The following is a 72,089-nucleotide window of genomic DNA, read 5'->3' on the forward strand; positions in this document are numbered from 1 at the left end:
TGATGTAATTGAGAATGGGGGTGGTTGAAAAAGGGACTTTGAAAAAGGTGTTGTAATTTGAAAGTAGTAAAAGCTGGAAGTTTTTAGGAATTGAAAGTTAAAGAAACTAAAGACAATAAATAAATTTGTGAAAAGTTGAAAATAAAGGTGAAATGGATGGTAGGCTACTGGAACTAATAAAAATTGAAGGAAAGCAAGTTAAGAAATAACAAAGGCTACGTGAGAAAGGAGAGAATTGAAAGACAAAAGCTAAAATATTTTTTGATTGATGAAATGATGAACAATACAAGCTCTATTTATACTAGTTGATTTACTAAATTAGGAGCCAACTAGTCATAGGAAATTAAGGAAAAAATATCCCAAAATAAAATAAATCCCAAAATATTCTCCCACTAACTCAAAAATTTCAGCTAATTAATCTTGGAAAAATTCTTCTTTGGCCCTCATTTTTCGCTTCTTTCTTCAATTCAGCCCAATTGTTTCCTTTTTCTTCTATTTAGCCCCAAATTACATTCCTGCACAAAATTCAATAAATATGGCAAAATTAGTGGTGCATTCTCATAAATATACCAAATTAATTACATAAAATATGTAATTTTAGTTTTTAATCACTCACGTTTCATTTTTCAAAATCTAAGTCGACCCCGTTTTCATCAAAAAATGGTGTCAACACTTATATTACTTAAAAATATTCAAAATAAATTATTCTTTATGAATAAATAAGTAAACTAAGTGCCAAGCCCATTGAGTTAAGCCTATTTGTGGGGTTTTATATGTTATTTGTCAAAAAAAAATGAGCACTTAAGTTTGATATTTCTAATGCAACACAAAATTATACCAATTATTTAACAACTTTAGACATAAAAACCACAATGAAAATGTGTCACGTCTCAAACCTCTATTATATAATTATTTTCCATACATATATAAAATTTTATAAAACCAATTTTATTGTGTATGGTCCCCTCGAATCATCCAGGTCTTGAAGAATATATTGAGACATATTTTTTGATTTTGGAGCACAATTCTTGGTCTACATACAAGTATCATATACTTGTTTGTGAGCTGGTTAATGGACCAGATTCAAAGGTTCGTTCAAAATTTGAGAGGGTTTGAATAAAAAAATTAAACTCATTTAAAATATGAGTTGGGCTCGGGTTTGAACATTCAAGGCATAAGCTTGACTCAGCCCGACTCATTTTTAAGTTTATAATACTTTATATTATGTTATTTTTATATATTATGTAATTTAGAATACATTAAAAGAATAAACTTATATTAAATATATAATACCACTCTACTGTAAATATTAAAATAATGTTAAGATGGCTATATAAAAATTTTAATAAATAAAAAAATATTAAAATATTAAATATTAAAATAAAATAAAATAATTTTTTAAAATGATTAAAGAGAGCAACTTTTGGACCAAGAAAAACTAAAGAAGAAAATCTGGCAAGATTTCACAGTATGTTCACCAATAGGACAATAAATAGGACTCAAACACCGGTCTTGGTTAAGCATTTGTTCTCACGGGACACGTGGAGAAATTTACAAAAAAGAAAAGTCAATATTCTTAGAGGAACTTTACCAATTGAGCCTCAGCAATATTCTCCATTAAAAGGTTTTTGTTTGTTTGTGTGATTTGGTTTGGTGCTAATGGTCTTTTCTTAATTTAACTAAGCTGGTTTACAGCATTAAAAGTCATTTGCTATTCAAATAAAATTCAAACTAACGTAGCATTGTTGTAGGCCATATGAAGAATCCGAGGAACGCGGATTTGAATGTTGCGTGCTACGTCGTCTAATGCTTATAACCTCTGTCAAAGTTTTGAAACATTTCTCACTTTGGACAGACAATGTCAAATTGTACCGCTTCCTTTACCGTATTTTGATTCTTTGCTTGCATGAATATTACCATGTCTAATTCTGCTTTAATCTTTTTATTTTTCACACATTTGAAATTATTTTTTTTTCTACTTTGAATCATAAAAATTTAGTTTCTCTACTCTTTTGGTTATATAGCATTTTTAAAATTAAAAAAACAGTCACATAACCAATTTAAAACTCCATGAAAACCATGTAACCGTGATAAAAATATTTTACTTTTCTAACAGTGTTAAAAAACCTTATAACCTCATATTCAAAATCATAAATCTTATGTTTAAAACTTGTGACTAGCATCTACCCCTTAATGGACCTATAGAATGCAAATGATTAGTTACTGGGCTCGTTCCAGTAGATACCTTAAGAAATAAAAAAAAATCAGATACCTTATAATCCTACACTGAATATTTTTATTTGCTTGTTTGACTTTTTAAATATGTAATATTGACTATGTGATTATTTTTTAATTTAAAAATGTTATATAATTCGATTTACAAGAATTTCTTTAAGGGTCTCATCAACATTAGACTTGAATTATTAAATAAATCAATACAGTATAGGGACTAAATTCATGGAATTAAGAGTTATATAAATTTTAAATGTTTGAAGAGTACATGGACTAAAAGCAAATTAGACCATATTAAAAGTAGAGTAGAGGGACTAATATGTTATTGCTCTTCCTGCTCCTTAACACAACATTCTTGCTGGGAGAATTACTCTTCTAAACATCGCATTTTTCTCCTGAGTCTTTAAGTCATGAGGTTGGAGGCCTGATGCCTGTTGGTGAGAACCTTGGTCTAGTGGGATAGGAGTTGCAGTTGGTGGAGTGGGCGTGGCCGTGAGGCAAGTTACAACTTCTTGTAAGCATTGGGCTGTATGGTTAAAAGGCCTAGGAGGAGTCACACTAGGCTATGATTAAGGCATTGCAGCAGCCAAGGAGTCGAGGTGACTAGAGGAACAGTTCTTATTGGTACAACAGGAGTTGTAGGGTTGGTGGCTAGAGGATCTTCTAGAGCCTTGACTAGTTGTTCTAAAGTGGGAAGAAGGACGCTTGCATATTGTAGATGAGCTCTAGCAGGAATGGAGGCAGAAGGAAAGGTTTGTGTAGAGTTCAAACCAGTAGAAATACTTGAGACAAGTGAGATGAAGGTGTTAAGTGAAGTGGAAAAGTTGACTTGGTTAGTTGGGTTATTGATCTGGTTGGTTTGATCAGTTGGGGTGTCACTTTGAGATTAAGAAGCCATGTTGTCCACACTAACCGCACTAATTGTTGATACAATATACAACAAGAGAAACATATGAGGAAGAGAAGGGTGGTTGCTATGGAGGTTGGTTCACCTAATCGGGGTGGAGAGCTAGACGTTATTGATAGCAGTGGAAAAGAGAACGTAAAGGTTGAGGCTTGAAAGAGTGTTGGCATAGTGTAGGCTTAATATTCTTGAAGGGTCAACCAAATCCTTCTTTATCGTTCCTAATGTTAACGTATTGGACTTGGCATCCAGCCATCATTACGGGGCACGTAGGAGGGATGTCTTAGATGAGATGAGGATGTTTGTGACAAGACAAATTTTGTCTTTCATTTTGACTTGATGGGATAAAACAATTGAGCTCATGTAATATTTAATGAGCAACAACTTTATGTTCCCAATGAAGAGTAGGTCACCCATTGCCTACGTGGTCACTCTGGAAGGGTGAGTACGCAGGTGGCCTCTAAGCTTACTAGTGGCAGGCTTACAACTCAGGTGCCTTTTCGACTTATCATGCATGTTTTGATACGAATGTGGTATAACAATGATCAAAATTAAATTCATTATAATTATTTAGAATTAGATGCTAATTTTAAATTAAAATGTACGAATTAGCATGTTGATTAATTACTTTAAATTTATTATTTAAAATATTTAAAAAATATTTTATATCAAGGGTCGGTCACATATCTTTATTTAATCACAAGTAAATATATGAGCTAACTTTTTTTAAATACATTTAAAAATATATAAAAGTATTTTTCTAATGAATCTTAAATCGAAATTAGAGTCAACATGCACATAAACCATTTAAAAACATTATTTAAAATTAAAAATAAATAATATTTAAACAAATTTCCTTTCTACTCGCTCGATTGTGAATTGTAAATTAATTTAAGAATCAATATAAAGACTGTTAGTACAAATCTCCGGTGAGGAAAATCTCAAACACACAAACAGAACTCGAACAGTAAAAGAAGAAAAAAAGGACAAGGCTTCAAGGCGTGTATCAAGCACTATCTTTAAGGTTATATTCGCCTCCACCTATCTTCGGTGTGCAAATGAGTTCCAAGCAAATTAACCTTGAGAATACAATGAAGCCAATGACTATTTGCATTTTGCTCTGACGAGAATAATCCACTACGCACTGAGCAATGTATAACAAAAACTCAATTTCTACAAAGGATTTCTGCAGTGATACTTTATGGAATAATCTAATAATATTAGAAAATGAAGGAAGGAAAGAAATAATATTTAGAATTTGTTGGTGTGATTTCCAAATGAAATCCCATTCCTATTTATAGAAATTTTCATGTCTATTCATAGAGACATCTTTTAATAGGTGTCTTTATGAATAAATAAATAATAATAATTCTTAATTTTATAACTATTCAAATAATATTTTTTGAATAGTTATAATTCTTTTTAAAAAATCAAATGATATAACTTTTGACCAATGACCAAAAGATTTATCTTTTGATTAATTACAACTATTCTTTTATAGTTATTAGGATACTATAAATATTTGAAAATGTTTCAACAATCTCTCCCCATTTTCAAAATATTTAGATTTTGATATTCTTGGAAATTAATTTGCATAAATAAATGTGTCTTACGATTGAACTTTCACTTAGTGAAAACATGTTAAAGTTAATCAAAATTGCATGGTAGACTAAGCTTTGAACCAACTATTCCATTTGATTAACCAAACACATCTCACACAATGATTTCAACATCGATCAATGCATAGTATCTAGGGACACTATTATGGCCATGTGTCTGTGTCATCTTTTCATGAGTGCTGTTAGAGCCAAGCTCTTGAGCTCCTAGAAGTGGCCACACTTCCATTCACATAGATAGATCCCATCAAGAGTGTTCTCGTAATTATAACACTCTAACATATTTATGTTATGGGTCCATTAAGAGTACATTACTCATCATTCCCTTATCATTACGGGTACCTAGCACTTTAATCTTAGGATGGATTTATTTATAGTGCTAACAGTCACATACTAATGATGTACTTTGTCTCATTAAACTCAAGACTTGACATCATACCAAGCGTTGAGTTGAGTTTCCATCATGGGTGACTCTAATTAATGGGCTTGAGTCCCATCTCTTTTGAGGTCCTTTTTACTGTATCTTTAGCAAGACTTTTTGTCAAAGGATCCGCCAAAATTTCACTTGACCTCACATAATTAATAGTGATCACTCCATCAGAAATTAATTGTCGGACATAGCTATGTCTTAATCCAATGTGTTTAGACTTTCCATTATATACTTGGCTATATGCCTTTGCTAGAGTAGCCTCACTATCACAATGGATAGAAATAAGTGAAATTGGCTTAGGCCATAAAGGTACATCATAAAGCAAATTTCTTAACCATTTTGCTTCTTTAGATGCAACGGCTAATGCAATAAATTCTGCTGCCATAGTGGAATTAGTAATACATGTTTGTTTCTTGGAATACCAAGAAATGACTCCTCCACCAAGAATGAAGATCCATCCACTAGTAGATGCATGATCTTCCAAACTTGTAATCCAACTAGCATCTAAATACCCTTCTAAAACTAGAGGATATCCATTATAACACAATCCATAGTTAATAGTTTTCTTTAAGTACCTAAGTACTCTATTCAAAGCTTGCCAATGCAAACTACTTGGATTACTTGTGTACCTACTCAATTTTCCAACAACATATGCAATATCTGGTCTTGTACAAGTCATTATGTACACAAGACAACCAATTAGACTTGCATATTTCAATTGATCAATTTTCCTACCAGCATTAGATACTAATTTTATTTGAGGATCCATGGGTGTAGATGCTGGTATATAGTTGAAAAGATCAAACTTTTTAAGCACATTTTCAATGTAATGTGATTGTGATAAAGCTATAGTGCTTTCATCTCTAGTTATTTTAATCCCAAGAATAACATCTGCTACACTCATATCCTTCATAACAAAGTTATAGTGGTTTCACAATCGTGAAGCACAATTCTTGGACTACATAGAAGTAACATATACTTGTTTGTGGGCTGGTTATTCGACCAGATTTAAAGGTCCTTTCGAAATTTGAAAAGATTTGAATAAAAAATTAAGCTCATTTAAAATATGAGTTGGGCTCAAGTTTGAACATTCAAGGCTTAAGCTTGACTCAGCCCGACTCATTTTTAAGTTTATAGTACTTTATATTTTGTTATTTTTATATAGTATGTAATTTAGAATACATTAAAAAATAAACTTATATTAAATATATAATACTACTCTACTGTAAAACATTAAAATAATGTTAAGATGGGTATATAAAAAATTTTAATAAATAAAAAATATATAAAATTATTAAATATTAAAATAAAATAAAATAATTTTTTTAAAATTAAAAAATAATATAGGCGAGATTAAAATGATTTGGGAAAATGATGAAAGAAAAGAACTTTTGGACCAAGAAAAACTAAAGAAGAAAACCTGGCAAGATTTCACAGTATGTTCACCAATAGAACAATAGTATTTGACATGAATTAAATAGGTCAGGCCAGCTTAGACTCAAACACCGGTCTTGGTTAAGCATTTGTTCTCACGGGACACGTGAAGAAATTTACAAAAATGAAAAGTCAGTATTCTTAGAGGAACTTTTCTAATAGAGTCTCAGCTATATTCTCCATTAAAAGGCCCTACTGTTCTATGTTTTTTTTTTTTGTGATTTGGTTTGGTGCTAATGGCCTTTTCTTAATTTAACTAAACACACCAAATTTATTAGGACAAAAGAAAAAACATATAAAACTAACGTAGCATTGTTGTAGGCCATATGAAGAATCCGAGGAACACGGATTTGAATGTTGCGTGCTACGTCGTTTAATGCTTATAACCTCTCATGTTACTCACATTTTCTGTCAAAGTTTTCACTTTGGAAAAAGAAGTCAGACAATGTCAAATTGTACCCTTGATTACAGTCATTTCCACTTCCTTTACCGTACTGTAATTTCTTTCAATATTTGATTCTTTGCTTGCATGAATATTACAATGTCTAATTCTGCTTTAATCCTTTTTATATTTTTCTACTTTGAATCATAAAAATTTAGTTTTTTTACTCTTTTGATTATATAGCATTTTTAAAATTAAAAAAAAGTCACGTAACCAATTTAAAACTCCATGAAAATTATGTAAGGTGATAAAGGTTTTTTGCTTTTCTAACTGTTAGAATTAAGTGACTCGAATCATTATTTAAATAAAACATAGTGGTAAAATAAAATAAAAGTAAAATCCTATAGAACTATACCTCTTTTATTTTATTTTAGAATAAGGTTTTTTAAACCTTATTAAACTCTATCTATTTGATATTGATTAGAATAAGGTGTTTCAATATTACTACAATCTTATTAGAATATAATTTCACAAGCCTATAAATAGACATAGTCTATTCCTCTTGTAATTATTTGAATTTGATATAGTGAATTATCTTCTCCTCTGCCCGTAATTTTTTTTCCAAAAGGGTTTTCACGTAAAATCTGTGTGTTCTTTATTTCTCTCTCTTTTACTTTGCGATAAATTATCATTACCGACATTCTATTTTTTACAAATTGGTATCAGAGCTTCCGGGTTGTTCATCTTAATCATAGTAATCGCGTCTTTGAAGTATGAAATTCTGCTGTTGGATCACAACACCAGATTCACATTGTGGCAAATAAAGATGTAGACAATTCTTGCACAGATGGACTTAGAGGAAGCCCTGCTAGGGGTGGACAAGATGCCTTCAACATAGAAAGGAGGAAGAGAAGAAGTGTAAGGATCGAAAGGCGTTAACTCAGTTACATCTGCATTTGTCTAACGAAATTTTGCAAGATGTGATGAAGGAGAAGACCGCCACTGAATTATGGAAGAGGTTGGAACAAATATGTATGTCGAAAACTCTAACTAGCAAGTTGTATATGAAACAACGTCTTTATGCTTATCGTTTGGATGAAGGTGCATCTGTGCACGAACACTTAACAGTGTTTAAAAAAATTCTCTCAAACTTGAAGGCTATGGAGGTTTAATATGATAAGGAAGATCTAGGGTTGATTCTACTTTGTTCGTTGTCCCCGTCTTATTCAACCTTTAGAGATATGATTTTATATAGCCGCGAGTCTCTCACAATTGATGAGATTTATGATTCTTTAACCTCGTATGATAAGATGAAGCATCTTCTGGTTAAAACCGACTATCAGGGAGAGGGTCTCATTGTTCGTGAAAGACAAGATCGAAATGCTGATGATGATCGTGGAAGGACACAGGAACAGAATCCTCGTGGTAAATCTAAGGGTAGATTGAAGTCTTCAAACAGAGGTAAAACTTGTAACTTCTACAAGAAGAAAGAGCACATTAAATTTGAGTGTTATAAGCTACAGAACAAGATCAAAAGGGAGGCTGCGAATTAAAATAGAAAACAACCAGAAAATTTTGGTAAAGCTGATGTTGTAGAATACTACAGCGATGATGAACTTCTAGTCACTTTTGTCAACAATTCTAAAGTGAGCGAGGAGTGGATCATTGATTCGGGTTGCACCTTTCACATGAGTCCCAATCGAGATTGGTTTACAACTTATGAAACAGTGTCTGAAGGTGTTGTTTTGATGGAAAATAATACTTCATGTAGAATTGCAGGTGTTGGAACAATTAAAGTTAAGATGTTTGATGGAGTTGTCAGAACACTTAGTGACGTATGACATGTTCCTAAATTGAAGAGAAATTTAATTTCGTTGAGTACTATTGATTTAAAAGGGTACAAATACATAGCTGAAAGTGGGGTTTTGAAGATTTTCAAAGGTTCCCTCGTTGTGATGAAAGGGCAGAGAAAGACTGCCAAGTTATATATTTTGTAAGGTTTTACTGTTACTGGTGATGCAGCTGTCGCATCCTCTTCCTTGTCAGATAATGATATTACTAAACTTTGACATATGCGCCGAGGGCATATGAGTGAGAATGGTATGACAGAATTGAACAAAAGAGGACTTCTTGAAGGACAAGGAATTTGTAAACTGAAGTTTTGTGAGCACTGCGTTTTTGGAAAGCAAAAGAGAGTTTGATTCACCAGAGGAATCCATAACACGAAAGGAACGTTGGGGTATATTCACTCTGATTTGTGGGGGCCATCCAGAGCGCCTTCGAGAGGTGGAGCTAATTATATGCTAACTTTTATTGATAATTTTTTCAGAAAAGTGTCGGCGTTCTTCCTGAAGTAGAAAAGCAATGCGTTTTTCGCATTTAAGTCTTAAAAAACTATGATTGAAAAAGTAGACGGGAAAACAAATAAAATACCTCTACATAGACAATGGCTTAGAGTTCTGTTCTGATGAGTTTAATAAACTGTACAAGTCAGAAGGGATCGTGAGACACTTGACAGTTCGTCATACTCCACAGCAAAATGGCGTTGCAGAACGAATGAACAGAATGATCATAGAGAAGGTTTGATGTATGTTGTTAAATGCCAATTTACCAAAGTCATTTTGGGCTGCAGCAGCCTCTACTATATTTTTTTTGATCAACCGATCTCCATCCGTTGCCATTGAGAAAAAGACTCCACAAGAGTTATGGTCTGGTAATCCTGTTGACTATTTTGATTTAAAAATCTTTGGGTGTCCTGCGTATGCTCATGTTGATAATGGAAAATTGGAACCGAGATTCATTAAATGTGTTTTTCTTGGTTATAAAGCTGGTGTAAAATGGTATAAGTTATGGTGTCTTGAAAATAGAAAAGTTGTGATTAGCAGAGATGTTGTTTTTGATGAAACTGCTATGCTACCTAACTTATCTCTTAAAGGTTCTTCCAATAAAGAAAATCAAAAGCAGGTAGAACATCAAATTAATCTAGAATCTACAACAGAGTCGACTCCTCAAGCTAGTACAAAAATTCAAAATCGAGTTGCTTCTTCACAACAATACTCTATCACCAAAAATAGAACTAGAAGAGAAATTAAACTTACAAAGAAGTATGCCGAGGCTGATCTAGTTACTTATGCTTTAAATGTGGCTGAAGATATAGAGACAAATCAAGAGCCATCTAATTATTCTGATGCGGTTAGTTGTGAAGACTTAGAAAAGTGGATGTTTGTTATGCAAGAGGAGATGAAATCACTCCACAAAAACAAAACATGGAATCACTTCCTAAAGGTAAAAAGGTTGTTCATTGTTAAATGGGTGTTTAAAAAGAAATAAGAGACTCCAGGAGTTGAAAAACCCATATATAAAGCAAAGCTTGTTGCAAAGGGTTACATTGAAATTCCAAGATTGGACTTCATAGATGTGTTCTCCCCAGTTGTAAGGCATAATTCGATTCAAGCTTTGCTTGGTATTGTGGTCATGCATGATTTGGAGCTTAAGTAATTATATGTAAAAACTGCATTTTTGTATGGAGAACTTGAGGAGGAGATTTACATGCAACAACTAGAGGATTTTACAGTCTCAGAAAAAGAGGACTATGTTTGCTTGCTGAAAAAGTCCCTTTACTGTTTGAAACAGTCACCAAGACTGTGGTACAAGAGGTTTGATTCCTTTATGACTTCTCATGATTTTAAAAGAAGTAGCTTTGGCAGTTGTGTTTACTTTAAGAAAAACAGTGATGGTTCTTTTATGTATCTGCTCCTTTATGTTGATGACATGTTAATAGCAGCGAAAGATAATGAGAGATAAAAAAGGTCAAAGCCAACTAAATGAAGAATTAGAGATGAAAGATTTGGGACCAGCAAAGAAGATACTTGATATGAAGATTCTTAGAGATAGAAAAGCAAGTAAATTGTACCTAAGTCAGAAGGGGTACATTGAGAAAGTTCTTTACAGATTCAATATGCTGAATGCTAAGCCTGTTAGTACTCTTTTGGCAGCCCATTTCAGACTTTCATCGATTTTGTCTCCACAACCAGATGATGAGATTGAGTACATGTCACATGTTCCATACTCTAGTGTAGTGGGATCTCTCATGTATGCTACGGTTTATTCACGTCCAAATTTATCATATGCAGTCAGTACAGTTAGCAGATACATGACGAATCCCGGTAAAGAATATTAGAAAGCACTTCAGTAGATTTTAAGATACTTACGAGGTACTACTGATGTTTACTTATAGTTTGGAAGAACTAGAGATGGAGTCATTGGGTATGTTAATGCTGATTTTGCTGGAGACCTTGATAGAAGAAGATCTCTCACAAATCATGTCTTTACAATCGGAGGTTGTGCAATCAGTTGGAAAACCACTTTGCAAACTACAATTGCTTTGTCTACCACTGAAGCTGAGTACATGGTGATTTCTGAGGGTTGTAAAGAAACTATTTGGTTGAAGGGACTCTTTAATGAACTCAATAAAGACCTTCAAATCAATACAGTATTTTGTTACAGTCAGAGTGCCATCTTCCTTACAAAAGATCAAATTTTCATGAGAGAACCAAACACATTGATGTTCGGCATCATTTTGTTTGTGATATTATTGCTCGTGGTGATATTGTTGTGAGCAAAATTAGTACTCATGAAAATCCTGCAGATATGATGACTAAGTCACTTCCTATGAGCATTGCTTAGACTTGATTGGTATTCATTGTTGGAGTTAAACCCTTAAGGGGTTTTATGGAAGAGGTGGAGAACTTATTTGTTGAGAGTTCGCGATGAAGAATTTGTTCATTAAGAATTCGTGTCAAGGTGGAGATTGTTAGAATTAAGTGACTCGAATCCTTATTTAAATAAAATACAATGGTAAAATAAAATAAAAGTAAAATTCCTATAGAACTATACTTCTTTTATTTTATTTTAGAATAATGATTTTAAACCTTATTAAACTCCATCTATTTGATATTGATTAGAATAAGGTGTTTCAATCTTACTACACTCCTATTAGAATATGGTTTTACAAGCCTATAAATAGATATAGTCTACTCCTCTTGTAATTATTCGAATTCGACATAGTGAATTGTCTTCTCCTATGCCTGTGGTTTTTTTCCCAAAAGGGTTTCCACGTAAAATCTGTGTGTTCTTTCTTTTTCTCTCTTTTTCTTTGCGATAAATTGTCATTATCAACGTTCTATTTTTAACACTAATAGTGTTAAAAAAGTTTATAACCTAAAATTCAAAATCATAAACCATATGTTTAAAACTTGTGGCCAGCATCTATCCCTTTAATGGGCCTACAGAATGCAAATGATTAGTTACTGGGCTCATTCTGGTAGATACTTTGAGAAATAAAAAAATCAGAAACCTTATAATACTACACTGAATATTTTTATTTGCTTGTTTGACTTTTTAAATATGTAATATTGACTATGTGAGTATTTTTTTAATTTAAAAATGTTATATAATTCGATTTACAGGAATTTCTTTAAGGGTCTTATCAATATTAGATTTGAATTAAATAAATCAATAGAGTAAAGGGACTGAATTCATGGAATTAAGAGTTATATAAATTTTAAATGTTTGAAGAGTACATGGACTAAAAGTAAATTAGACCATATTAAAAGTAGAGTAGAAGGACTAATACGTTATTGCTCTTGCTGCTCCTTAACACAACATTCTTATTTGGAGAATTACTCTTCCAGACATTACATTTTCTCCTGAGTCTCTAAGTCATGAGGCTGGAGGCCTGATGCTTGTTGTGAGAACCTTGGTCTAGTGGAATGGGAGTTGTGGTTCGTTGAGTGGATGTGGTTGTGAGGCAAGTTACAACTTTTTGTAAGCATCGGGCAGTATTGTTAAAAGGCTTAGGAGGAGTCATATTAGGCTGTGATTAAGGCATTGCAGCAACCAAAGAATCGAGGTGACTAGATGAACAGTTCTTATTGGTACAGTAAGAGTTGTAGGATTTGATGGGTGTGGATTCCACCAATATAATCCTACGCTTAATTTGCAAATTTAAGCAGTATAGGGAGTAGGGTCGATCCCTCATAGACTGGGTTTGCTGCAAATTGTTGCTCTCTTGACCAAATTTATGTCGGGGCAGCAGCTGTGCCCAAGAAGTTCGGGGGGATAAAATTTGAAACCTGAAATAAATAAATAAAATGCGTAAAAAGTAAAAGCTGAAGACAAAATAATAAAAACAGTTAAATAAATCTGAAGGGAAATTAATTAAACTTAGCCCAACTTCAGGCACGGGTTTTTCCTCGTCTTTAAACCGATCATCGAAATTAGATGAACTCCTCTTTTCCAATAAGCTAGCTATAGCTACCAAGGACGCCTCAGACACCAACTCTTCCTTGTGTAAACTAGTTATGGAACATCCAATAACTAACCCTTACCGATCGAACAACCAACGAAACATTCGTGATTTAGAACTCTGGCAGCTTTGCGTTCTAGAATAGCCTAGCTCAAACCAATGCCCTCAACTGTGTGGGACATTTAAATCCGGTTACTCCTTCCCATGATGGAACCAAACAGTAATCCCCACTTGGCATGCCAATGTGTTCACAGAAAACCGATTGGACAACCGATCCTTTCGAAATTCCAACTGTACGTCTAACCACAGTAACTCAAACGACGTCTTTTTTGACTTAGTGTTGATTTGAGTTTGTGAGTTGACAAAATCATACTCTTAATCAGAAGAAATAAGAAGTGCTGGAATTTAGGAGTTAAATTGCTCAAGTTCGTAACTCATGGTCTTGATGAGGCTAACTCCGACCTAAAGCTGAAATGGTTTTAGTTGACTAAGGTTTGGGGCATGTTGGTATTGGGCATAATTGGAGAAGGTTGAATAAATGAAAAAGAAATGAAAGTAGGTGGATGTGGGTAACGCAAGGTTTGATGCAGTATTTCTAAAGCTGAAAATAAATGGAAAAATATGATGAACTTGTGACAGAAAATAAATTTGCAAGGAAAGAAAGATTGTATTCAAGAGATGAAAAAAGCTTGATTGAAAACTTGATGAATGAATGAACATAGTAGCCCTTATTTGTACTAGTGGCTTTGCCAAATTAAGAGCCACTAACCATAGAAAATCAAGGAAATAAAATATTCCATGATACAAAAAAATCCCTACATAATCTTCCACTAAGTCAACATAGAATTTTAGCTAATGACATCTTGGAAAAATTCTTCTTTGGCCCGCATTCTTTGCTCCTTACTTCAATCTAGCCCAACTGTTTCCTTTTTCTTATATTTAGCCCCAAATTGCACTCCTGCACAAAATTCAATATAAACATGGAAAAATCAGTGGTGCACTCTCATAAATTAACCAATTTAATTACATTGAATATGTATTTTTAGCATTTAATCAAATCCCCCTACTTATTTAATACTAGTCCTCGAGCATTATTCATGTATCTGCAAAAGGAAAAATTTCCTCCAAAATAGGACTTGACCCCTATGGTTTGCACAATTCAACAATTTAATCCTAGCACATTAACATCTCAAATAACCTAGCCTAAGAAGTAAGTAAATATATTTCAGAATTTATTAGAGCTTGATAGACTTACCATTCATTTTATTATTTTTGTACTTAGGACATTTTCGAATTTTTTGACGCGAGACATGATGACAACCCAAGCATCATGTTCCGGTTACTCGATTCAGATGTCTCTAAGCGGGATATTTCACCCTACTCGTGATAGCTTGTTAGTGAAGTGAGTGCAAAGAAATTGGACAGCCACACGAACCTTTTTACGCGAGATGTGATGATAACCCAAGCACCACGTTTCGGTTACTCAGCCCGATGTACAACCCTAATTTTTAACTCTTAACATTCGTATAAGAGGAGTATTATTATTTATTCATTTCTTTTTTTTAAGAAGAGAAGGTAGAAAATTAACATGTGATATAAGGTACGTAATTAAGCAAACTCATAATTTCTAAAAATTTCTTACCCACTAAGTTTAGGTTATTGAAAAGTTTTATGTGTAAAGAACTAAATAGCTAAATAGGTCAAACCATAAGTGTACCGTCCTAATTTATCAAAAGAAAAATTTTACCTTTCACGAAAAACATGCAAAAACAGCGACAACAGATAAGAAAATTAGAACCAATTTATGTTTCCCTCCCCCTACTTATTTTACATTGCCCAATGTAATTTGAATTATTTAAAGGATAAAAAGTAAAAGTAAGTAGGGAAAGGAAAAATTAACTCCCCATGTATTTCAACGTCGTGGAGGGTGGTCTCGTAGGTGTGTGAGAACGTCTGTCACCAAGGTGCATAAAGGTTTGAGTCCTTCCTTGATTCGGGTCAATCGAGATTCGACAGAAGTTGAAGGCTCCATTCCGTGCTGGTGTCTACATTGGAACACTCTATTCGACGGATCCGTTCTCGTACCTAGAGGAACAAAATAAAAAGAAGAAGGGGTACTGGCAAGTAACCCCACAGAATCCAAGCAGTACATATCTAAAGAGTCCATTTTGTATGCCAAATTCAAAGAACTAAAATTGATAGCTGATGGATTCAAATTGGAGGCTAAACGTGTGATGTAAGTACCCAAAATTAGTGCTCGATTAGACTGCAAAACATGTTGAAACTGAATAGCAAACTAATAGCCTAAATTCACCTTTCTACCCAAAATGCATGCACCATAGAAAGAATAATTCAGTTTTAGTTAAAGAGGCAGATGCATCATTACGTCTGGAAAAATTGAAAGCAAGGAATCTATGTATGTATCTAAGTGTAGGACTATGAATTCCTATGTCTTTACAATGCTTCGGGTCGTACGATATCTGTCTTATTTCAATTAACAATGCTAAAGTTTCATTAGCATCAAAATCAGATGGTATGTCGAGATATGATTCATAATAGTCATTAGTTGCTAAATAGTCCTCACTAACAAATCCCAAAGCAACATTAAACTTAGAAATAGACATATTATAATGCACACCTAGCAAGCGAAAATTGACAGCACGATGTGTGTCCACAATGTTAGCAGAGCGGTTGAAGTAAAATATGGAATAAATTTAAAAACCAACTCATAATATGCAGGTTCATCAATGGCAGCAAAATCAGTCCACCCAATAGCATTAAAATATTGATTAACAAATTCTTCAATTTCTAAAGAATATAATGAGCGTGCTTACATATCGGAAGAGGGCGATGTTGGATTTGTTCGAATTGTGCTTGGTGTGTCGGGCTCGTGAACATTAGATTCCCATGAAATCTATTCTCTGAGGGCATGAATCCTCTTCTTTGTCGAAACTGACCGCGCTCACGTAGGTGAAAGTCAATGTCATGGTGGTCCGTTTCATCTTCGTAATTTTTGGCATCGTCTGTCGTTGGAGTTGATAAATCGGCCAAAGGTGGCTGTTGGTGACCTCGGGTTTGTCTTTGCGTTGAATGTGGTTCAGCACCATCATTCGGGGGTCGCAGAATTCTTCTCGAAGGCCCCGATTGTATTGGTTGATGTGCATGGACGTTTGGTCTGGGAGATGGGTGGTATTGGCTATTGGATGAGTTTGGTGGTACGACCGGGCTGTTTGGAGGATGGTCGACCGAATTGGGTGGATCATGGGGTGGGTAGACTACGACGATCGGAATTGGGCTGCAGTTTCTTCTAGGACGGTGCGATTGCAGCGGCGGAGATGGATGGGACTCGTCAGAGTCGATGGTGACAAAGGGTTGGGCAGTGAACTAGTTTTGTCGTTGGTTTATTATGGACGGAAGTTCTTGTGCCATACATTCGCATGTACGGACCATGGTGGTGAAATGGTTTCTTTGGAGGGGTGTTGAGTGGTGGTGTTGAAGGTGAAAGAGAAAGGGGAATAAAAGAAAGAAAGTAGAGTTTGAAAAAAAAATTAGTTTTTTTGTTTCTTTAGCCGGTCAAATGGGGGTAATAGGGTTGGGTTTTCTTAGGTGGAAAATAGGTGGATAGGATGTGATTTAATGGGTGAAAGGTTTTTTTTTTTTTTGAAAAGGGGTGGACGGTTAGGGGGAAAAAGTGGTGAGTTAAAATGGGGTAGTGAGGTTGTAGTTTTCTAGGTGAAAAGATGGATGTGATAGGTGAAAGATTAGGATTTGATGGGTGAAAGGTTAGGGTATTTTTTTAAATTTGAAAAGGGGTGGACGGTTGGTGGTGTAAATTTGGGTTTTATTTTTGGGTTTGAATTTGGGTTAGTATATTGGGATTGGGTTTGGGTTTTGGTTAATGGGTTAGCTTAGGTATTGGATTGGTTTAAATGGTGGGTAGGTGGAGTGGGCCTTGGCTGAAATAAAAAAAATTTTGTGGGCTGACATGGGAAATTTAATTTTGTTTTGAAATGTTTCCCTGCAAAAACAAAACAAAATAAAAATAAAAATAAAATAAAATAGTAAAAATAAATAATAATAAAAGGAAAATTAAAATTAAAATGTGTATTTTTTTATTTCTCGAATTTATTAGCTAAGCTATAAACTCAAGAAATAAATTATTTAAAAACCAAGATTACGAGATTTAGTAAAATAGTCGTGATAAATGTACCAAGTAAGTTTCCAGGAAAGAGAGGTGAGTCACAATAGACATTCTTAAGTACCAAGTCTTTCTTTAGACAGAACTGATCATCGACATGCATTTTCATTTTTCGTTTTACCAAAAATTTATTTGCATAAAGGGAAAAATTCGGGTTGCCTCCCAACAGCGCTTTGTTTAACGTCGTTAGCTTGACGACCTGTTACTCAAATTCTGGGCTTCTCGAGAACAATCTCCTCAACTGTGCGCGTTTGAAAATTCTTGTAGAAGGGTTTTAGTCGTTGACCATTCACCTTAAAGCACTTTCGGGTTTCTTCGCCTTGAATTTCCACTGCACCATTTGAGAATAAATTAGTAATAGTAAATGGACCTATCCATTGGATCGAAGCTTACCAGTGAAAATTTTTAAAGTGGAGTCATATAGGAGAACTTTTTGTCCTATTGAAAACTGCTTCCTAGTGATTAACTTATCATGAAACGCCTTTGTCTTTTCTTTGTAAACTCGAGCATTTTCATATGCATCGTTTCTAATTTCTTCAAGTTCCTGGATGTCTAACTTTTGAGACCTTCTTGTAGACTCCATCTCTATATTACACTACTTAACTGCCCAAAATACTTTGTGCTCTAATTCGATCGGGAGATGGCATGGTTTACCGAAAATGAGTCGATAAGGTGACATGCCTATTGGTCCATTGTAAGCTGTCCTATAAGCCCAAAGTGCGTCATTTAGTCTCAAACTCCAATCCTTTCTGTTAGGTTTAACAGTCTTTTCCAAAATGGACTTGATTTCACGATTGGACACTTCAGCTTGCCCGTTTGTTTGTGGATGGTAAGCAGTGGCAATTCGTTGAGTTACTCCATATTTCTTCATAACTGGACTTACAAGCTTATTGCAAAAATGAGTTCCTCTGTCACTGATTAATGCTCGTGGAGTCCCATACCTGGAAAAGATAGAACTTTTAAGAAAGTCAACCATAGTCTTAGCATTATCATTACGAGTGGCTTTCGCCTCTATCCACTTAGAAACGTAATCAACAGCTAAGAGTATATAAAAATTACCGAAAGAAAAAACGAAAGGACCCATAAAATCAATGCCCCGCACATCGAAAATTTCGCAAATATGAATAGGAGTAAGGGGAATCTCATTTCAACGACTAAGATTGCCAACTTTTTGGTACCTTTCACAGGTTTTGCAGAATATAAAGCATCACGAAATATGTTTGGCCAAAATAGTCTACATTCAAGAATTTTATGTGTGGTGCGTTTTGGTCCAAAGCGTCCTCTACATGCATAAGAATGACAAAAAGTTAAGATAGACTGTACCTCTGTTTCTGCTACACACTGTCAAATTACCTGATTGGAGCAATGCTTCCAAAGGTAAGGATCATCCTAAATGTAATACCGAGCATCTTTCTTTATCTTATCTTTTTTAGACCTTGGTAATTCCGAAGGAACAGTACCTGTAACAAGATAATTTACTATGTCTGCCTACCAAGGATGAATCGCATTTGCTGAAAAGCAGGTTTTCATTTGGAAAGTTGTCTTTTAATGGTGTGACATCCACTGGAATGGGTAATCGACTCAGATCGTCAGCTACCAAGTTTTCGCATTCCTTTTTATCCCAGATTTCAAAATTGAACTCTTGTAGAAGCAAAATCCACCTAATCAGTCGAGGTTTTGCTTCCTTCTTCCCTATTAAATATTTCAATGCTGCATGATCAGAAAAGATAATCACTTTAGTTCCCAACAGGTAAGATCTAAATTTATCTAAAGCAAACACAATAGCTAATAATTCCTTCTCAGTGGTTGTGTAATTGCTTTGGGCAGCATCTAGGGTCTTCGAAGTATAGTAGATAACATGAGGCTCTTTCCCTATTCTTTGGCCAAGAACAGCTCCCACACTACGGTCACTTGCATTACACATGATTTCGAATGGGAAGTTCTAATTTGGTGGTTGCACTATGGGAGCAGAGACCAATTTCTGCTTCGATACGTCAAATGCGTCTTTACAAGTCTGGTCAAATTTAAATTCTTTATCCTTTTGTAACAGACTGTAAAGCGGTAGGGCGATTTTTTAGAAGTCTTTTATGAATCGTCTGTAAAATCCTACATGGCCAAGAAACGAACGAACCTCCCTTACAGATGTGGGGTAAGGTAACAAGTTAATAATATTCGTTTTTGCCTTATCGACCTCAATTCCTTCCGAGGAAACTATATGACCTAAAATTAATCATTTGTCAACCATGAAGTGACATTTCTCATAATTTAAAACAAGATTAAATTCTAGGCATTTTTGTAATATCTTAGCAAGATTATCAAGACATTCGTTAAAAGAGTTCCCGTATACCGTAAAGTCATCCATGAAGACTTCAATGATTTTCTCGACATAGTCAGAGAATATGCTCACCATGCATCTCTGAAAAGTGGCCGGAGCATTACAGAGTCCAAACGGTGTTCGTCTATACGCAAACGTTTTGAAAGGGCATGTGAAAGTTGTTTTGTCTTGATTCTCAAGTGCCACCGAAATTTGGAAAAATCTCGAGTACCCATCGAGACAACAATAATGAGTCTTACTAGCTAATCGCTCGAGCATTTGATCGATGAAAGGAAGTGGAAAATAGTATTTTCGGGTAGCTGCATTCAAATTCCTGTAATCGATGCAAACCCTCTATCCATTCTGGACTCGGGTAGGGACCAGCACTCCTGACGAGTTTTTCACCACTGTCACGCCAGTTTTCTTGGGCACGACATGAACCGGGCTAACCCAATCACTATCAAAAATTGGGTGTATCATTTCAGCATCCAACAGTTTCTAGATTTCCTTCTTTACTACCTCCATCATGGGTGGATTAAGGCGCCTCTGAGCATCTCTCTTTGGTTTCATGATATCTTCAATGGAAATTCTGTGCATACCAGTTAATAGACTTAGCCCTTTTATATCGACTATTTCCAACCAATAGCTTCTTTATAATCCCTTAGAACTCGAACTAGATTTTCCTCCTCGTCTTTGGTTAGTTTGTTTGACACTATTACAGGTAAAGTGTCTTTTTCTCCTAAGAAAACGTACTTAAGGTGGTCCGGTAATGCTTTAAGCTCCAAGGTTGGTGGTTGCAAAACCGAAGGCAACATTTTAGTTTGGAAAGGTAATAATTCAAATTGGTTACCTTGATTCGTCAACGATGGTTGCGTCTCCAAGTGTTTGACAATTTCTCGTAACGGATCTTTTATAATTGCTAATTCCTCAAGATGATTTAAAACATCCATGTCAATACTTCTGTAAATGACAGTTTCCAACTCATCAAAGTCATGATATTCTGAATAAGTTTGAGTTAAACAGTTTATAACATCAATGCTAAAAATATTTGATAGTGAGTTAGAATGTCTCATAGCTTCGTAGACATTGAATTTCACGATTTTGCCATCAAACTCCATTGTCAGTGTTCCGCTCCGAACGTCAATTTTTGCGTTTGCGGTACTTAGGAACGACCTTCCAAATAAAATGTTAGACGAATTAGTTGAGTTATCGTCCTCCATATTAATAATGTAGAAATCTGCAGGGAAAACTAATTCATTAACTTTAACAAGGACGTCTTCAAACAACCCTTCGGGATATACGACTGACCTGTCCGCCAACTGGATTATTACTCCTGTCTTTTTTAAAGGACCCGCGTTAATCAACTTATAAATAGGATAAAGCATAACATTAATGGAAGCCCCTAAATCACACATGGCTTTCTTAATGCCTACATTACCTATCTCACAGGAAATAGTAAACATACCTTGGTCCTTGTATTTTGGCGGAACTTTCTTTTGCAGTACTACGGAGACATTTTCTCCTACATTTACTCTTTCGTTTCCTATTAACCTCTTCTTGCTAGTACACAATTTCTTGAGAAATTTTACATAACGAGGGATTTGTTTGATAGCGTCGAGTAAAGGGATATTTACCTCCACCTTCTTAAATGTTTCGAGGATTTCTTTTTCCTCCTTCTCTTTCTTATCCTTCGCGAGCCTCCCTAGAAAAGGAGGTGGCATCACGACTGGTTTCTGAATTTCTGATTTCGGTCTGGCTTCAGAGATCTGCTTTTTCTATTCCTTATCTTGCCTATGACTTTTTTCTGGAACTGTTTCTAGAGCCATTTCGCTACAAAGAGTTATTGCACTTGCATTCTGTCGAGGATTCGGCTCTGTCTGGGAAGGTAATTTACCTTGAGATTCCAAACGATTAACTTTGATCGAGAGTTTACTAACTTGATTAGTTAACTCTTGTATTGATGCGTCTGTTCTCTGTTGATATTTTGCAGCATCGACGACAAGTCTTTCCATAGCAGCTTCTAAAGATGTGTTCGGTTTGGGTTGTTGTGGCGGTGGTGGAAGTCTTGGTTGGTATGATGGATTGTACTGGTGATTAGTTTTGTAATTCAAGTTGGGATGATCTTTCCACCCGGGATTGTAGGTGTTGGAGAAAGGATCATAGCGTCTTTGTGGAGGTCCTGGAAAACCTCTGATAGCATCAACATGTGCCGTTGAATTGTCGTTAAGGATGGAGAACAAATTCATCGGATGTTCAGACGTAGTACAAATTCCACATAATTGGGTCCGATTCTTCTTTTCTGTAAGCATAGATTGACCAATATTAGTAAGCTTATCCAATTTATCTTCGAAGGATGAAATGTTTACCCCATTAACCCGTCTTGTAGGTTCTGAGGAGTCATATTGGATATCAGTTCTCTTGCCCGCTGAGGAGTCATATTGACAAGCGCCTCTCCACTAGCAGCGTCAATCATCTTTATTTCCATAGGGAGCAAACCCTCGTAGAAATACTGAAGAAGTGATTGTTTGGTCAAATCGTGTTGAGGACAACTTACACACAGTTTTTTGTATCGCTCCCAATAGTCATAGAGCGGTTCACTCTCTAATTGGTGAATTCCCACTATGTCTCTCCTAAGTTCAGCTGCTCGCGATGCTGGAAAGAATCTGTCAAGAAATACACGAGATAAGTCATCCCATGTTGTAATAGAAATAGGGGTAAGTAAAATAACCATTCTCTTGCTGTATCAATTAAAGAAAAAGAAAAGACTCAAAGTTTAATTTCATCTTCGATTACTCCCTGAGGTTTCATGCTTGAGCAGACCATGTGGAATTCTCTCAAGTGAGTGTGTGGATTTTCATTCTTCAAGCCTCGAAAAGTGGGCAAAAGGTGAATTAGGCCTGACTTCAACTCATACGGGGTTTTTTCGGTTGGATAGTTGATGCATAACTGTGTTTGCTCGTTGGGAGCAGCGACTAGTTGACGAATGGTTCGGTTTGCCATCCTTTCTGGTTCACTGAGGTTGTCTTTTGCTTCTTTCGTTTTAGAAAGTGGTTCGGTCTCAAGTTCAACCATTTCGACTTGTTTCCCATGTCGAATTGCCTCTGCACGAATTGTTTGGCTAAACTTTTCGACGTTGGATTCTAAGATCCGTTGTCCTAGCTCAACTTCTACTTTACTTGCACGTTTAAGAGCTTTTGTCTCTTTTCGTCGTGCTCGTACTGATTTCTCTATCTCTGGGTCGTATTCGAGATCTCCAGATAAAGATCTAGTTATAAAGACGATTTAAATAATTGCAAGTGTTGCACATCCCCGGTAACAGTGCCAAAATTGATGGGTGCCGATTCCACCAATATAATTTTACGCCTAATTTGCAAATTTAAGCAATATAGGGAGTAGGGTTGATCCCTCAGAGACTGTGTTTACTACAAATTGTTGCTCTCTAGACCAGATTTATGTCGGGGCAGTTTTCGTGCCTAAGATGTTCGGAGGGATAAAATTTGAAACCTGAAATAAATAAATAAAATGCATAAAAAGTAAAAGCTGAAGACAAAATAATAAAAACAGTTAAATAAATCTGAAGGGAAATTAATTAAACTTAACCCAGCTTCAGGCACTAGTTTTTCCTCGTCTTTGAACCGATCCTCGAAATTAGATGAACTCCTCTTTTCCAATAAGCTAGTTATAGCTACCAAGGACGTCTCGGACACCAACTCTTCCTTGTGTAAATTAGTTATGGAACGTCCAATAACTAACCCTTACCGATCGAACAACCAACGAAACGTTCGTGATTTAGAACTCCGATAGCTTTGCGTTCTAGAAGAGCCTAGCTTGAACCAATGCCCTCAACAGTGTAGGACATTTAAATCCGATTATTACTTCCCTTAACGGAACCAAACAACAATCCCCACCTGGCACGCCATTGTGTTTACAGAAAATCGATTAGACAATCGATCCTTTCAGAATTCCAATTGTACGTCTAACCACACTAACTCAAACGACATCTTTTTTAACTTAGTGTTGGTTTGACTTTGTGAGTTGACAAAATCATACTCTTAATCCAGAGAAATAATAAGTACTAGAATTTAGGAGTTAAATTGCTCGTGTTCGTAACTCACGGTCTTGATGAGGCTAACTCCTACCCAAAGCTGAAATAGATTTAGTTGACTAAGGTTTGGGGCATGTTGGTATTGAGCATAATTGGAGAAGGTTGAATAAAAGAAAAAGAAATGAAAGTAGGTGGGTGTAGGTGACGCAATGTTTGATACAGTATTTCCAAAGCTGAAAATAAATGGAAAAATATGAGGAACTTATGACAGAAAATAAATTTGCAAGAAAAGAAATATTGTATTTAAGAGATGAAAAAGGCTTGATTGAAAACTTGATGAATGAATGAACATAGTAGCCCCTATTTATACTAATGGCTTTGCCAAATTAAGAGCCACTAACCATAGAAAATCAAGGAAATAAAATATTCCATGATACAAAAAAAAATCCCTACATAATCTCCCACTAAGTCAACATAGAATTTCAGTTAATTACATCTTGGAAAAATTCTTCTTTGGCCCGCATTCTTTGCTCATTACTTCAATCTAGCCCAATTGTTTCCTTTTTTTCTATTTAACCCCAAATTGCACCCCTGCACAAAATTCAATATAAACATGGAAAAATCAGTGGTGCACTCTCATAAATTAACTAATTCAATTACATGAAATACGTATTTTAGCATTTAATTAAGGTTGGTGGCTAGAGGATCTTCTAGCGCCTTGACTAGTTGTTTTAAAGTGGGAAGAAGGAAGCTTGCATATTGCAAATGAGCTCTAGCAGGAATGGAGGCGGAAGGAAAGGTTTGTGTAGAGTTCAAACAAGTAGAAATACTTGAGACATGTGAGATGAAGGTGTTAAGTGAAGCGGAAAAGTTAACTTGGTTAGTTGGGTTATTGGTCTGGTTGGTTTGATCAGTTGGGGTGTCACTTTGAGATTAAGAAGCCATGTTGTCCATACTAACCGCACTAATTGTTGATACAATGTACAACAAGAGAAAAGTATGAGGGGGAGAAGGGTGGTTGCTATGGAGGCTGGTTCACCCAATCGGGGTGGAGAGCTAGAGGTTATTGATAGCAGCGGAAAAGAGAACGTAAAGGTTGAGGCTTGAAAGAGTGTTGGCATAATGTAGGCTTAATATTCTTGAAGGGTCAACAAAATCCTTCTTTATCGTTCCTGATGTTAATGTATTGGACTTGGCATCTAGCCATCATTACGGGGCGCGTGAGAGGGATGTCTTAGATGAGATGGGGATGTTTGTGACAAGAAACTTTTGTCTTTCATTCTGACTTGATGGGATAAAACAATTGAGCTCGTGTGATATTTAATGAGCAACAACTTTATGTTCCCAATGAAGAATAGATCACCCATTGCCTAGGTGGTCACTCTGGAAAGGTGGCCTCTAAGCTTACTAGTGGCAGGCTTACAACTTAGGTGCCTTTTCGGCTTATCATGTGTGTTTTGATACGAATGTGGTATAACAATGATCAAAATTAAATTCATTATAATTATTCAGAAGATGCTAATTTTAAATTAAAATGTACGAATTAACATGTTGATTAATTATTTTAAATTTATTATTTAAAATATTTAAAAAATATTTTATCTCATGGGTTGGTCACATATCTTTATTTAATAACAGGTAAAGATATGAGCTAACTTTTTTAAATGCATTTAACAATATATAAAAATATTTTTCTAATGAATCTTTAAATCGAAATTAGAGTCAACATGCACATAAACCATTTAAAAACATTATTTAAAATTAAAAATAAATAATATTTAAACAAATTTCCATTCTACTCGCTCGATTGTGAATTATAAATTGATTTAAGAATCAATATAAAGAGTAATCACTTTAAATGTAAAAAGTAATAATAGAATTTTCTCCAAATCCACTATTGTATATTATTTAAATATTTTTGGCTTGTTCACACTTTTTTTATGTTGTATTTCTGTTATTTTTTTTACTTAATTTGGTACTTGTATTTGTTAAAAAATATATATTTTGGTACCCAAAAATAACAATATTAATTTTTTAGTGTTTAATTTGAGTTTTAAGGTTAATTTGATGAAAGTTAATTTCTAATATTACTAGGTTTGAATTTTTCATGCTTTTGTTAATAGAATATATTTAGTGTTAATTGTGAGTTTGTTTAATTTTACATTTAATTTTTCAAATAAAGTCCGATGATTTCATCAAATCAACTCTAAAACCCGAATTAAATACTAAAAAGTTAGCATCATTACTTTTGGGTGCCTAATTATATAATTTTTTGTCAAATACTGGTACCAGATTAGATAAAAAAAACAACACAAATACAACATTAAAAAAATTATCAAACTCATATACTAATGAAGTAGTCGTAAACCAACTAAAAATATGATCAATACAAGTGCACCTATAAATTAATAGTATAGTTACGATGAGTAAAGATGTCGTTCACGCAAAAACTAAAAACCACTTTTCTATTGTTTAACCGAATAATTAGAGTGATTGATTAAAAACTAAAATTAATTAATTAAATTAACTAAAAAACTCGACAAAGAACAAATCAGGAAAATAATTGGTTAACAACCAAGAAGCAAAACAATACACAGGAAAAAATTCACCTAGATTTCATCTGTTACCATCAATCTAAATTACGCAATTTCTTCACTTAGTATATTGATTCGTAGAAATCCCTAAATTATATTAATATCTCTCTTAAAGAATAAGAGCAATTGACTAGGTTGATTAATTTAATTTTCATTCAAATTAAAACCTTTATTGTTGCATTAACTCGATCTATGATTCCCTATTAGATTTGACTTTAATATGGTAGATTTATGTCGTCATATTTCTAGGATTGTATGCAATTCCACTCGATTACACTGGATCTACTCTTAAATAGGATCTATTCCTCCTCTGATTTAAGCACATCAAATATGGATCAATAGTCTAGAAATATTAAATCAAGAATTAAGCACAATAATTGAGAACAAAATCTAAGTCTTTATTGCGTAAAATAAAAATCAAACGATAGAATCCATCATAGGGTTCATCTCCCTAGGTAAAACATCTAAAATACAATATAACCATAATAAATAAAGAAACTCATAATAATCTCCAAAGAAATCAAAAGGGAATTTTCAATATTGATGGAAATCTGCTTCAGAATCAACTTCAATGATGTTTTTCGAGTCATTTTCTTGAATATTCTATGACGGCTCACTCCTATTTTCTTATTTTTGTCATATATAGGTCACAAAATGTCCGAAAAATCTTAAAAATTGCGTTTTTCCGCTGTTCAGAGTGCAATTCGCGAAATCAACACGGCCTGCCACATGGTCGTATGACAGCCTATGTGGCTCACACGGCCGTGTGTCTAGGCCGTGTGGAATGGTCTAGCCTGTGTGGCCCCTATACCCTATTTTGATTTTTCGATTTTCACTCCTTTTACTCCTAAATGCTCTTCTAAGTATAAAAACATGAAGTTAAAGGATTAAAAGCATAAAATTCACCATTAACATCGAATAATCACCCAAAAACACGTTAAGAATGAGATTAAAGCATGTTACTTTTAACACTTATCAACCAATTATATATTAAGTCGATATTTTTTATATTTTAATATTTTCAGTAAACAAAGTAGGATAAATTTATATAAAATCCTTAAAATAGTTAAACATAACACAAAATGAGACATAACCAATATAGAAATATAGATATATATATATATATAAAAGAAACATGTGAAAACTAAATTATTAATACAAAAGAAATTGTATAACATAAAAATGCTAAATTGAAAATATAACTTTTTTTTCTTAATCCTTTTACTTTTTCATTGTCATTGCTTCACATTGGGCTGAAATAGAAAGAAAAAAAGGACAGGTTGTAGATACAACAACACATATCTACAGTGTTAGGATGTATAAAGAAAAGAATAGATGGCAGTAAGTGACAAAGAAAGGCATAAATCATGGAGTATGAAATAGAAAGTAAAGAAGGGACAGCTTAATTTCATGCCTCGTAAGCAGTTAAAAACAGAAGCTTAGTGTGAATGTGAGGATTTGGTCTGATTACATTAAATTACTCGGTGGCCAACAGCTTTGCAGTAATCAATACATTTCAGTTCTTTTTGTGGTTTGAATTTTCCAACCTAGCTCAGACTTCCAAAAGCATAAGCTTTGAGTCCAGTCTTCCCATGAAAATAACACTAGAGAAAAAAACCAACAAAACAACGCGTATTATTATTGTTAGTACTGATTGTAGAAAAGTCTACAACAAAACCAAATAATAAACAAAGAACAAGCTTTTCCTCTGCCCCCTCCCCTGCTGCTTTTTCCTTTTCTTTCTGCTATTTTCTTTGCCAAATAGTTCATGCTTGTGGACCTGCACACTCACCAACCTAACCCCATGGTGATTTCTACTTCATAATTCTTAGTTGTATGGATATGTTACTAATGAGGATTTCAGGCCTTTTTTGGCTTTTATTGTATTCCTTTGTAGCAGTTTTGGTTTCTGGTGAATGTCAAAGCCATCAGCAAGAGTTGCTGCTCGGATTGGGGAAAACCCTCAATTCTTCGTTGTCTGCAAAGATGCGGAACTGGAACCAAAGCACGGATTGCTGTTATTGGGGTGGTATAAACTGCGATCAAAGTGGTCGGGTTATCATACTCGACTTGAGCAACCAATTAATTTCCGGAACAATTGATAATTCGAGTAGTCTTTTCAATCTTCAGCATCTTCAGCAGCTTAATTTGGCTTATAACACACTCAGCTTCAGTTTTCCTTGTGGGTTTGACAAGTTGTCAAATTTGAGCTATCTTAATTTGTCAAATGCTGGCTTTACAGGGCAAGTTCCGGCTGAGATTTCACGCTTGACAAACTTGATTACTCTAGATTTATCTGTAAATTTATTTCTTAGAGATGGACGACCCTTGAAACTTGAGAAGCCAAACCTGAAGATGCTTGTTGAAAATCTCACAAGGCTAAGATCTCTCCATCTTGATGGGGTCAAAATTTCAGCAAGAGGAAATGAGTGGTGTAAATGGTTATCCTCACTGACCAATTTGGAAGAGTTAAGCATGTCCAACTGCAACCTTTCTGGACCAATTGAAGATTCCCTTCGAAAGTTGAAGAATCTCTCAATTATTCACTTGGATAGGAACAATTTATCTGCTGTGGTTCCAGCATTCCTTGCTCATCTTCCAAATTTGACTTCATTGCGGCTCAGTTCTTGCGGCTTGCATGGACAATTTCCAAGAGAGATACTCCAGGTAAGGATGCTACAGTCTCTTGATGTACTTGACAATGAGAAACTTCAAGGTTCTTTGCCTGAATTCCATCATAATGGGTCTCTTCAGAACCTAGTTCTTAGCGGAACAAACTTTTCTGGGTCATTACCACAGTCCATAGACAAGCTTGTGAACTTGACTAGACTAGACCTTTCGTCTTGCAATTTCAGCGGAGCAATTCCGAGTTCAGTCTCCAACCTGCAACAACTTGTTTACTTGGACTTGTCATCCAATAACTTTACCGGTCAAATCCCATGTTTTGATTTGTCCAAAAATCTTGCCCATGTAGATCTCTCTTACAATAAACTGAGTGGCAAGATCGAGTCATTTAAGTGGGAAGACCTTCCAAACCTTACTCATATTGATTTAAGGCACAATTCACTTAATGGGAATATTCCTTCCTCTCTTCTGGCACTCCCTTCACCGAAAAGAGTTCTGCTTTCCAACAATCAATTTGATGGCGAAGTTACTGGTGTTCCAAAAGTGAGAGAATCCTTATTGGATACTCTTGATCTCAGTTACAACCAATTGCAAGGGCCGATACCCGCGTATGTTTTTGAACTCAGTAGACTTAGCGTTCTGGTGCTTTCTTCCAACAATTTCAATGGCACCATATGGCCAAGAGACATTCGGAAGCTTGTGAATCTCACATATCTTGACCTTTCACACAACAACCTGTCTGTCATTGCAACTGAGAGTTATTCGGTCTTGTCATCTTTTCCCAAGATTACTACACTAAAGCTGGCGTCCTGCAAATTGAATGTGTTCCCTGATCTAAAGAACCAATCAAGATTAACCTATCTGGATCTTTCACAAAACCAAATTTCAGGTGAAGTACCCAATTGGATTTGGAGTGTCAGTGATGACCTCCTGCATCTGAACTTTTCATTTAATCAGCTTGAGGGTCTGCAGAAACCTTATCAAATAGTGCCCAATCTTTCAGTCCTTGACCTTCGTTTTAACAGACTCACTGGTCATATCCCAACTCTGCCTCTATCTGCAAGCTATCTGGATTTTTCAGGGAATAATTTTACTTCTTCTTTACCAAGTAACATTGGTAACAACCTCTCCTACACTATTTTCTTTTCTGTCTCAAGCAATGGCCTTACAGGTGCCATTCCTAAATCAATATGTGAGGCTGTTAATCTGCGAGTTCTTGACTTGTCCAACAATAGTCTGAGTGGTGCCATACCAAAATGTTTAATTGGACAGATGGATCTTCTAGGGGTACTGAACCTTAGGGGCAACAATCTCAGTGGCCAAATCCCTAATGCATTTTCAAGAAAGTGTTCCATAGAAACACTAGATGTCAATGGCAATGAGCTCACAGGTAAGATCCCAATATCCCTTGGTAGGTGCAGAAAGCTTGAGGTATTAAACCTTGGTAACAATCACATCAATGACACCTACCCTTGCCATTTGAAGAACATAACCAGTTTGAGGATCCTTGTTTTACGATCAAATAAATTCCATGGGGGAATTGGTTGTCCAGCCGACAAGCGCCCCTGGCCAAAGCTTCAAATTGTGGACTTTGCCCACAATAGTTTTAATGGGAAATTACCAAACAAATTTGTAGCAAGATGGAAGGCAATGGAGGTTTATGACGATGAAGCTCAACTAAATGTTAAACACCTTCGGTTTGAGGCTCTACGATGGACTGGAATTTATTGTCTAGACGGTATTACAGTTACCAACAAAGGTCTACAGATGGAGCTGGTGAAAATCCTAACTATTTTCACCTCCATTGACCTTGCATGCAACAACTTGGAGGGGCCAATACCAGAAGTGATCGGAAAATTCAATGCACTGTATGTTCTCAACCTGTCACACAATGCTCTCAGTGGAAAAATCCCACCATCTCTAGGAAACTTGCAACAGCTGGAATCCCTGGACCTCTCGAGTAATAACCTGAGTGACAGTATTCCTCAACAGCTTTTAAAGCTAACTTTCCTTGCAGTCCTTAACCTGTCCCACAATCAACTGGAGGGACGCATACCAGTTGGAAAGCAGTTTGCAACATTTACTAATGATTCTTATGAAGGTAACAAGGGACTATGTGGGAATCCATTGACGAAACAGTGCAACCATGCTAACCACAGCCAAGATTTAAGGCCCCGTGCATCCAAAAAAACCCAGAATGATGAATTCGATTGGCAATTCATATTCATTGGAGTTGGATTCGGTGTAGGAGCAGCGGTATTTGTTGTACCCTTGATGCTTTGGAAGAGAGCGAGTCAGTGGGTCGATGACAATGTGGATAAATTCCTTGCAGAAAACCTGCCAAAGATGGGCCTAGTTTACACACGCCCTTGTTATGACAATGTTGATACAGATGGAAATATTGAACATGACAAGAAACGATATGATGATGATGACGACAACGAAGAAAGCGATGAAAGTACAGGAGAATTTCGAGGGAGATATTGTGTGTATTGCTCAAAGCTTGACGAAACAAGAAAGAAGACAATTCATAACCTGGGTTGTATCTGCCATGATTCACCGCCATCTTTATCTCCTTCTTCTTCCACCTCTTCTTCCTTTTCTCCTTAGATTACAACCTTCATTTTTGTTTGTTTTGTATATAAAATGTAAATGTGAATTTGGGGTCCTCACTCCTCATAAACAATAGGGAGTGTAGTCTGCGTTTTGGGTAAGTTTCGTCCGGTTTTGAATTTTTTTTAGTTATTTTATATTATTTTGAATTTTAGATTTTTGAGTTTTATTATAAAAATGAGTTTAGTTATTATTTGATAAAATTTCTTGATATTTAAAAAAAATAATTCTTCAAGTAAAAGAGAAAATTATATAATAGTGATGGTGCTTCTATTGAAGGAGTCGGGCAGCAGCAGGAGGGAGTATAAGAGATTGCAATGGGGATTGGCTTCGAGGTTACTTGCGAGGTTTTGGAGTCTGTAACCCTGTCGATGCGGAACTGTGGGGAATTCATGATTAGTTGCGGTGTGCCTGGGACATGGGAATGAGGCAGATTCTGCTGGAAATAGATTGTATGGCTGCTGTTAACTTATTGCGCAGAAGGGGGGATGAGCTTCCATGCAATGCAGTCCTCCAATTAATCTTGGACATGTTCCTCTGGGAATGCGACGTGCGGATTAATCATGTATGTCGGGAAGGCAATTGGGTATGGCAAAATTGGCGCTAAATAGTCATTATGGTCCGACTGTGTTTAATGCCCCATCCCAGGAAATTGTCATTGTGTTGATGGAGGATGTACATGGTTTAGGCTTACAACGTCGACTAGTGTCATCAACCAATGTCCCTGTACAATCTCTAACAACAACTCCAAGACAAAGCCCCATCATAATTGATTTTTAACCAATTTCCCTCAGGTCTCTCCCAAAAACTCTGCAATGAAGTGACCTCTGGCCCTCTTTTCAGATTACCATCACCCTCCTTGCAATCCATCATTTCCTTCCATGCAATTTGTATCCTTTTAATTGTCTTCCATAAATCAATCTGCTTCCCCTGCGTAACTCTTTCACATCGCATCTTCCAGGTACGCCAAGCTGTATAACAGATTCTTATCAATAAATCATCACTTTGAACCTCTAATCTTTCAATATTTCCAATAACTGCCAACAACCAGTCATCAAAGGTAGTAATGGATTCCCTAGAGATTTCAAACAATACACCGCTTCAAACCAGGTTACTCTTACCCAGTCGCAACCAAAAAGTAGATGCTCAACAGTTTCCTCATACTGCTGGTAGATTTCACAAATAGGGTTTGGCAGACATTTCCTCTTCCAAAGCCCTAGTCTTGATGGTAAGACATTAGAACATCTCCAGATCAATATTTGAATCTTACTAGGTACATTCAGATTCCAAATGATCTTTCAAATATTCTTATCCAACCTATGCGAAAAGGAATTCAAAGCTGCGCTTTCTTTACTTTTTCAGTCCTCAGCATATTATAGTCTGATTTAACTGAATAGTTCCCTCCAATACTATGAGGCCATACAAGTTTATCTTCCTCCTCTGTCTTGCATATAGGTAGTCTCATAATAATCTGCTTCTCTTGCTCTGAAATCCATTGTTCAATTAAAGAAATGTTCGACCTATACCCTCTCTCTTATTCATAATATCGACAACCAGCTTTGGCATTAAGGGTTCAACCGTCCCAGGAAAGTTCAGCCTATATCCATCAAGCCCATAAACCCATTTCTCTTCCCAAATATTGATCTTCCCACCATTATTGACTTTATACAATAATAGTTCCCTAAGAAAATCCTTTGCTTCCACCAAACTACTCCATGTCCAAGAGGCTCGAGTACCCTTCCCTGTTTCCATAAAAGTTTTGTGAGGAAAATAAAGTCCTTTTAGAATTATCACCCATAGAGCTTCAGGCTCTTGAATTATTCTCTAGCCTAGTTTAGAGAGTAGCGCTAGATTAAAACATCCAAAGTCCCTGAAGCCTAACCTGCCTTCAACTTTAGGTCTGCTTAGTAGATGTCAGGCCTTCCAATGAATCTTACTTTCAGTTCCAAGTTGTCCCCATCAGAATCTTGCCATGGTTGCGCTCATTTCTCAACAGGGAGACTTGGGAAACTTAACACAAGTCATTACATAAGTAGGTATAGTTGTTACCACTGGCTTAAGCATCACTTCTCTTCCTTCTGGGGACAAGGTTTGTTGCTTCCAACTCTTCATTCGACCTATCTACCCCAAACAGCAGGAATACCAAGGTAAACACCTGGATTGTCTGAAACTGCAATGCTGGTAGCTTGTTGGATCTGTCGTTTTAGGTCACTAGGAGTGTTAGAGCTAAACACCATGATGGATTTCTCATAGCTCACCAATTTTCCTGACGCATGACAATAATCCTGGACCAAGTCAATAAACACCTTGCAATTCTTATAGTTAGCTTCAAAAAAAAAAAAAAAAAAAAAGAGAAAGGGAGTCGTTTGCGAATAGCAGATGAGAGATAATAGGACAATATCTATAAAATCCGATTTCATATAACCTTCTAGACTGGACACTATCAATGATATTCCTTGATGAGACATCAACTACAAATAGAAAAAGATAAGGGGACAACGGATCCCCTTGTCTCAGACCTCTAGTAGGTAAAATTCTAAGACCAAACCTTACCATTGAAGAGTGAAGTGTATGAAACCATTCGCAGTCTCCATTATCCATTCAACCTATTTTAAATCAAACCCTAATCTCTTTATTGCCTCTAAAAATTCTCACTCAACGAGATTATATGCTTTGTTCATATCTAACTTCAAATCTACATCATGTTTTTTCCCCACCACAGTTTGGATTAATCTTTAATATTTGGATTTGTTTTCTCAATCAGGCAAGTTGTTAACCCTTTCATTTGGTAAATTGTCTTTTAAGTCTTTAAAAATTTTGTAATTTTATAATTAATAAAATGATAAAATTTCTATTTTGACACTCCAAAATTTTCCAATTCAATGTTCATCCTATAAAATATTGGTAAAAAGACCTCTAAATTTTTATATTGAGTTGGTCACTCTAAAAAAATTAGAGCAATTTAATCTCTATCAATTCCGAAAGTAAGCAAGTAAGGACAATAAGTCACAACATTAATGTATAATTAGGACCAAGTTGATGTAAATTTTGATGGCTAAATTTGTTAAATTAGAACCAAGTTGACATCATATGTAAATTTTGAAGACTAAATTTATTATATCAATTAAAATAATGTACAATTGACGAAAAACATTAATATAATGATTAATTATTCTTAATTACTCAATTTTGAAATTAAAAAAAATTAAGGTAGTTGGATTTTTAAAAAATAACCAATTTAGATTGAAAAGTTGATTCTACCTGAAATATTAAATATTAGACCACTTGCTTGCATGAGTGGTGGGAGGAATGTTTGAGCCTTTTCGTATTTTAATTAAAGAACAACGTTGGAGGCCATTAATTAGAATGCTGTGTGATTGAACCATTCTGGATTAGGCTCATATATGTTTGGTATGTGGGCTAAAACGAAGAATTCAATTCAACATCACACATTTAATTATTTAAATTTTGTTAACCAAATTTGATTTGAAATTTTATGGAATCAGTTGTGGGGCTCTTTGGCTTAGGAAAGACGTGGGTGTTAGGGATTCGTCAGCTGGAGGTGGCTTTGCAATTAGTTAGAGTAAGACAGCAGCAATAGGTTGTGTGTGTTCGAGATATATTTTCGTTGTGTGAATGATCGTGGGAGGTCTCCTTGCGGATGGCATGGTGAAGTTAGCTCACGGACAGCAACTCGATGCAATGAGCACTATTTTTGAAATAATTATTATGAATTAAATATGATATGCTTTGAAACGTCTTGAGTTTTGAAACTTGTACTATGATTTATCATAAGCTCAATTCCAAATATATTAACACCGAATATTCTCTCTCCATACTTTGATGTCTGATTTTATTTGATGGGAAATCTTTCAATTTTGGATTGAGCAGAGAGAGATTAACGACTCTCCTTATTCTTCCTACTTTGGGACATGAACCGAATAAATACATTAATAATTTTAATGTAAACATAATTAATTTTGAAAAATTATTTTTAATCATACAAATACATAATTTTGGTCAATGCATCGACTAAAATTCAATTTATATACTTGAATCATACTTTGAAATTAAAAATACATGACTTTTATCAATATACCCACTAGTGTTTAATGTAGGATGTACATGAATTTAGTTAATGTATTAAATTATTAATCTTTTATGTGAACATGAAGAACACAAATTCAAAAAAAAAAAAAATCAAACTCTTACAGCATGTTTGATTGGGTGTATTGGTATAGCCATTACACCCCTAATCGGTGGGTCCCACTTAATCCCCTTTAATCCTTTGTTTGGTTCAGTGTATTATTATTACGGGTCTAATACATTACAGATCTAATCCTCAAAATCCACCGATTTCTATTCCGGAAGGAAAGCTCAGTTTTGCTGCGTATTAAGTTCTCCCGATTTCTTCTACCCTGTTTTACCCTTCTAACTGCTTCTTCTGATTCCATAACTTTTTCCTTCCTTTCGGCCACCACAACTGCTTCTTCATCATCACTCATCAGCAGACTGCTTCTTCTTCTTCATCCGCTCGCCGACCGCCAGTCATCCGTGTCCATTTTCGGACAACGGTGTCCTGACAGTTCGTATTCCGTTGACACCAGTACGAGAGGGGAAGATCTGTGTCGGTGCTTCTCCATTGCCTGACATCCTTATACAAGAAAGGTTTTTTATTTGCTAACATTTTACATTTCATTCTGTTCTCTGAAAAAAATTGAATTTTGACCACACGCCAAGCAGCCCGAGCCCTTCTAGTTTTTAGTGATTACACTTCTCGGCTCCGGGCACTTAGCTCCTTATGGTTAGCCCGACCTAGAAACTGATATTATTTTATTTCATGAAAGCTCAACTTGACTGCATTAATGCTTTGCACAGAGTGTTCTCCCTATTTCACCTTTTGGTACCCATTGACGATTCTTGGATGGTGAAGCATAATGTGAAATGTAAATTTTGGTTGCTGTGGTTTACACTCACTAGCCTACGGAAATGGCAGTAATTTAGACAATTGCTGTATATTAAGTAGGATCTGAGCAAAATGTGTTTGTGATTGTGTGTAGTAATCTCACATGTGAGGCAAATCTTCCAAAACTTTGACCATCTTGTAATCACCTTAAGTGCAATGCTAACTTAGATAGTTCAATGCTTCCAAGTATTTAACCATCCACATATCATATTAGCATCAATTTTTCTCTGAATTGGCTATCTCTCTATATTACAATGTCTAATGTAATCAATGATGGAAATGATCCACAAAAGTTGTTTACAAGTAACAAGATATTATGAGCCACGATGTTGAACTCCCAGGCAATTGATTTTGCATCTTGCTTGTTCATGAATGTTTGGTCTCCACTGGCCTGTAAAATTTTCGCCTATCCTTCCTTCCTGCAAGCATGAATGTTTGTTCATGAATTCTCAAATAAAAATAACAACTAGCTTGAGGTTAACTAATTGTTAATAATGGCTGATATTAATCAGATAGCTACTGTCTATCATGCTGAAAACTTCTGTAACCTTAACGATGAAGAAATCCGAAAAAAGAAAAGGCTAGAAAAGTATATAGAATTATGCAGTTTGTTCAATTTGGTGTTTTAATGATGTTGTACCTTACATTTGTTCTAAAAATCTTATTTCTTTTACAGATGTCTGAGTTACTTAATCAGAAGTCTTCTATACAAGGAAAAGTTCATTCAGGGTATCTTAACAGTATCTTCGATTTGAGTGGAAATTGGCTTCATGATGCTACAGACACCAAAACTCTCGCTTTCGATGGTTACTTTATTTCGTTGTACTATTTACACCTTACAGCATTTCCACTTGTTCTAAACGACAGAGTTAAGAAGTCTGTTCCACCTCATTGGGATCCAGCAGCCTTGTCTAGGTAACTTTTCCACATATTGTTTGCACATTTTTGGCATTAAGAATCATATGGATTATGCGGATGCTTTTTGAATGAATGAAGAAATAGTACTGGTGACCCTACTTTATAAACACTTGCCTATGTTAAAGAAAATATATTATTGTTATGCTGAATTAAAGTGGTTCTCAACTGGTTAGGTCGATCATGTGGCCATATGCTGTAAAAATATAGTGTAACTAATTATATGTGGGATGATGAAGGAGCTGCAATATGTGTTTTCAACTTTCTTATGCAATTTTAGCTAATTTCTAAACATTTTTTCTCAAAGAAGTAGGATTCTGTTTATTGATCATTAGATTGAACTTTCAGCATATAAACTGTTACATAATTGTGCTTCTATTGCCTAATTGGAAAATTTTGAGACAAGGATAAGTTACTCTAGTCCATCGTAAAGTTATAAAATTGCTACTGCTATGGTTGTTGTCAATAGTTGTAGTATAATATGCAGTATATATCTAATAATTTGTGTTTTGGGAGGTTCATACAGACATATGGAACACACATAATAGTCGGCATGGCTATTGGTGGTCAAGATTTAATATGTGTCAGGCAAAACTCTTCCTCTACAATTCCTACATCCGAGCTTAGAGGGTATTTGGAGGACCTCGGAGATGTTATGTTTTCAGATGGGAAAAGCCCTTCATTAATACAGAGAAAGTCAAGAGATGGCAAACAAAAAGTATAAGTAACTCATTTATATTTAAGGGCCCTTTCTTCTTTTGTTCGGTAAACACTGATATTTTTACTAAATGTTGTATATTTATGTAGGTGCCCGACATCTTTAACCGTATTTTGCAATCAAGCACCATGCAGTTGGCCAGCATTGCAGAAACATCGAGCGTTCGGCACATTGAGGTACTAAGCCATTGAGGGCTTGGTGGTGATTGGCAAAACCCCTTTGCATTCAAACCCCTTGTCCTCTGTCTCTACGGTTTTCTGATTCCAGTTCTTTATTCTTAAAAATTATATCTAAATTTGTTTATTGTGATCGCGATTCTGTTCGTTCTAAATAACTTTCTCATTGACAAAGAAAGTATGTGTCCCATAAAGAACTGCAAAAAGTTCAAAAACAAAGAAAGTAGTGTTAAACCACTAATGAACATGTCTAGAAGTGTGTATATGGTATATGCCCCATGTTTTGAAGTCTTTACTCTTTAGCATGTCTAAGAGAATGTGTATAGTATTTGCATGTTGAATTTTATATAAGCAAATTAAGTGATCAGTTTACTAATGCAAGGAAGAAGCAGATGAGTTGTGCCAAACGCTGGAGGAGAAAGAGGACAGTTCATGTACTGCCTCAGATCAGTTTTCTTGTATCACAATATAATGAACCTTGCTAAACAAGTTATGCGTGCAATTTAGTTGGAGAGGTTTTTTGTTAGGTCATGTAAGACTTTTGTTGGTTAAACTATTAGAAATTCAAGAGCAAATTGGGTCCTCTAATATAAAAATGAGCAATTTAGTCCTTATATAATTCGTTTTGAAGCAAACAAGTAACTTTTGAATAGTTTTAATATTTTTCTTATCTAAATGCTCGTGGAAAAAATTGAAAATAAACATGTCTAAAAGTTTAATCATAAAAAATCCATCTTTCTACAGAAAATATAACAAAAAAAGAAGTTAAAATGAACGAAGAAAACAACATTGAAGACCAAAATTGCTTCAAGTCAAATCTAGAAACAAAAATGAAATTGAGAAAATAAAATTTATGTTCTAAATTTTAGAATTCGAAATTGTTGATGCACGAACAATAGAATCCTAATTTGTCAATGGACAGAAAATCACTGATGAGATGAGTTGAAAGGTGCTTTACGGTCGGAAATGGAATACATAATTGGGAATATGAAGAAAAACCCTAATTCATTATGTTGATACAATCATAAGAATATTTAATACTAAGAATTTTATTAAATTATATATTTTTGTTAAATTATATTTAATAATAATTATTTTAAATTATATTTTATAGTATTATATATTATGATTTTAGTAAATTCATATAAGAATATTTAATACTAAGAATTTTATTAAATTATATATTTTTGTTAAATTATATTTAATAATAATTATTTTAAATTATATTTTATAATATTATATATTATAATTTTAGTAAATTCATATATTTTATTAAATTATATATTTTATTAAATTATATATTTTTATTAAATTATATATTTTTATTAAATTATATTTAATAATAATTATGTTAAAATATGATTAAATTATTTATTATTTATATTAATAATCTTATTAAAATTTAATAACAATAACAATAATCATTTACCTAAACAAATTTATGCTAAGGGTATTCTAGTCATTTTAGTTTTTTCCATTATGCTATTACAACTCCATTCCATTCAACCAAACACAAGATTACTATTACGTCTCTATTCCATTACATTCAACCAAACAGTTGATTTGCTATTACACATTTATTCCATTACACCTCTAATCCAATACAGCGAACCAAACGTGTCCTTACTCTTTCATCATCAAAGCTCTGTTCGCATTACCGTTTCTTGTTGTGCTCTAAGGCTCCCACTCATCTCCAGTTATTTTCAAATAATTTTAAAGGTGTACTTGGTTCGCCGAATGTAACATTACACCTTCTAATCTCGCATTTCAAAATAATATTATATTGTTTAGATTCTCAACATTCCAGTTGCCCTGTATTCTCACTTTCTCAAATAGTGTCAATGTATTGTAATATAGAGTATAATCTCGATACCACTTATTCTTCAGATTTGTTAGAGTTGCGTGACCCAAATTCAGAGAGATTGCTTGCAAGTCAATTTAAACAAAATATATTTTATTTCTAGAAGATTTAATATTTATTAGTATAATGTCTTTAGCATTTATTAGCATAATATATTTGACATTGAATAGAATTAGATTTTTTTCAACCTATAAATAGATGCAATCGAAACTTCTATTGTTTTATTTGAATTTGACATTAGTGAATTTTTCTCTCCTCTACTTGTGGTTTTTCCCGAAAGGGTTTCCATGTAAAATCTGTGTGTTCTATTTTTTTCTTTCTTTTTCTTTGCGATCTTTCTACATTGTCATTATCGACGTTCAGTTTTTAACAAATTTATATCAGAGCTTTTCGGGTTGCTTGTCTCGATCACGATAATGACAATGATGAAGTATGATATTCCGTTGTTGGATCGCAACACCAAATTCTTGTTGTGGTAGATAAAGATGCACGTAGTTCTTGCGCAGATGGATTTGGAGGATGCCCTACTAGGGTTAGATAACATGCCTTCAACAATGATGGAGGAAGAGAAGAAACATAAAGATCGAAAGGTTTTAACGCAATTACATCTGCATTTGTTGAAAGAAATTCTACAGGACGTGACGAAGGAGAAGACTGTCGCTACATTATGGGTAAAGCCTAACTAGCAAGTTGCATATGAAGTAATGTCTTTATGCTCATCGTTTGGATGGAGATGCGTCTGTTTACGAACACTTAACTGTGTTTAAAGAAATTCTATCGGACCTAGAGGCTATAAAGGTTCAGTATGATAATGAATATTTAGGGTTAATTCTACTTTGTTCGTTGCCCTTATCTTATTCAATCTTTAAAGATATGATTATGTATAGTAGCGAATCTCTCATTGTTGATAAAGTTTATGCTTCTTTAACATCGTATGACAAGATGAAGCATCATGTGTCTAGATTCAACTCTTAGGAAGAGAGTCTCATTCTTCGTGGAAGACAAGAACAAAATACTGATGATAATCGTGGGAGGACACTGGAACAAAATCCTCGCGGTAAATCTAAGGGTAAATTGAGATCTTCAAACACTTAGTTGAGTACTTTTGATTCAAAGGGGCACAAATACATAGCTGAAAGTGAGGTTCTGAAAATTAGAAAGGGTTCCGTCATTATGATGAAATGACAGAGAAAGACTGCCAAGTTATATGTTTTGCAAGGTTCAATTGTTACTGGTGTTGCAACAATCGCTTCCACTTCCTTATTAGATAATGATGTTACTAGACTTTGACATTTGCGTCTAGTGCATGTGAGTGAGAACGACATGACAGAATTGAACAAAAGAGGACTTCGTTATAGACAAGGCATTAGCAAACTGAAGTTCTATGAGCACTGTGTTTTTTGGAAGTAAAAGAGAGTTCGATTCACCAGAGGAATCCATAACATGAAGAGAATGCTGGATTATATTCATTCTTATTTTTGGGGACCATCTAGAGTGTCTTCAAGGGGTGGTGCTAATTATATGCTGACGATAATTGATGATTTTTCTAGATTGGTTTGGACATTCTTTCTAAAGTAGAAAAGTGATGTGTTTTCCATATTTAAGTCTTGGAAAACTATAATAGAGAAGTAGATAGGAAAATAGATAAAACACCTTCGCATAGATAATGGCTTGGAATTTTGTTTTGATGAGTTTAATAAATTGTGAAAATTAGAAGAAATCGTGAGACACTTGAGAGTTCGTCATACTCCATAGAAAAATGGTGTCATAGAATGAATGAATTGAATAATCATGGAAAATGTTCGATGTATGTTTTTGGATGCTTGTTTACCGAAGTCGTTTTAGACTGAAGCGACCTCTACTGCATATTTTTTGATTAATCGGTCTTTGACCATTGCCATTGAGAAAAAGACTCCACAAGAGGTATGGTCTGGTAATCCTACTGATTATTCTGATTTGAATATTTTAGGGTGTCCTGTGTATGCTCATGTTAATAATGAGAAATTGGAACTTAAATCCATTAAATGTGTTTTTCTTGGTTATAAGACCGGTGTTAAAGGATATAAGTTATGGTGTCCTGAAAATAGAAAAGTTGTGATTAGAAAAGATGTTATTTTTTATGAAACTACTATGTTGCCTAACTTATCTCTTAAAACAATAAAGATTAGCAAAGTCCAAGCACACATGTGAAACAGGTGGAGCTATAGATTGGTCCAAAATCTACAATAGTCTACTCATCATGTTTATATAGAAACTCAAAGTAGAGTTGCTTTTTCACCACAATATTCTATTGCCAAGAACAAACCTAGAAGAGAAATTATACCTCCAAAGAGGTACACCAAAGCTGATCTAGTTGCTTATGCTTTAAACGTGGTTGAATATATAGATGTAAATCAAGAGTCATCTACTTATTTTGAAGTAGTTAGCTGTGAAGATTCGGGAAAGTGGATGTTCTCCATGCAAGAAGAGATGGAATCACTCCATAAGAATAGAATATGGAATCACTCTATAAGAATAGAACATGGGATCTAGTGAAGCTTCTTATGGGTAAAAAGGTAGTTCGTTGTAAATGGGTGTTCAAGAAGAAAGAAGGGACCCCAAGAATTGAAAAATCCAGAAATAAAGTAAGGTTGGTTGCAAATATTTACAATAAAATTCCAGGTGTAAACTTTACAAATGTGTTTTCTTCAATTGTGAAACATAGTTTGATTCGAGCCTTGCTTGATATTGTGGCCATGAATGATTTGGAGCTTGAACAATTAGATGTAAAAATAACGTTCTTACATGGAGAACTTGTAGAAGATATTTACATGCAAAAACCTGAGAGTTTTATAATCTCAGAAAGGGAGGACTATGTTTACTTATTGAACAAGTCTCTTTATGGCTTGAAACAGTCACCAAGGCAGTGATAAAAGAGGTATGATTCTTTTATGACTACTTATGATTTCAAAAGGAGCAGCTTTGATAGTTGTGTTTATTTTAAGAAAAATAATGATGGTTATTTTATGTATCTACTCCTATATGTTGATGACATGTTGATAGCAGCCAAAGATGAATGAGAGATAAGAAAGGTCAAAGCCCAACTTAGTAAAGAATTTGAGATGAAATATTTGGGAGCAACAAAGAGGATACTTGGGATGAAGATTTCCAGAGATAGAAAATCATGTAAATTGTACCTAAGCCAGAAAGGGTACATTGAGAAAAATCTTCACAGGTTTAATATGTAGAATGCTGAGCCTGTTAGTACTTCATGAGTAGCCCACCTCAGGCTTTCATCAGCTTTGTCTCCTCAATCAAATGATGAGATTGACTACATGGCATATGTTCCATATTTTAGTGCAATAGGATCTCTCATGTATGCTATGGTTTTCTAACGTCGAGATTTATCATACGCAGTTAGTACAGTTAGTAGATATATGGCGAATCCCAGAAATTAGAAAACAGTTTAGTGGATTCTCAGATACTTACGAGGTACTACTGATGTTTGCTTATAGTTTAGATGAACTAGGGATGGAGTCATTGGGTATGTTGATTCTGATTTTGCTGAACGCCTTGATAAAAAAAATCTTTCACGGGTATGTCTTTACTATTGGAGGTTACGCAATCAGTTGGAAATCCACCTTACAAACTATAGTTGCTTTGTCTACTACTAAAGCTGAGTGCATGTCAATTGCCGAGGCTTGTAAATAAGCTATTTGGTTAAAGGGACTCTGTGGTAAACTCAGTAAAAACCTTCAGATCAGTACAATGTTTTGTAATAGTCAGAGTGCCATCTTCCTTACGAAGGATCAAATGTTTCATGAGAGAACAAAACACATTGACGTTCGGTATCATTTTGTGTGTGATATTATTACTCATGGTGATATTGTTATGAGCAAAGTTAGTACTCATGATAATCCTACAGATATGATGACTAAGTCACTTCCTATAATCAAGTTCGAGCATTGCTGAACTTGGTTGGTGTTCGTTGTTGAAGAATACCCTTAAGGGGTTTCGTGGAAGAGGTGAAGAACTTGTTCGTTGAGAATTCATGGTTAAGAACATGTTCGTTGAGAATTCGTGTCAAGGTGGAGATTGTTAGAGTTGTGTGATCCAAATTCTAAGAGATTGCTTGCAAGTCAAGTTAAACAAAATATATTTTCTTTGCAGAAGATTTAGTATTGATTAGCATAATATATTTGACATTGATTAGAATTAGGTATTTTCAACCTATAAATAGATGTAGTTGAAACTCCTCTTGTATCATTCGAATTCGACATTAGTGAATTTTCTTCTTCTCTGCCTGTGGTTTTTTCCTGAAAGGGTTTCTACGTAAAATCTGTGTGTTCTATTTTTTCTTTCTTTTTTCTTGCGATCTTTCTACATTGCGTTATCGACGTTCAGTTTTTAACAAGATGATATTAGATTATGGATGTAATCTTAAATTTTGGACTAATTTATCTTTTGTTTTTATTATTTTAATAAATTTCATATTTTTTTCTAAATAAAATATAAGTTTAATTAAAAATAAAAATATCTCTTTTTTTGCTAACAAAAGTCATACTTTAAAATTAAAATTATTATATTTACTCTAAGATTTATTTATTAGTATATTAATTATAATTATAATTATGATTTGTAAATTTATTTCAACATAATATATTTAACTATTAATTTAGAAATGGATAATGTCACATTCGGTACCATTACTTTTATAAAATGTTTAATGTGGCAACTAAACTATCAATTTGTGTATCATTTGGTACTTGTATTTTCATAAAAATGTCCAATGTGATATATTAACTATTAATTTGTGTATTATTATGGTAGATGGAATTAACACCGTTAGTGAATGCTAAATCAACCAATTAAATTTTAACATGTGGAAACTTTTCTTTTTCCAAATCATCAATTTCACATATATTATATATTATTATGTGAAAAACTAAATAAAACAAAAATATTAAACTAAATTAATTTTTTTAAAAGAAAAAAAAACTAAACCTAAAACACATATATAGTTAATAAAAAAAAGAAGTAAGTAAAAATGTCATATCCTCTATTAAAGTAAATACTAAAATTATCTTCTCCAATGAGCTTCCTATTTTAAGTCAAGTTTACTCCAAATGAAATCCTAATTGTAGAAATTTGATATTGATTTTTTTCCAAATTTTCTTTCAATAATTTCACCTTATTAGTTTAAGATGAACCCAATCATTTCAAAAGAAAAACTTGGAGAATCTCATGGTAGATCTAGTTATTCAACCTCCCATTCAAGCTCAATAAGTCAGGCAAGAGAAATAAATTTTGGGAAATTTTAGCTTATATAAATTTCAAAAAATTTTTGTAAAATTTACAGTTTTTAAAAAATTGAAGAAATTTTGAGTTAAAAATTGCAAGCCCAAAACTATTACTACTTTACTCTTCAAATCTCTCATGAAGAAGATCTCAAGCAATGAAATTGATTTTTTTAAAGATAAACTTATGTTGTTTATCTTTTCACTTAATGTTATATTATCTATGTGGAATTGATGATTTGGAAAAAAAATTATGTGTCAAATTTTCATTGGTTGATTTAGTATTTACTAAGGTTGTTAACAACTCTAGGTAACATAATAATACACAAATTGATATCTTAGATATCACATTGAAAATTTTCAAAGTATAGGTACCGTATTGGACATTTATGAAAGTAAATGTACCAAATAATAAACAAATTGATAGTTTAGGTATCACATTGGATATTTTCAAAATACAGGTACCATATTAGACCTTTTATAAAAGTACGTGTACCAAATAATACACAAATTGGTAGTTCAAGTAACACATTGGATAATTTATGAAAGTATAGGTATCAAATATGGCAGTATCCCATATATAAATTATAATAAAAACAAGAATGATCATAGTTTATGAAAATCGAAACTGAGAAATATTTTTTTGATATTCTTTATGTCCGTTTTATGGTCCATGTTCGAGGTTCGTGGTTGATCCTCCCAACAATGTCATCTCCAAGGTTCGAACCCAGATCCTCCCTTTGGAATTGCAATGTTCCTTACCATTATCACACCCCAAAATCGACGAATCCAAAAAGATGAGTAGAGTATGTATGTAGACTATTTGGTGTGCTGTGGTAGCATAATCCATCACCCTGTTAGCCTAATGACACAGATTAGCGTTAAAGTATTCACCTGTTGGTGTATCTAAGGATTTAATTTCAGGGTATCTTCAAGTGAAGAAAGAATTCGATCGAGAATGGGTACACTTAAGGAAGAGTACGCCTTAGAGTTTTGGTTGGGTATAATGAGCCTATCAAGTGTGTGCGAATGCTATAGGAGACTTAATTGTCTTTAAGGCCATGTCATAAGCAAATCTTCGCCAAAAGTATAGTATACTCAGTTTGCTTGAGTGACGTCCAAGTTGGTTCTCATTACAAGATTAGTTGAGAGTCAGTTGGATTAATTTGACCCTCCCCATGATTGGTCAAGCAGTAACAAATATCTTCGCCAGATTTTCTTTACCATCCTTCAGGTTTTTGTAGGAAAACCAGGAGATTGGGTTAGGTAAGCATTGTCACTTGTCAAAGTCCACAAAAGGGGGACATGGAGTTTATATCTAGTGAAGAAGGAAGACATGCTAGATGGCTTTTCTTTCTACTCTATGTTTTGGTCCTTCTTTCTAACAAAAATGTTCTCTTCTTCTTCTTCTTCTTCTTCTTCTTCTTTATTAAGCTAGATCTAGGATTCGTTTATCTAGTGGATGATTCAACCTTTTGGTAAGTCTTATAGATCTTTATGTTACGATTATTGAAGAGTAAGGATGTCAAAGGGTGTAAGAACAATAGGGTAGAAGTGGAAGGTCCTGTTTGGGTTCGTATGCAGTTGAACAATAGTAAACTATTTGTAATGGGGTTTCTAATGGAAATTTTATGATCTTTTAAGTAGTTGCTGCTGTTGGTTTGGGACGGACAATTGAAATAGAAGCTTTAGACAAAGGTAATGGTGAGTCTCTGGACCCATCTTCTATGTGCTATGTTATTATGATTCTTTGTATGATTGCCACACATATAGATAAACATATCTTTTGAGGAATCATAATATGTATGTTTTTGTGTTATTTGGGAAGCATTTGCATGTATGTATTGACGTGTACGATGTGCTACATAAAAATGATGATATGTGGTAAGTTTGTATGGGAAATCATGTGTTTGGAAGTAAAATTCTGTTAAGAGTAAGAATGAAATTTGGGTAAATGTGTCTAATAAGTTATCCGAGTGATGCATGACAAAGTATAGTTGGCGATAAGGGGGTTCGAACGGAGTGTCGGGAAAGTATGTGATATGATAATGGACCTCACAATGGTGCTTTGATGATGTCCATCGGGATAGTAAACACAAAGGCCAATATGGCAATATGTATTCTGCCGGGACCGTAAACACGAGATCCACCAGGACAATAAACAAGGGAAAAGGTCAGTGTGACAATTATGTGAAAAGACCATGGCCATGACATATTCTGGAAATGACCGATGAACTACAATTATCTACTAGGGTTTTTGTGTGTCTCGGGAGCAATGATGGGCAAACCTTAGGTAATACTGAGTTTAGGCAAATCCATATTGTCAAACACGATATTTTATGTGAGGCCTCTATGGCGAGTCCTCTATAAAACCTTTGTAACAATTTATTTGGGAAACCTCTGTAGCAAGTCCCTTGTAATGCCTCTGCTGTGATTTATTTGGGAAGCCTCTATAGCGAGTCACCTGTAAAGCCTTTATGGTAGGGTACCTAAAAAGCCTAAGTGGTGTAATGTCTGTGTAACACCCCCGACCCGGCTTAGGAGTTTCGACTAAGTCAAATGCGTTAAATTGATCACCGAAGTGATCCAGTAAAGCCATTCTTTAGCTTGAGTTGAATTGTATGAAAGTCACTATTTTTTTAAGAAAAACATTTATTAATTAATCCAACTTTACTTAGTAATCTATTACAATATTATTAACTTGAAGTTTTTTTGAGAAAACGATTTATGGCTTTATAAGACTTATCAAAACTTTAAGTATTTTGCACAGTAGCGGAAAATAATAATAAGAAAAATAGTTTTCTAAACCAATTAACATGCAATAATAAGAGTAATAACTAAATTTCATGCATAAAAATTTATAAGCTAAATAATCCCAAAGCACAGTTATGAAAACAATAAATAATTAATAGCTCACGACCCAATTAACAAACCAATAGATAAATGCTAAAAGTAACATGTTTAAACCTCATTCTTAATGTGTTTTGGGCGATTTTTTGATGTTAATTTTGAATTTTATGCTCTTAATCCTTTAAACTCATGTTGTAGTGCTTAATAGAGCACTTATGAGCAAAAGGAGCGAAAATCAGAGTGTCGGAGCAAGCTGCAGAAGCCACACGGCCAGACCACACGACCATGTGACTCACACGAGTGTGTGGTAGGCCATGTCAATTTCATGGGATTGTGCATCGAACAACGAAAAATCATGATTTTTAGTTTTTTAGGCATTCTCGAACATATATATGACAAAAATAAGAAGATAGGAGTGAGTCGTTAGAGAATATTTAAGAAAACAACTCGAAAAACACCATTAAAGCCGACTTTGAAGTAAATTTTCGTCAAGATTGAAGATTCCCAGTTGATTTCTTAGGAAGTTATCATGAATTTCTTTATTTCTTTTAGTTATACTATGTCTTGAATATTTTTATTTTCAAGCATGAACTAATTTTCTAAATACATAGGGGAGATGAACCCTATGATGGATTCTGTTGTTTGATTTTTATTTTACGCAATAAATACTTAGTTTCTTGTTCTCAATTATGTGTGCTTAATTGTTGGTTTGTTATTTCTAGATTATTAATCCATGTTTTATGTGCTTAATTCGATAGTTGAATAGACTCTGATTAAGAGTAGATCTTTCATAGTTGAGTGGAGTTGCATGCAATCCTAAAAATAGGACGATATAAATCTACCAGATTAGAATAATATCTAATAGGGGAACCCATAGCACGAGTTAATGCAAAAATATCGGTTTTAATTAGAAATAAATTTCAAATAATCAACCTAAAGCCAATTTCTCTTATGCTCAAAAGAGATATTAGCATAATTTAAGGATTTTTACGGTTTAAGGTACTAAGTGAAGAAATTGCGTAATTTAGATTGATAGTGACAGATGAAATCTAGGTGAATTCTTTCCTGAGTATTATTCTGCTTTTTGGTTGTTACTCGATTACTTTATTGATTTGTTTTTTATCGTGTCAGTTAGTTAATTAATTTAATTAATTTTAGTTTTTAATTAATTACTCAAATTATTAGGTTAAATAATAGAAAGACGATAATTACTAGTACTTCTAGTCTTTGTGGGAACAATATCTTTTCTCACCGTAGATATACTATTAATTGATAGGTGCACTTGCCTTAGTTAAATTTTTAGTTAGCATCACGACACACCACCAATAAAACGATTAAGGAAAACTTCAATGAAACATAATAAAAAATAATACTAAACGAGATGCTAGTCTGAGGTTTCTCCGATGCTAATCCGTGTCCTAGTTTTCTGTGTTACCTGAGAGTTAAGAAAAATAGGGAGTGGGCTTATGACAGCCCAATGCAAGTCTAATTTTTAAACCATTACATATAATTGTTCAAACGACAAAGCATTCAATTTAAAACATCATAGCAAATTAAATATAATATAAGAGACATTCAATAAATCAATGCATGTACAAGTTATGTCCATGATGCAATGCAATTATAATTTTAAATTCCCACTCATCCATCCTATTTGCCCTCGAGCATCGCTCGACACTTGAAAACACATTTCAGTAATTGACCATCTTGGATTTCCCGGTGACGATGGTCGTTCACTTATCATCTGTGACGATGAATTTTAATACAATAACTTACCAAATGTAACACCCCCGATTTGGATTAGGAGTTTCGAGTAAGTTAAATGCGTTACATTGATCACCAAAGTAATCCAGTAAAGCCATTCTTTTGCTTGAGTTGAATTGTATGAAAATCACTCTTTTGTTTTTAGGAAAGACATTCATTAATTAATCTGAATTTACTTAGTAATCTATCTACAATATTATTAATGTGAATTTTTTTTGAGAAAACGGTTTATGGTTTTAAAAGACTTATCAAAACTTTAAGTATTTTGCAAAGCAACAGAAACCAATAATAAGGATAATAATTTTCTAAACCAATTAACATGCAATAATTAGAGTAATAACTAAATGTCATGCTTAAAAATTTATAAGCTAAATAATCTCAAACCACAATTATGAAAGCAATATATAATTAATAGCTTACGACCCAATTAACAAACCAATAAATCGATTAAGGAAAACTTCAATGGAACATAATAATAAATAATAAAATGAGATGCTAGTCCAAGGTTCCTCTGATGTCAATCCGAGTCCTAGTTTTCTGTGTTACCTGAGAGGTAAGGAAAATGGGGAGTGAGCTTATGACAACCCAATGTGAGTTTAATTTTTAAACCATTACATATAATTCTTCAAACGGTAAAACATTCAATTTAAAACATCATAACAAATTAAGCATAATATAAGGGGCATTCAGTTAATCAATGCATGTACACGTTATGTTCATGATGCAATGCAATTATAATTTTAAATTGCCACCCATCCATCTTATCTGCCCCCGAGCATCGCTCGACACTCCAAAACACATTTCAGTAACTGACCATCTCGGATTTCCTGATAACGATGGTCATTCACTTGTCATTCATGATGATAACTTTTACTACAATAACTTACCAAATGTAAAACCCTTAACCAGGCTTAGGAGTTTTGACTAAGTCAAAGGCATTACATTGATCACTGAAGTGATCCAGTAAAGTTATTTTTTGTTTGAGTTGAATTGGATGAAAACCGCTCTTTTTTTTTAAGAAATACATTAATTAATTAATCTGGCTTTACTCAGTAATCTATCTACAATATTAGTAACGTGAAGTTATTTTTGAGCAAACGATTTATGGTTTTAAAAGACTTATCAAAACTTTAAGTATTTTGCAAAGCAACAGAAATCAATAATAAGAATAATGGTTTTCTAAACCAATTAGCATGCAATAATCAAAGTAATAACTAAATTTCATGCTTAAAATTTATAAGCTAAATAATCCCAAACCACAGTTAACAAAGCAATAAATAAATAATAGCTTACAACCCAATTAACAAACCAATAAAACGATTAAAAAAAACTTCAATGTAACATAATAATAAATAATAATAAAACATGATGCTAGTCCGAGGTTCCTTCGATGCTAATTCAAGTCCTAGTTTTTTGTGTTACTTGAGAGGTAAGAAAAAGGGGGAGTGAGCTTATGACAACCCAATGTGAGTTTAATTTTTAAACCATTACATAATTGTTCAAACGATAAAGACTCAATTTAAAACATCATAGCAAATTAAGCATACTATAAGGGACATTCAATAAATCAATGCATGTACAAGTTATGTTCATGATGTAATGCAATTATAATTTTAAATTCCCACCCATCCATCCTATTTGCCTTCGAGCATCACTCGACATTCCAAAATAGATTTCAGTAACTAACCATCCTGGATTTCCAAATGAAGATGGTTGTTCACTTATCATCTGTGACGATGACTTTTACTAGAATAACTTACCATCCTGGTTTGCCCAGTTTTGATGGCTTTTTAAACTATTATCCGAGTTTAATCAGTTTCGATGACATTGCTGCCTACTTTGTGTAATACTGACTTTCGGTGTGGACTTAAATTGCCACTTTCTCCTGCGGAACTCATCTGTCCTCCATACCTAAATTTTATGTAATCATGCAAATAAACTCAGCATATCATGTTATTTATCACCAATCGGTGCTATGCTTGACAAACACATTTATTATTTCATACTATCATCAATGGTATGTATTCATGCATTCATTTATAACAATTTCACATATACAGTTTCTTTATGCAAACTAAAAAACTTGCAGTAGTATTCTAACATTAGGTTACTAACATGCTAGTTCGGCTAACACATACATAACATGTTCACATTTAGGGTTCGCACATACATGTTTCACATATAGGGTTTGCACATATAGAGTTTGCATGTAGGGTTCGCATATAAGGTTCGCATACTAAATCACATAATGGTTCGCATAATAAATTACATGGGGGTTCATATACATAATCGTACGGGGGTTCGAATATGAAATCCATAAGGGTTCGCATATTAAAACAAATAGGGGTTCTCATACTAAATCCATAAGGGCTTCCATATAGGGTTCGCATAATATATAGTAAGAGATCACATACTAAGTCATATAAGGGTTTGCATATGGGTTCGCATAATTTATGGTAAGAGATCATATACTAAATCATATAAAAGATTTTCATATAGGTTCGCATAATATATAGGGTTCACATAAGATATAAGGTTCGTATTATATATTGTAAGAGGTCGCATACTAAATCATATAATGGTTTGTATATGGGTTCGCATATCACTTATAACTGAGTTCGCTTGTATACCTATTTATGCAAAGGTTCACGTGACAGTCCATATAGGGGTTCGCTTAATAGTTCACCTAAGGGGTTCGCATTCATAAGGGTTCACATACCTAAGGGTTCGTATACATGGGGTTTCGTATATATGGGGTTTGCATACATGGGGGTTCGTATACATGGGTTTGTATAACAGATTACCCTAATTAATTAATCATACACAATGGTCTAAGTTAGACCCACACCTAATTGAAGACACAAAAACCTTAATTTTTGGATGAAGAAATTGACAATCACTAGGAGGAGAGGGATGAAATTGAAAACCTTGAAATCTTTTAAAAACCCTAATTTTAATGAGGGTTTCAACAATAAAAAGAAAAGAAAAGAGAATTTTGATAGCTTTTCTTGAAAAATATTCTAAATATGGATTCTAGGTTTTTGAAAAGATCGACTATTTATAAAACTTTTCTTCCCTAATTGTAATAGGATTAAGAATTAGTTTAAAATTAGGGTTTTTTAAATTAATGACTAAATTTAAAAAAAAAACATTTTTCGGTTAGGGTTGGCTAGAAAATTTGGTACTTTATGGGGTAAAAATAAGAAAATAAAATATTTTGGCTAAAAGTGCACAAGGGGTTTCAAACTTGGGACCAAAGGGAATGTTAAGTCTTAACCATTGAACCAACAAACTCATTCTTGTTCTTAGCTTTAGAGAAATTGCTTTTAAGGGTTTTGACCAAGCATTAGGGGAACTGTAAAAAAAAATCAACAAAGCGTGCAATCAAGTGGGTTTGAACCTAAGACTTTAGCTTTGCCTAATGCCTAACCATCAAGTTTAGTGGTCTATTCTTGTTATTTCCTTATCAAAAATAAATTTTAAGGCATTTTAATTTTGCTTACCCTATTCTTACTTTGCTTTGAATATAAAAATCTAAATTTTATCATTATTTCTTTTAGCCCTAATTTTGGGATGTGACAATCTGGAAAGCTTGTCGGGTGAATTCTGTCATGCCTAAGTGGCGAGTTGTTAGTCTGCCTTTGTGGAGAGATCTGGGTATGCCTTTGAAGCATTTTTTGAAAGAGTTCTTAGCAGTCTGCTCGACTGATGAATTCACTTTAGTAATTTGCTAGGTCAGAAAGAGAGCTTGGCATATATGTAATTATGAGTGGTGTAAGTGTCTGCCAAATCTGGAAGCTCTCACATTTTTTTATCGAAGTCATTGAGTCCTATTAGGGATCTAAGATATTTTCTTCATCGAACCAAGTTCGTTATTTGGATCAACTTGAAGAAACGATGTAATTGGTGATATGACAACTATTAAAGCTTTTATAAGAATTCGTCAAGAGTAGAGTCTGTATGCCTATCATTTTGAGAAATGTATTCAACCTTTATCTCTAGGCGATTGAGAAATAGGAGTCGCTATAAGGTGGGAAGCCTATGATCTGCCAATCGAGTGGAGTGTGTATAAGGTGTTCAAGTTAGAGGTTGGTGTCTAGTTATCCACCAGGAATCAAAAACATATCCTCCAAAGTTTGAAAGAAAGTCTAGAAATTCCTGAGTCAAGGAATCCAACAACACAATCTAAAGGTAATAATGGTTGAGAATCACTAAGTTCTATTGAACTTACAGGAGTTTATTTGTGATGCATGATTCTAGAAATGGGACCAGTGCGCCTGAGGGGACCAAGCCAGGCATGCGCTATGATGGTAGAGCAATATTATGCATATAGAAGGACATTTTTGGATATTAAGTGAAAAGTACTTTACACCATGAATAACTGAATTTTAGCAAAGTTTTAAGTTGTAATATATAAAGCCATTTTGAAAATCCGTTGTATTTAGTAAATGCTACTTTTAAGATCTTTTGACTTAAAAAGGTTATAAACAAATAAGAAGCATGTTTAGTTTAGTTTTCACCTAATGAAAAATTCTGTTAAGTATTTGTGTTTTGTGGCATCCTATATCTAGTTCTGGTAAATCGAATCGGATACAAGCTGTTGCAACCATTGCACCCAACCACTTATTAAAAAAAATCTATAACAATAATGTTAGAGTGACCCGTATCCCGTTTGATTTCACTTGAAAAGTTCAAGGTGCAACTCACTTGTTAAAGAAATAATATTTAACCTTGCCACACAAGTTGAATCCATATAGGAGTATAGGTCGTTTAACCTTTAAAAACTGTGCATAACCAAAAACAGCAATGTGTAGCATTCAAAACTTAGTAACATCATCCCCTCCCAATTTGTACTGTACCCAAAAAAATGTAATATATAAAAAATGAAATTTAAAATTAAAGTAATATATTTAAAAGAAAAGTAATTCAACATAGATTTTAAAATTTTAATTTATTATTATATAAATTCGTGTGACAAAAAGTTTTTCTTAAAAAAAATCAAATAATAGTATGATAAATTTTCTTATCAAATAACTTTTTTAACCAAGTATTTCGATAAAATTAAAATTTTTATTTATAAATGTGATAAATATTATAAATAACAAAAAATTAATATAAATTTAATAATAAAAAGTATTATCGTGGATTAAAATATTTGAATACTAATATTTAAAATTTAGAAAAGGGTTTAAGATTCTAAAAATTTGAAATTGATAGGGTTTAACCAGTTGGCATGCTTTTTTATTAAAATTTTCAAATTTGACCATTTCTTTTAGAAAGAAAATACAAAGATTGATAGGAACTTATAAAAGCACAAAAAAAATAAAAGAAAAAGTTAAAAAAAAAGAGGGGTAAATGGAAGGGACCAGCAAGCAAAGCTTGGCACTGCCTCCTATAATTAACAATAATCTCGGCCAAATCAAAAGTAACCTCGCTTCACTTTTTAATGTATAATTTGCTTGCATTACAGCCTTTCCTCTGCATCAACATATAATATTTAATCATTACATCTCTCCTAAAAATGATAAAATTTTGATTTAATCCTTTAAACATTACATTTTTACTATCATATATCCTTAAAAAGATTTTCTCTATTCAATCTCATTGACATGGAATCAAATAAGTCTTCTTCTTTTTAATTGACTTGGGTTGTACATCACATTCTATATTTTTTTTAGCAAATATATATAAAACAAAGAATTAAATAATTTTATTTCTTTCAATAAATTAAACTAAAATCATTATAGAATTGAAAGATTTATAGTTTTTGTGCGGGCTCTATCCTTTATACATTTTTTCATCACCTACAACAATAATAAACATATTGTCTTATATCTCGATTATTTTTTAAATGATAAATAATAAATTATTATATGGCATATATACTATTTTAAAAATTTCGGTTATCCATTAATTTTATAAATATTAAATAAATTACAAAGTTTAATCTATATATATAGAGATTTTTAAAATTTTACATCTTTATATTTTTATCACTTCTATTTCTACTCATTATAATTCACCTCACCATTAATCCAAACACATATTGTATGGTTTTAGTTTTAACGTTGAAATGCTCAATTCCATTGTTAAAGTAATTATTCTTATCACTAGCATTGTTTAATCAAGGTTGTTTGAACTGGATCGAACCAATCAATCGAATTGAATGGACAGAAAAATCGACCGTACGGATCGATTTTTAATACTTTTTTATAGATTTTTAATGGTTTATTTAATTGAATTAGATGGATTGATCAAATCTTTCAGACCGATGAACCGGTGGCCTAACCGGTTTAACCACCAGTCTGATTTTAAAAACCTTGGGTTTAATCATAAGAACCAATTTCATCTCCTAATAGACCCTTGAGAAAAAGCTATCTGTTTTTTTAGTCATAGTAAAAAATTTAGTCCTCAATATTTATGTTTTTTTTTATCAATTTGGCCTTTATTCTTTTTTAAAGTTAAATTTAGACATTAACATTTCAATAAAAGATAAGTTACTTTTTTTTAACGAAGATACTAACCAAAACATTAATTCTTTTTAGCAATGTTGGCCTGTTAATTAATGTGTACTCCATGCTAATATAGAATTATTTGTCTTATATATCACTTAATAAATAATATAAAATTATAAAAATATTCAAAAAAATCAATTTTAAAAAATGTAAAAATTCAAAAAATATTAACATAAAATACATGTAAATTACCAAGTAGCCGGGCTCTTTTTAAAAGGCTAATAATCAAATTTAACTAAAAATTTATGGGTTAAATTGATAAAATATATAAATATTAAGGGATAAAATTATTATAATGCATTATTTTTATAAAGAAAAATCGTTTGAAATTCAAGTTCCCTCCCATAGTTTACCATACACCATATAACTATGCAAGCAATATAAAGCATGAATACCGAATTAACAATGAAAATTAAAATTATGCATACATAATATATATTTATACACAATCTAATATATGAACATTAATGGCTATAAAACAAATATAGTAATGACTAGATAGAGAATGTGTACGTGCGTGTCCAACTTTTCTATATTTTTATTATGATCTGTGTTTGAGAATGATATGTGTCCCTGGTTTGTACTTTACCATCGAATCCCGGAAAAATATTTGATGGAATCCCAGAAATATACTTGTGAAATGGAAATGATTTTTTGCTCGTACATCAAAATATTTCCATGGCCGGAACTAGCATCATTTGCTTATAAACAGTGAAACACTAAATATTTTAAAAGCTCACTTGATGGAGCAGAACATGAAGATCAAATTCCTCCTTGACCCAGTACAAGCTACAACATTTGACTTTGTTACAGGATTCAACCATATTCATACAACAAAACCATACACAATCATATGGAATAATGAGATGAGAGCTTATTGATGTCTCATGTATGCATCATAAGGCATGGTTTGTTGGGGACCTTGGAAGCAAGAATCCGGCAATGGCAGCAGCTGCGACGGTTGCATTGGTTCAAGGTTTGGGTTAGGGTTTGATGATGGGTAAATATTTGTTTCAACAGGGAAAGAGGTAGGCAAGAAGAGAGACGACGAGTCGTCATCGACGAAGTTGATCATGGCTTGGTGAAGCCATATCTGAGTTTTGAGGAACTTTACATAATGAATAGCTTCATCAAGCATGGAGACAGTGTCCATCTTTGTCCCACCAGGAACCATGCTCTGCAAGATCTTGAACCGGTCACTGATACGATGCCTCCTTTCTCTAGCAGCCACACTTTGTGGATCAGTCGATAGCTTTACCGCACCTTTGCCCTTTTTGCCAGCCTTCTTCTTCTCTTTGCTGCAGCTGCTGCTGTTGTTGCTGGTTGTTGTCACAGAAGAAGACCCATCAATGAATGATGAGCTGAAGTTAGCAGAGGGAAAGTAGTCCATTACCAACAACAGTACTAGTAGCACTTGTAACTGAGAGACAAGCTTGGTAGGGGTCCTTGCTCTCGTTACACATGTTTATATAGAGGAGGAAATGCAGGTGGGTTTGATTTGAATTAATCGAGGAAATGTAATGTAATGTTAAATGTCGTCATGTGGGTCAGCCGATCTTTGGCGCAGGATACGGGTGTTTGTTTTACTACCCCTCGGGGCCTAGGCCAGCATGGAAAGCTACCTAGGCCAAAAGGTATTTGCTTTGCTTTCTTAATCCCTTTGTTTTTCTTTTTGATTCATCCTAAACAAAGCTTTGGTGATACCTCTAATACATAATACTTATTAAAGACTGAACTTCGGGTTTTCTTTGGACAGATACCTGACCCACTAGCTAGGACCCCACTGTCAAAACACAAAAAAAAATTGCACTTAAATGTAGGTCAGTTGGTTAAGATGAGAGAAGATATATAATAAGGAGGGGAAAGGGGGGGCCTGGAGAGGGGGCCCTTCTCTGAAATCGAAATGGATGTAACATAGTTGCAAATGTGTCTAAAATCTAAATCCAAGGAACCAAATTGTACGAAGCATGGCTTTTCCCTAAGGTTACACACTGTTTGCTGAAAGAAAATAACTATTCGTGTTCCCCTCGATTACTCTCTCCTCCACTTTCAAGTAGAAATAAAAAAAAGAAGAAGAAAATAGAGGTTCCGGCCAGTCATATCAACCTCTCAGCTCTTCTTTTAAAGGGAATTTTTGAGGAAAGTTGTTTGAACCCAATAACCTAATCCTTCCATGGAAACCAGATGGCATAGGATATATCAAAATAGAATCAATATAGCATGTTAGCAGTCTACAATACTATATTAATATGTCACCAAATTAAATGATGCTTCCAAGAATAGCTAGCCTAAACCCCTCAAATCTGCTCTTTTATCATTTGTTAGACATCATATGACTAACTCATGAACTTAACATAAAAATTAGTGCTACAAACAGTAACCCAGATTCTATAAACTATTTACCAGACTTAAAATCATTAGTAAGAGACAAAACCCTGCTCCCTTTCTTCATTGGTTGAACAAACGAAACTTTCACATAACTTCCAGTTGGTGTTGAACTTGGTGCTTGCAATTGCATCACTTGACCTGGTGATCCTTATTTTACTCAGCAGTCATAAATGATGAAAACTGAAATTACATGGGAATACAATAAAGCTGGAAAAAGGAAGATATAGACAAAGGTAAGCAAAATCACATGTGGGTTCCGGTTTTCGCGTTGGGGGGTGGGGGTGGTTAGAACCCTAATTATTCTTACTTGTTCGATTGAAATATACCAGCTTTTCATATGTCCTCTCATATCTAGTCAAAAAACACATCAGTCTCCACACAATATATATTTTTAGTTAAATTTTAACATTAATTTATGAATATTTTTCGTATAAAAAAAGCTTTTGACTAGACTAGTTAACAAAAACCCATATCAAAAGAAGATAAAAATTATAACCTATGGATTAGTCATTTGATTGAAAGAAAAGGTTACTACTACCATAAACAAGGTCTGGGTTTTGGTTTTTTTACTGTACTTTTTCTTATGTTACCGAGAGAGATACGATTTTAACTTGTTATAGTGGGCACAGGGCAACTGTTGTTTCAGTTTTTGAGTAAAGAGGTTAACGTTACGAAAGATGGTCCCTCTGTATTCATTAAATCTGTCAAGAAAAAGTGAGATATGTCGGCTCTTCCTTCTTTAGGGCTTTTAACCATATGCATGAAAGGGCGAGTCTTCCCTTTTACCAAAGATCATAAGACTCTAATGAACTGGGATCGGGGAATTGTGCTAAAAGACTTGGTTTTATTCCACATAAAGCCAACATTGTGGGTTCAATATTAAGTCTAACCAGGGTCGAATGAGGGTTTTCATGTTTGGAGAGACTACCAGTTTTTTTTTTCCTCCCAAAGTTGAAGGAGTCTTTTCCCGTTTGAGATGATTGAGTGGGTGCGGTACACTGAGTTCCAAGCACCCATACCGCTAAAAGACTAATTGATTTGAGTGTTCCGGCAGGGAATTGGACATTAACTGTTGGTTTATTTGCATCGTCGTCTTCTTCTTCGACGACCTCTTCAGGCTGATATTAAAATTGTTAATGGATTAATTTCACCTGGCATCATCAAACTATAATGTTAATTTTAATTTGGTTCCTCAACTTCAAAGCATCAATATTACCACTCTAATAATTAGTTTGAGTATTAAATGTCAGCTCAAATTTAAGATGCACGGTTAGTGATCTGTTGCAAATTCGTTGTAGCATATTAATGGCACATTTGGTTCGCTGTATTGGATTAGAGGTGTAATGGAATAGAGGTGTAATAGCATAATGAAAAAAACTAAAATGACTAGAATAAATAATTTAATAAGATTATTTTGGTAAATGATTATTGTTATTGTTATTTAAATTTTAATAAGATTATTATTATCAATAATAAATAATTTAATCATATTTAAATATAATTATTATTAAATATATTATAATTAAAATATATAATTTAATAAAATTCTTAATAATTAATATTCTTATATGAATTTACTCAAATCATAATATAGATAATTTAACATAATTATTATTAAATATATTATAATTAAAATATATAATTTAATAAAATTCTTAATAATCAATATTCTTATATGAATTTACTAAAATCATAATATATGATACTATAAAATATAATTTGAAATAATTAATATTAAATATATTTTAATTAATATATATGATTTAATAAAATTTAAAATAATTATACCTAATGAATTTTCTTATATGAATTTGTATAATTTAAAATAATTATTATTAAATATAATTTAATAATAATATATAATTTCATAAAATTCTTGATAATAAAATTTCTTATATGAATTTATATAATTTAAAATAATTAATATTAAATATAATTTAATAATGATATATAATTTCATAAAATTCTTGATAATAAATTTTCTTATATGAATTTATATAATTTAAAATAAATAATATTAAATATAATTTAATAATGATATATAATTTATACATTTAACCAGTGCCAAGCATTATGACCTTTAAGCAATGTTGAACTAGATCACCCAAATTTTTACAAATACTGCTAATTACTTAATTCAAACTGCATTGTACAAAATGCCGATCAGATCATTTCAACCTTCCAGCTACCAACTAATATGTTTTCCAATTTTCTAGCCCACCCAAACTTTACAAAATGCTAGATAGCATATTAATCACAATCATATTCACATCACTAACTATATCCGAAAATGAATGACCCTGGGAAAAATTACAAATATTACATGGATTTCATTCAATCAATGTTGATGTAGAAGCATCCTTGCCCTCTGTTGAAGTTGAGTCAATGACCTAATACAGTGCCCTCCTCGCATGTCTTTAAGCGTGTAAGGCTGATTAGTTCCCGAATAAAAACTACAAGACTACTTTGCATTGGCAACTTGTCTTCAGATCCCTTGCTTCAGTGTTTCCCGTATACAGCCTCAAATTCTCTAGACTTACTGGCAGCTGTTCGTGGTACTGAGTCAGGAAGCCCTGAAATGATTAGCAGTCAGGTGACATTCATCATAGTAGATGCCAAAATTTTGCAATTCAGTCGATTCTCTATAAACAAAGATGTAGATAAATACAACAAAATACATCTACATCTTTTTTTCCTAAAGGTTCATAATAACAGAAGGTATTGATTAATGCACATTTCAATAATCTGAGAATATGAACTAAATTCAAGGAAAAATCAACACTAAAATAGCAATGAGCCCTGCATTTTACAAATTTTCACTAAACAAATTGGCAGATAAGACTTCAAACTGATGCTGTACAACTCAAAATATCTCATTCACTCTCTCTGCACCTAATATAATTTGCCAATTATAAATGCTATAAACTTCAGTTTAAAAAATATATTATCCAACAGAAAGCAGACACACCTTGGAATTGTTCCTATAGTCCACAACTAAACGGTGGTAGTGTGTTGAAAACATCCCTCGGCATTGCACCTAATATAACAAAGTAAGGCATGCAGCGATTTCCAAGTGTAAAAAATGATGCTAATATAAAGACTAAAATTATAATAATGGTAAAGAAGGCTAGGAATCATCTTTAAATTGAAGTACGAGTGGGGGAAAACAATCAATCAATACCATTTTTACCATAGGACTAGGAATTGCTAATCATCTTTAAATTGAAGTACGAGTGGGGGAAAACAAGGAGAAACTTCTAACCTGAATCATGATACGAGTGCAACACACTAGTTGATTGATCATTAAGTTCTCTGTTAAAAAACACAAAAACACAAAAATTATCTTAAGAATATTGATGCAACAAAATGGAAAAGATAAAATATGATATATTACCTTAGTGTTGAACTGTCAAATCCAGTAGGTAACTTTTTACATGTATCAAGTTTAGCAAAGGAAAAGAGAAATTCTCTAGAATATGAACGTTTTGATTTTCTGCGCCAAAAAGAAAAAGTGAAAAAGAAATAAATTTTTAGATATAAGTGATAAAGTGATAAAGTGAGAAAGTAGGGGGAAATCATGGTGGTGGGGGGAAAGTAAGGGAGGAAAAGGGTTGTTTTTGGGGAGGAAAGGGAGTGTGTCTTGCATGGCGTGTGAGAGAGAGAGATAAGTGACATCAGATATAAGTGGACACTTCAAATCAGCAAAGCCATTCGAATTTCTATCTGTTTGAACCCAGGCAAGGAGAGAGAACTGCATAAAGAATAACCTGAGGTTAAGTTTTATATAACTCAGATGCAATAACACATGCTAAACTATAATGCACAAACATCATTAGAAAATTACAAATGCGGATGCTGCTACGAAATAACTATAATCTAAGCTATTATAAACATAATTACAAAGAGTTTAAGAGAAAACTAAAATGCTGAGCACCAACGTAGCCCTTACTAGAATGCAGTGTTTACTGGAGATCATGCAACTTTCAAGTTGATAAAGTAAACAAATCTTTAATTGATTGTGGATCACTAATAACTCATTGATGCAACGCTTTTCAGTGACAAGGAACTTACCACATTGTCAATAGGAACAATAATATTTCCATGTTTAACTTCACAAATTCTTCATTACAGTCACTGAAAGCAGTAATCTCTGCACTAATAAGGAAATTGGAGAGGTAAAAGTACAAATAAGAATCTAATACCATATAAAACTTCAGCTTAAATGTTCAGATCGATCTATCTTGTTCTAAACTAGCAACTATGAATAGGATGCAACACATTCAATGAAAAATAACATCACTAAGACAATCCAACCTCTAAATGCCAGAAATTCAGCCAAAAATTCAAACTTGAAGACATAACTAACAATCAAAATAATGTCAAGTAAAGGAAATCCAAGTATAAATTAGGTCACATCTTTGGAAACAAACATTGCCATAGATATCAGAAAGAACTCTAATTACTTGGTGGATAAAAAATTTCATCTACTTCAGAATATGAACAAATTTATAGGCTTATGACATCAATGATCAACCTATCAAATACGGATTAGAATATCAAACAATCCCAACAAAAGCTAACCCGTAGTCTAACTCTTCTCAAAGAACTTCAAGCTCATTCCTTACTGACCGGATTCAACAATTAGCGCAAGCTACATTTTCAACAATTAATTAAAGTTTTCGGGTTCTTAATAAGACCAAGATTCTGAAATCATGTAACGGATCCCATTTTCATTCAATATGAATCTAAATTCCAATTTCTGAAGTTCTAATGGAAATCAAGTTATTACACAAGGAATTCGCTCAAGGAAGCTATGTGCAGTGCATTTTAGGATGACACCTTGAGAATGTGATTTCATAAGGGAGATAGGAATGGGCTTACAAGTAATGTAATAAAATAAAATACGGGACACAATTATCAACCAGATAAGAACTAAACGATCAAAGAGATATGTAGATGCAGGAAGGAGACTATCAATTTTCTCAACTCGAAAAAGAATTAAAAGAAACAATTCCTCACCCAAAAACAAAATAACTATGGAAAACTAACCTGTAAATGACCAAATTCGGGCTCAGTGCGATGAAGAAGAAGCTGTAATCAGAAAAGGGGAAACCGATTACATGCAGAATCAGCAGAGTGAAACAAATCTGAAGGGGATTAACTTACCAACAAGGAAAAACTACTCAGTTATGCCAATAATATCATAAAAGAAGAAAACTTAAAGAACCCATTAACTTACCAACAAAGAAATCAGAAAGTACAGTTCGAAAGCTTGAAGAAGCTGCAGCTAAGGCTTCAGCAACAAGGAAATCTAGAGGGGATTAACTTACCAACAAGGAAATCAGCAGAGGCTAGAAGGAACAGAAGAGAAACAAAGGGGAAGCAGATGGAAGGGTATAACAGGGATGGTAAACCTATGCGGCGCCTAATCTGGGCAAAATGGACAGATTACAAATCGGTGAAATCCACCGATTAAATCAGTAACCGATTACAATGGTATTAGCAATACCATGAACCAAACATAGGAATGATGGGGGATTGGGTGGGGCCACCGATTAGGGGTGTATTGGCCAAACATAGTGTAAGTCATTTTTCATACTTAAGTAGCTTGTATAAAAGCAATTTCATTATATGTTACTTAATTTTTACTTTTAATTTGTAATTAATAAAAAGTGTGATTTGAGCTTTTATATGATCTTAGGGGCTAAAATAGGCTTAAAGGAAGGCTAACGCATTCAGTGAGTGTGCAGGACATCATTTGGAGGCATGAGAACACGAGACTGACCGCAATGTTGCAACACAGAGGGTCGATGTCGCAACATAGTGAGTAGAATACCCAAAAGAGCAAAAGTATCTTTAGTGTCACATCATAGCCAAAGGGTCTCACAACATAGCCTTGAAATTGAGCCTTAACTCTTAAACTGCCACCAGTGTCGCGACATAGGCTAGAGGATGTCACGACACCACATTGATGTGGACAATTAATAATCCAAGGGCATTTTGGTCTGCACAGCAAACTTTAACGTAAAAGCATCAACTGAATTAGGTTAATGGACAATGGCCAACCCTAAATCTATAAATAGACTTCTCTAAACACTTAATATTCATCTTTTATTCTAGTTTAGGTTACAACTTTCATTTAGTTTTTAGTTTTCAATTTCTTTAGTTTTTTTTGTACTTAGATTATTTTTATTTGTAATTTAGTTTTAGTTTGTTCATGTTCTTTGAAGAATCTGATTTGTGGATTCATCAACTCTTGTGGATTTCTGCGCTTACAATTATCAATACAAAATTAGGATTCTTTTTAAACTTTATTCTTGATTCATTATTCATATTTATCTTTTTAATCAAGTTTATGTTAGTTACGAGATCATGAGGAACTAATCCCCTTATGGGAGATTAGCGAGTGGACATGAGAGTAATTAATTTATATGTAGGGTTTCTTAATGGATCAACTGGTTGGGATAGGAAAAACTCGAAACCGTAAGCCTGACAACCCTAGGAAGTCATCTAGGTAGGAATGAACCCAAAACTAGTATTGCCTATCTGTGAACACCTTACCACAATCCAATTTGGACTGTGAGGTCGAGAGATAAGTAGATCTTACCGACTTTTTAGTTTAGTGGAAGATCGAGAGATCATGCTAGGTTAATGACTATTTAATTGAGTAGAACCTGAAATAGGAATTAGTTATGACCACTGAAGCGAGTTAGTCTTCCATTCTTAGAATTGATTAAGTCAACAAATTAGTTTTCCGTTTTTATTTTAATGCAATTTATTTATTTTTCATATAAATATAATTTTTCTTCACTTTATGATTTATCTTAATATAATTTAGTTAAAGTATTAATTAGATATATTAATATTGAAGATAGAATTAATTTAGTATTTGCCTCAATTGGGTACAATCCTTGGAGTACTTACATACTTCGTTGTATAAACTATATTACAACCTAACCCGTATACTTGCGGAAATCACCTAACACTTGTATTTGGTTGCAAAAATTACACTCTGGACGTTAGTACGTCTGGAGGCGGTCAAGTTGTTGGCACTGTTGCTAGGGGGACAACATTATTGAATCAATTTTAATTTTTGTGCTTAATAGAATAATTAGGAAATCTTTAAATTATAGCTACGATTTTAATTTTTAATTGATTTCAATTTTTTTCTCTTTACTAACATTTTTATTTTTCTTTGTGGTTTTAGTATATGATTCGAAGTAGGGGCACACCTATAGAGCCAGCCACTAATCCAGAAAGAATAATTTGCAGAAATTGTAGACATCAACAATAACAACATAAGCAAAACAATCCACCTGCTACGATTAATCCACAACGAGAAAACTCGTTGTTTGACGAACCTGACCTACCTGACTTACCACCACCACCACCATCACAACTACCATTAAACCCACCAATGGCTTGAAAAGTGTAACACCCCTAACCCGTATCCGTCACCGAAGTAGGGTTACAGAGTATTACCAAACAAACAGAACAGTAAATCATTCAATTCATACCATTAATGCAATTAGAATCTGATTTCATTCAATTACTTTCATAATGTCCCTAAATCGAGCCCTCGAGGCCCTAAAAATACTATAAAATAGTCTAGGACTAAATAGGAAACATTTGAAAATTTTAGGAAAAAGTTGAAAATTTTGGACTGTAGGGGTCACATGGCCATGTAACTCTTGAAATGGCCTCACACGCCCGTGTGCCTGGCCGTGTGGACCCAAAATGTGCCTTAAAACACAAGTTTACCATTTCAAGTTTGCTTGAACCTTAAGAAACTCAATTACCAACCAAAATACCAAATCAAAATGACATTAATCTAGCAAAAAACACACCAAAACCAACCTATTAAGTGCCTAACCAATGTACCCTCATTGGTACCACAAGTATATATAATTATACATCAAAATAAAAATCAATTCAACTCATCATTTCATTCAAGCAATACCTAACCAATAAACCTATCAAAGGTATCCCAAACACAACAATTCATTAACACATATCATTCATACTAGCATAGAAATTATACCTCATTCTCATGTACTATATAAGTTGACTATTTACACAAAAGATTATCCATAATGTTTACATAAACAAAAACATTTACTATAGCCATACAAGAGCCTATACATGCCATATAATCTGAAATAAACGTTCCAAAAACTACCGAAATGAGTTGGATAGTGTGACTTGCGTGTCGGTCTGGTCGTCCAACCTTCCAAGTATCTACAATGAAATTAAACAACATAAGTAAGCTTAATGAAGCTTAGTAAGTTAGACGCATTAAACAAATAAATCTTACCGAAGTAAAATACAACAGTTCAAACAATAATAATCAACCATGAGAATTCCCTATCATCACAATCTTAACCAATGAATTCATCTATGTTCAGATCAATAACCAGTAATTAACAAATCTTTCAAATTCATTAAACAAATTACCTTACCGAGATTTTCCATTCGAAGAACGACTTATGGATAAGAGTACATCATCAGATCCACTGAACACACTAGATAGAAGCTCATAAGAGCTGATCCACCCGAAGCACACCAGACAGAAGCTCATAAGAGTTGATCCAACCGTAACATGCCAAACAGAAGATCATAAGAGTTGATTCAATAGAAACACGCCAAACAGTAGCTCAGAAGAGCTGATCCAACTGAAACATGCCAAACAAAAGCTCATAAGAGTTGATCCAACCGTAACACGCCTAACAGAAAGTATAACACGAGAGTTCGCAACAAATGATAAACCTTGGTTTTACTTGGGTAATATATAGATATCTCCTTCCAATACCATATCCACTCCAAACCCCAGTAACACACCAAATCTCGATGGTACTCTATCCCGCGTTCAATCCAAATCGAGCATCAAATTCAATATTATATCTCAGATAATGATTCATTTTCAACAATGGAGTATATATTTTGTCATGTAATACCAGTCATCAATTTATATGAATGTTAAATTTTAACCGTACGAACTTACCTGGATTGAATTGTAGTAGTTGTAGAAGTTCAAGAACTAATTCGCTACTTTTCTTTTTCCCCGAGTATCTACGAGATCTTGATCTAAAATGTAAAATTCCTCATTTATTAGCATATTTTTCTTTTCCAATCCATTTTAAAAATAATACCCTTTTATTTTTTAAATTTACACAATTACCTCAAACTTTTACAATTTTTATAATTTAGTCTATTAACCTAAAATTCATCAAATTAACCACTTTTCTCATGTAAATATTTTATCCAACTATACTAGGCCCTTAAAGAGCCTCCAATGAACCTTAAATTCACTATCAAACCCTAAAATTTTGGCATTTTCACAATTTAATCCTAAAATCAAAATCTAAGAAAAATCACTTTACAAATTCATAAAATAACATAATCAAAGCTCCAAATACATGGTATTCATTCAATATTAATCAATAAAAACTTCCAAAATATTTAACAGAATAAAAATAAAGGTATGGGCTAGCTGGACCTAGTTGCAACAATCTTAAAAACATAAAAATTGCAAGAAACATAATCAAATTGGACTTACATGCAATGAAATAAGAAAACCGAAGCTCTCCTTCCCTAGCTATGGCTTTCAGCCATTTGAAGAAGAAAATGAAATTGATTTTTTTCTTTTTCATTCATTAATTTTGTTTAACTATAATTAAACTTTCATTAATTTACAAATTTGCCATCCATATCACATTATTTTATTATTTTCCATTGATATGTTGTCCAACACTAACCATTAGGAGCTAATTATTATATTGGTCCTTCCTCATGTAATTAATAAGCTATTTAGTCATTTTATTAAACTAGTTACTAACTTTTGCACCTTTTTCACTTTAGCCCTTTTTCCTAAATTAACTATCTAAGCGTTAAAATTTTCGAACCAAATTTTAATAGGACTTTAATGACTCCATAAATGTTTTAAAAATAATATTTACAAGTCAACACGATGGAAATTTGTGGTCTCAAACCACTGTTCTGTCACCACTAAAAATTAGGCTGGTACAAGAAGAACGAACCTTAAGAGACTATGCGCTACCAAATCTGGATATGGTGCAAGGTAGCATTACAAGGCTAGCCATCATGGCGAATAAATTTAAGATCAAATCGGCTATGGTCTAGATGATACAGAATAATCTGCAGTTCAAAGAGACAATGACGGAGGACCCAAATCAACATCTAAAGTAGTTTCTCTAACTTTGTGACACTTTTAAATTTAACAAGGTCAACGATGATGCTATTCATCTTCGGTTGTTCCCCTTTTCCTTAATACATAGAGTTTTCTCTTGGTTAGATTCACAGACACTAGGATCTATCACGACATGGAATGAACTTGTAGATAAATTTCTACACATGTTTTTTTCCTATTAGCAAGACGGTCTAACTAGAAGGAGAAAGTTTTCATGAAGCTTGGGAACAATTTAAGACATTGGTCAAAGATGTCCACACCACGATATGCCTGATTGGTTACATTTGCAGATGTTCTACAATATGTTAGATGCAAATTCAAGATCATGCCTAGATGGAGCCACAAGAGGAGACCTGATGAACCAAACATACGAAGATGTGTATGATTTTATAAAAAATATGGCGATGAATTCCTTCCAGTATCCAAATGAACAATTTACATATGGCTAGAGATTATCCATGGTGAAAGTTGTTCAAAAGGGCGACAAATACCAATAGATCTTGGACAGACTCAACCGGATAGAGTCAACATCTAGTAGATCTTCAATATACGACAGGGATAGACCTATCAGTCAATATATTGAAAAATTTGCCGAAAATGTGAACTACATTGGGAATAAGAGTGGAAATCCCTATTCAAATACTTATAATCTCGACTGGAGAGATCACTCAAATTTGAGATGGGGCAACAATCAGAGAGGAGGTAATAGTTCTAACCCTAACAAACAAAATATTACTTACCAACCTCAATATTTGTAGAAACTTCAGGAAAGAGCCAACCTAAATGACCATACTTTAAGCGGGCAAAATTGGATCGAATCGAAAGAGAGATGCAGTCAATGCGAACTAAAGTGAAACAGGTGCAGTCTAAGTGCACCCAGACAAAAAAGACATTTACAAAACTCAAAGATCAAATGAGCCAATTTATGAGCATAACGGGAGATATCAAAAGAAAATTTAGAACAAGGATCCCAAGCAACACATGAAATCAATTGCGCTCTATTCGGGTAAAGTACTGAGTAGCCCAAATAACCAACTTAAGAGGAGGACAAGGAGGATGTTGATGATCTTCGCAATGAGGATCCTCAAAACGATGATGCTGAACTAGAAAAGGTAGCTTAGCTAGTAGTTAAGCCGAATAAAGAACATGTACTTACCAAGGTACCATCCCCCTCATGATTAGAAGATAAATGAAAATAAGATGAAGAGGAATTTGTAAGTTTTTTAAACTTATTTAAATTGCTTAATGTTAACTTGCCTCTAATTGAATTAATTTAAAAGTTTTGAAATATGTTAAGTACTTAAAAGAAATCATGGCTAGGCGTAGGAGAATTAAAACAAGATAGCAAATAAAATATACGCATCTTGTACTGCGATAATTTCTAAACTGATACCCCCAAAATTGAAAGACCGAGGGAGTTTTACAATTCCAATAGAGATAGGGGACATTCAATTTAGTAAGACCCTATGTGCTCTAGGAGCCAATATAAATTTAATGCCCTGATCAATATATAAGAAACTCAGATTAGGGGAGCTTAAAAATACACATATCACACTACAATTAGCTGACAGATCTTCGGTACAACTGAAAGGGGTACTTGAAGATGTGTTAGTTAAGGTGCATAGTTTTATCATCTTGGTCTATTTCTTAATTTTGGATTTTGAGGAAAAACATGGGATACCTATTCTGTTAGGTAGACCGTTTCTAGCAACAGATAGGTCCACCATTGATTTAGAAAGTAATGAATTAATCATGAAAATTAATAGTGAGACTGAAGTATTCAAATGCGGTCACCAACCAAATGAGGGAGGTAGGGAAAAGTAAGGGAAAACATGTTATGAAAAAAATTGTAAAAACCCCTAACTACCTTAAGTTGGAAAAGGTATTTTCTGTGATAAGTGCATGACAAAAGAAAAAATTCAAAAAATGAGACAAGCAAAACAAGGTGAAGTCGCACGATGGATGCTGGACAATATGGATAGAAAATTGACCAAAGATGCATCCATGTATAAACTGACAGAGCTGACGGAGGAATTCAGTAACAATAACTGAAACTTTTTAAACTATTTTAAATTTTTGTAAATTATTGTATTTCAATAGACTTATAGGTATTGTAGGAATTTAATTGATTTGAATTGATTAGAAATAGGTTATATATGTACCAAACACATTGAAAATTAAGATGAGGGTTCAAAATAGGGTCGATGTCGTAACATGAAACCTCTATTTTGCAACCCCGGCCATAGGTTTGAGGATTCAAGCAATCCAACTCGATGTCCCGACATGGAACATCTGTGTCACAACAGAAAGAATCAATATCCCCTAAAAACTAAAAATTTCAAGATGTGTTGTGACATGGAACCCCTAGGTCGCGACATCACTATAATTTTCTACAGGGTTGACCTGACCCTTCGTGTAACCCGTCGGCTTAACCTCTAATTTTACCTGATTTTTAACCTAAAAACACTAACCCTTTTAAAACTAAAAAACTTTAAACCTATTTCTAAACTTTCTCTAGCTCTAAAACCTCCCAAACTCCTCAACTTCAAAAACCTCTCTTCTTTTTCTTTCTAACTTGCTATAATTTTTTTCTTTTCTTTCATTTTTTTTTGCTTTTTATTTTGTGTAGGATAAAAACTCTACATCGACAAGGGACTTGCAACAAATTCCCACAAGAAATCCCAAGCATTCAACCTAGGTTAAAGGTTCCTATTTAATTTTTACTATTTCATTGCAATTTTATTTTGCTTCCTTGAAAT

General features: G+C 33.7%; 4 protein-coding genes and 1 long non-coding RNA gene across 5 annotated transcripts; 2 read left to right on the plus strand and 3 right to left on the minus strand.

Annotated features, from left to right (window-relative positions):
* Nucleotides 1-20,446: 20,446 nt before the first annotated feature.
* On the minus strand, nt 20,447-21,538 carry LOC107898257 (uncharacterized). The gene has a single exon (XM_016823782.1). It carries the CDS (start codon nt 21,536-21,538, stop codon nt 20,447-20,449), a length of 1,092 nt encoding a protein of 363 aa, XP_016679271.1.
* Nucleotides 21,539-28,307: 6,769 nt separating this feature from the next.
* On the plus strand, nt 28,308-31,691 carry LOC121216123 (receptor-like protein 7). The gene has a single exon (XM_041091430.1). The coding sequence runs from the start codon at nt 28,308-28,310 to the stop codon at nt 31,689-31,691; it is 3,384 nt and encodes a 1,127-aa protein (XP_040947364.1).
* A 4,564-nt stretch (nt 31,692-36,255) lies between these two features.
* LOC107899564 (MACPF domain-containing protein CAD1) lies at nt 36,256-39,083 on the plus strand. The gene is made up of 5 exons (XM_041090759.1): nt 36,256-36,362; nt 37,337-37,575; nt 38,092-38,293; nt 38,383-38,469; nt 38,851-39,083. The coding sequence occupies exons 2-5, from the start codon at nt 37,337-37,339 to the stop codon at nt 38,863-38,865; spliced, it is 543 nt and encodes a 180-aa protein (XP_040946693.1). The 5' UTR covers nt 36,256-36,362; the 3' UTR covers nt 38,866-39,083.
* An 18,333-nt stretch (nt 39,084-57,416) lies between these two features.
* On the minus strand, nt 57,417-58,224 carry LOC107898258 (transcription factor bHLH140). The gene has a single exon (XM_041090760.1). It carries the CDS (start codon nt 58,123-58,125, stop codon nt 57,610-57,612), a length of 516 nt encoding a protein of 171 aa, XP_040946694.1. The 5' UTR covers nt 58,126-58,224; the 3' UTR covers nt 57,417-57,609.
* Nucleotides 58,225-62,117: 3,893 nt separating this feature from the next.
* Nucleotides 62,118-62,646, minus strand: LOC121215904 (uncharacterized). Its single transcript, XR_005911893.1, has 3 exons — nt 62,518-62,646; nt 62,386-62,435; nt 62,118-62,160 (listed from the first exon to the last, which is right to left on the minus strand). It is a non-coding gene; the product is annotated as an uncharacterized lncRNA (long non-coding RNA).
* Between the last annotated feature and the right edge of the window lie 9,443 nt (nt 62,647-72,089).

This window comes from Gossypium hirsutum, chromosome D04 (assembly GCF_007990345.1).
Source record: "Gossypium hirsutum isolate 1008001.06 chromosome D04, Gossypium_hirsutum_v2.1, whole genome shotgun sequence".
Taxonomy (NCBI): domain Eukaryota; kingdom Viridiplantae; phylum Streptophyta; class Magnoliopsida; order Malvales; family Malvaceae; genus Gossypium; species Gossypium hirsutum.

Bases quoted from the DNA above. Each gene is read 5' to 3' on its own strand.
- LOC107898257 (XM_016823782.1), bottom strand. From the start codon at position 21,538: ATGCCACCTCCTTTTCTAGGGAGGCTCGCGAAGGATAAGAAAGAGAAG.
- LOC121216123 (XM_041091430.1), top strand. From the start codon at position 28,308: ATGAGGATTTCAGGCCTTTTTTGGCTTTTATTGTATTCCTTTGTAGCA.
- LOC107899564 (XM_041090759.1), top strand. From the start codon at position 37,337: ATGTCTGAGTTACTTAATCAGAAGTCTTCTATACAAGGAAAAGTTCAT. The intron at 37,576-38,091 runs GTAACTTTTCCA...GTGTTTTGGGAG, and splicing joins GATCCAGCAGCCTTGTCTAG to GTTCATACAGACATATGGAA. The intron at 38,294-38,382 runs GTATAAGTAACT...ATATTTATGTAG, and splicing joins CAAGAGATGGCAAACAAAAA to GTGCCCGACATCTTTAACCG.
- LOC107898258 (XM_041090760.1), bottom strand. From the start codon at position 58,125: ATGGACTACTTTCCCTCTGCTAACTTCAGCTCATCATTCATTGATGGG.